Source organism: Pyrus communis, chromosome 13 (genome assembly GCF_041283825.1).
Source record: "Pyrus communis isolate YQ-2024b chromosome 13, ASM4128382v1, whole genome shotgun sequence".
In the NCBI taxonomy this organism is placed as follows: Eukaryota; Viridiplantae; Streptophyta; class Magnoliopsida; order Rosales; family Rosaceae; genus Pyrus; species Pyrus communis.
In genome coordinates this window covers 1,915,356-1,987,019 of record NC_142577.1, presented here as the reverse complement: position 1 = coordinate 1,987,019, position 71,664 = coordinate 1,915,356, and the positions used below count along the sequence as shown (strand labels likewise).

The 71,664-nt window shown below is 38.5% G+C and overlaps 5 protein-coding genes across 7 annotated transcripts; 3 read left to right on the top strand and 2 right to left on the bottom strand.

The window, feature by feature from the left end:
- The first annotated feature begins 4,939 nt into the window (after window positions 1-4,939).
- Window positions 4,940-5,605, top strand: LOC148691567 (uncharacterized). Its single transcript, XM_088682883.1, has one exon. It carries the CDS (start codon window positions 4,940-4,942, stop codon window positions 5,603-5,605), a length of 666 nt encoding a protein of 221 aa, XP_088539009.1.
- A 4,050-nt stretch (window positions 5,606-9,655) lies between these two features.
- LOC137738038 (large ribosomal subunit protein uL13w) lies at window positions 9,656-12,274 on the top strand. The gene is made up of 4 exons (XM_068477642.2): window positions 9,656-9,999; window positions 10,719-10,835; window positions 10,940-11,027; window positions 12,013-12,274. Exons 1-4 carry the CDS (start codon window positions 9,728-9,730, stop codon window positions 12,154-12,156), a joined length of 621 nt encoding a protein of 206 aa, XP_068333743.1. The 5' UTR covers window positions 9,656-9,727; the 3' UTR covers window positions 12,157-12,274.
- Window positions 12,275-23,549: 11,275 nt separating this feature from the next.
- On the bottom strand, window positions 23,550-29,905 carry LOC137738012 (protein PHR1-LIKE 3). 2 transcript variants are annotated; one of them, XM_068477610.2, is made up of 7 exons: window positions 29,549-29,905; window positions 29,243-29,454; window positions 25,886-25,962; window positions 25,585-25,639; window positions 24,932-25,019; window positions 24,765-24,834; window positions 23,550-24,224 (listed from the first exon to the last, which is right to left on the bottom strand). In XM_068477610.2, the coding sequence occupies exons 2-7, from the start codon at window positions 29,439-29,441 to the stop codon at window positions 23,778-23,780; spliced, it is 936 nt and encodes a 311-aa protein (XP_068333711.2). In that variant the 5' UTR covers window positions 29,442-29,454; window positions 29,549-29,905; the 3' UTR covers window positions 23,550-23,777. The 2 variants fall into 2 exon arrangements, with proteins under 2 accessions (XP_068333711.2, XP_068333712.2); XM_068477611.2 differs by having other exon boundaries at window positions 24,932-25,010; window positions 29,549-29,849.
- A 14,596-nt stretch (window positions 29,906-44,501) lies between these two features.
- On the bottom strand, window positions 44,502-45,480 carry LOC148691566 (Gibberellin-regulated family protein). The gene is made up of 4 exons (XM_088682485.1): window positions 45,406-45,480; window positions 45,279-45,317; window positions 44,822-44,852; window positions 44,502-44,692 (listed from the first exon to the last, which is right to left on the bottom strand). Exons 1-4 carry the CDS (start codon window positions 45,478-45,480, stop codon window positions 44,502-44,504), a joined length of 336 nt encoding a protein of 111 aa, XP_088538611.1.
- Window positions 45,481-59,291: 13,811 nt separating this feature from the next.
- On the top strand, window positions 59,292-66,146 carry LOC137738294 (ubiquitin carboxyl-terminal hydrolase 2). Of its 2 annotated transcripts, none has more exons than XM_068477932.2 (3): window positions 59,292-59,635; window positions 60,117-62,785; window positions 65,519-66,146. In XM_068477932.2, the coding sequence occupies exons 2-3, from the start codon at window positions 60,123-60,125 to the stop codon at window positions 65,754-65,756; spliced, it is 2,901 nt and encodes a 966-aa protein (XP_068334033.2). In that variant the 5' UTR covers window positions 59,292-59,635; window positions 60,117-60,122; the 3' UTR covers window positions 65,757-66,146. The 2 variants fall into 2 exon arrangements, with proteins under 2 accessions (XP_068334033.2, XP_068334034.2); XM_068477933.2 differs by having other exon boundaries at window positions 59,303-59,635; window positions 60,093-62,785.
- Window positions 66,147-71,664: the final 5,518 nt, after the last annotated feature.

Genomic DNA, 71,664 nt, shown 5'->3' with positions numbered 1-71,664 from the left:
TCCCGTAGAGCTTGAAGAAATTACAGTTCACTTAGAAATTGGAATTTGAGATGAAAGATCATGGGAAAACTCGATATTGTCTCAACCTGGAGATCGAGTATTGTTTGGATGAAATCTTAGTACATTAATTGAACTACACCCAAAAGGTGTTGCGACATTTTAATGAGGATAAAGCGAAGCCTTCGAGTACTCCTATGGTTGTTCAGACTCTAGATGCTAAACGAGATCCCTTTCATCCAAAGAAGGATAAGGAAAAGATCTCGGAGCTTGAAGTTTCATACCTAAGTGCAGTTGGGGCTTTATTGTACGTGGCTCAATGCACTAGACCCAACATCTCATTAGCTATTAATCTTTTGGCTAGATACAACAATGCACCCACACGAAGACACTAGAATGGTGTTAAAGACATTTTCCGCTACCTCAAGGGTATGACAGATTTGGGCTTGTTCTACCCCCCTCCCCGGAATCCTCAAGAGGAGCTGCCGCCCCCTCGGTTTTCCCGTTGATTCCCACCTTGTTGGTTACGCAGATGCTGGATATCTGTCTGACCCACATAAGGCACGTTCTCAAACAAGCTATGTCTTTACCGTTGGAGACATTGTTATATCTTGGAGGTCTACCAAGCAAACGCTAGTTGAGACTTCTTTGAACCATACTAAGATCGTCACCCTGCATGAAGCATCATGTGAGTGCTTTTGGTTGAGAGCAGTCATGGAACATATTCGAAGCACTAGTGGTCTTACTTTCATCGTTAATCTTCTTATGACAATCTTTGAAGACAATGCAAGATGTATCGAGCATTTAAAGAAGGGATACATCAAGGGAGACAACGCTAAGCACATAGCGCCAAAGTTCTTTTATTCTCATCAGAAACAACAACATCAGAACATTGAAGTCAAGCAAATCCGTTCTCAAGACAACCTAGCCGATCTCTTTACCAAGTCATGGCCCAAGTCTACTTTTCAGAAGCTTGTCCAAGGAATATGCGTAAATTATCTGAGTTGAATTGCTTGTAGTTCTCTTATTTGGAAGTTATGTCTAACTCAAAAGAAGTATATTGAAGCATACTCACTTGATCTTAATGTACTCTTTTTCCTACAATTAGGAGCATTTTTCCCACTGGGTTTTTGCTACTTAACGAGGTTTTGATGAGGCACCCATCCTGGGATGATCATACTCCATTAAGTTCACCACTTTTGTCCTGTTTGACGTTTGTTTTAGACATTATGCATACTTCTCACTTTTCTCCTTAGTCTATGGGTTTTCACCTGCCTTAGGATTTACCATAGTGAGGTTTTGTGAGTTTTAGTACCAATGCATATTTTCTTTAAATTTGAGACTTGCATTCGCCTGTTGTACCGCCGACTTTATCCACTGTTCTACCTTATCTGCTAAAGATTTGATGCGATGTTTTGTTTGAGTGTTTACACACTCATGAAGGAGTGTTGCAGTCATATTTAGAATAGGAATGTGTGATTATGTAAATCCTAGTGTATCTAGGGATATCTTTGAATATTTCTTTAGTAGTTAATATCCTATTAGAGTTGTAATCCTAAAAGGGTAATAATTTTACCTATCCTACTACTATAAATAAAGGCACAGTGGGGTGATACAATTCCCACCTTACAATTAAATCTCTCTCTTTTCTCTCTTATTGTAGTCGGCCTCCCTCTCTTTATTCCTTTATGTAAGTGGAGAAATAGAACAATGGTATCGATCTAGCAGCACTCTTTATTGTTGTATTTGGTTTGTCCCAAATCCTCGATTCTAGGAATGATAACCTCACATTCCTCGAGAATTCTGAAAATACTAGCCTCTCCACATGTGCTCACGTGCATGCAAGAGGCATTTTTGCATCACGAGCGCTATGCGCCCCAAAGATGTGTTGCTTTAGATATTCTTGTATTTTTTAATTTTTTTTTCTTTCAATTATCTCCTTATGATATTTTTTCTGTACAATTGTTTAACGTCAAAGCATTGGCAAAGCACGCACCAAGTAATAATGAACTTGATTTTAATTATGACAAATTCAAATTGCAATGAATAATTTTAGTCTTTAAACAGTATACAAAGATGTGTTTATACTTAAAAGAAAATAATGAGATATGAGATTCACTTTTTTCCTGGGAATACATTGAAGTAATACATAAAGTGCAAACTACAAAGCCTGTTTTTTCGTATAAAGATAATAAATTTTTTGCCTTTCTCCTCTCCATGGACCAATGAAGTCCAACATTGTTTTTTCTTTTTGAAATTTATTGAACTGCAGTTGCAAACCCTATATGAAGAACTAATTTTATTAGAAGCATGTTATCGCATTTCTTCATAAAAAAACCAACACAAAGTAAAAGGATCCCAAAAAGAAAAAGAATATATCAACTTCACCAAGATGGAACGTGTCGTTATAACCACAATCATCTCAACTCTTTAATCAGAAAGCATACATCAGTACTCTCCATCCCAAATCCAAGTAAAAAGCCAATAGAAAGCAAAAACCTAAAAATCTAAAATAATTAGAAGACAAATAGGAATGAAAAAAAATAAAGGGACGTTGGGACTGAACCCCACACACCTTTTGCAACTATTACATATGAAGGGCTACGATTTGAAGAAGTATTGTTCTTTCTCAAATTGTTCTAGAGCCTCATGTGAAACAAACAGTAGCAAACCATTGTAAAATGTAAGCAAATAATACATAATACATTAATTAAATTAATCCAAATTATTAATTAATTACACAGGACTAATAATTGAAGTGTACAAAACTATTATGTCACACACAAAACATGGTATACCATGTAATACACAAAGGATAATTGTACAGTATCATCCAACCCAATATCAAGATCCATATTTTTTTACATAAAAATCTAGCAATTTTTCTACATAAAAATCTAGCAATTTTTCAACCAAGCAGGAGAGAGAAAAAGAGAGAGAGAGAGAGAGAGAGAGAGAGAGAGAGAGAGAGAGAGAGAGAGAGAGAAAGAGTAGTTGAAGGAGTGAGAAGCAAAGCAGCATACCAAGCGGAGAGTAGGCAGTTAAGCATAGTCATCACGTAGGGAATGCCTAAGAACTGATATGTGCTTCTCTTCCATTGTATTGCGTCTTAAATGTAATTCTACACATTTCTAAACCAAGAATACTCAGTAGAATTCACAGAAATTTAAAAAAATCCAGTAGAAATTCAAGTTTTATTTACTTTATTTTTTTATTGTCCAACAGATATACATAACCCATTTAACAAAATCAAATTTATGACACAAAAAACACAACCTTTAGCCAAAAAAATGAAGAGAGAGAGCTAGAGATTTTGCTTTATGAACTATGCAGAATGTGCAGAGAACCAAAATACGATAAGCCACTGAACAAAATGATATTTTATGCAAAAAGGCATCAACTTTAGACCCTAAATGAAGGAATGTGAGAAAGAGGGCATACGTGGGTACCAAGAAGAGGAAGAGAGTAGTTCCATCTCTTGTTAAAATGAAGAAACAGAGCATTAACAAACACACGCACAAATCTCAAAGGAAATTGGTGAGAAATATTCCTAACTGAGAACATAATCAGAAAACCGGAGAGGAAATTTCTGAAACTCAACAAAGACACCAAACAAAACCTTGAGTACATGCATTGATTTTTATCCATTTCAACCAAATTTTGAAATGAAAGAAAGAAAAGCAGAGAACCCAGTTGAGGAAAAGTCTTAAAGAATTATGTGGTAGCCTTTTTAGCCTTTTATTGTTATGACTTCCTCCTCCACCCTTCTCCTCGAAATCAACCTCTTCTAACCCCAACCCAATCATCCCATCCCCAGCCTTACCGTACAACCAACAAACCACCCCAAAATTTCGTACTCATTTTTTTATTGGACTTGTTTTCTTTCCCAATACAATTCCCAACTCTGACCAAAATTGAAATTCAAAATAAAAAGAAAACTAACTTCCCAATTGTTCTTAACTGCTGTTGGGGAGTAGCCTAATGAACTCCAAGAGTGGATGCATCTTAAAAGTTGAAAGTATTGTTTATGCTATAATCAGGCTTCCATGGCGTTGATGTTATCAAGTTTAGGGTGATAATTGTCAAGCAACCCAAATCTTTTTTTCCAGAGTTTCAGATATGGGAGGTTTCTAGGAAAGATTTATACGATCCTACCATAAAGTAAGGGAAGAATAAATGAATGAAGAAATCAGAAGAGCAAAATTTGAACACGTACCTAGACACGGCCATTGGGATTTCCAGACTGCTCCCAATAGATTGTGTGATATCCTAAACCTTTAGAAACCGGAACTATACGACTTGCTTTCAAAGCCCAACTGTGCTCGCGCAAAACTAAATTATGAGAATTCCTCTTCCCTGCATTCACAAACACGCCGTAGTTTCTGTCAATTTTGGCTTTTAAAGAGAGCGAGAGAGAGAGTCAAAGAGAAAGTGAAGAGAGAGAGACCAGTGAACTTGTTCAAGGAGAAGGAAAGGGAGGAAGGTGAGGGCGTGGACGTTTTTGATACGGTTGGTAGTTAGTAGAACGTGGAGGGTGGTTAAATCCCACGTCCCAGTTCTCGTTGTTAAAGTTGTTAGGGTTTTTCGTTAGGGTTCCAGTCATCGCTAGCGATCCTAGTTTTTAGGGTTGTTATTCAATAATCCCTATTCTTGAGGGACAAGTATGCATTTCTGTTTTGACGTAGTCTTTACCACGATTGTAGGGCTGTAAAAACATGGGCAGTTGTTATCTCTTTTCGTGTCAAGTGTAAGGCTATTTAATAGCTGTAATGTTTGTTTCCTTGTTTAATAAGAATTTTCCCTAGTTTGTGAAAGTTCTCAACGTTGCATTGCAGAAGCTTTTGTGTTCTTTCCTTTGTTCTAACATCTGGTATCAGAGCCCCACTACGGGGCCTGATCAAAAGTTTGCAACAAAGGTGCTAGAGTGAAAAAAAATAAAGACATGGCATCCGAGAACAGTTTCGTGCAACCAGCCATTCCAAGGTTCGATGGTCACTACGATTATTGGAGTATGCTGATGGAAAACTTTCTTCATTCTAATGAGTATTGGAACTTGGTGGAGAATGGGATCACTGCTGCAGTAGGAAGCTCGAAATCCAATGAAGGACAGAAGAAGACTCTGGATGAACTGAAGCTAAAAGACTTGAAGGCAAAGAACTATTTATTCCAAGCCATAGATCGATCAATATTGGAGACCATCCTGAAGAAGGATACTGCGAAGGATATATGGGATTCTTTGAAGCAAAAATATCAAGGAACTACATGTGTAAAATGTGCTCAATTGCAGGCTCTTCGTAAGGAGTTTGAGGTGCTGCACATGAAGAATGGAGAAACCGTCAATGATTATTTTGGGAGAACACTTGCCATAGCAAATAGGATGAGAACTCATAGGGAGAAGATGGACGATGTGGTGATTATCGAGAAAATTTTGAGATCCATGATCTCGAAGTTTGACTATGTTTTTTGTTCCATTGATGAGTCCAATGATTTGGATACCTTATCTATTGATGAGCTTCAAAGTTGTCTTTCGGTCCATGAGCAAAGGATAAGTCGACATGTGACGGATGAACAGGCTCTTCAAGTCACTTATGGAGTCCAGCAAGGATGACGAGGTCGAGGGGCCTCTCGAGGAAGAGGAAGAGGACGGGGTAAAGGGTTTGACAAGTCAACCCTAGAGTGCTATAATTGCCATGCATTAGGGCATTTTCAGTGGGAGTGTCCTAAGAAACCTAAGGAAGAGAAAGTAAACTATGTGGAGACAAGGGAAGAGATCCTGTTGATGGCACTTGTTGATATCAAGGAGGCAACAATGGAGCACATATGGTTTCTGTATTCTGGGTGCAGCAACCATATGTGTGGCAAGAAGGACATGTTTTGTGAGCTTGACAATAGTTTCAAAGAATCAGATAAACTAGGAAATGATTCAAGTTTGACTGTGCAAGGAAAGGAAGTGTGCGAATAAAGGTGAATGGCATCATCCATGTAATCACGGGTGTTTTCTACGTTCCAGATTTGAAAAACAACCTGTTGAGCATCGGTCAGTTGCAAGAAAAAGGGGTTACAGTGCTCATCCAACATGGAAAATGCAAAATCTTTCATGCTGAGAGAGGACTAATTATGGAGACCACTATGAGTCACAATAGAATGTTTGCAGTAATGGCTCGCTGTCCTCCAAGGGGACAAAAGTGTTTTTCTTCTCACACTACAAATCAAGCAAATCTATGGCACCGTCGTTTCGGACATCTCAGTTGGAATGGGCTGAAAGTACTTCAAAAGAAGAAAATGGTGAGATGACTACCTCAGTTCACAGCCTCTCAAAGGGTGTGTGAAGATTGTTTGGTAAGAAGACAACATCGAGATCCTTTTCCCAAAGAAAGCTTATGGAGAGCCTCCGAGATCCTTCAGTTGGTGCATGCAGACATATGCGGACCAATTTACCCTATTTCGAACAACAATGAGAGGTATCTTATTACTTTTATTAATGATTTCAGCTAGAAAAACATAGGTTTATTTTTTGGTAGAAAAGTCAGAAGCATTTGGTGTTTTTAAATCCTACAAGGCACGGGTTGAAAATAAGACTAGGGTATTTATAAGAAGTCTAAGGACGGATCGAGGGGGAGAGTTCATCTCGCATGAGTTCATAAATTTTTGCCTTGAGAATAGAATTCACTGGCAACTAACTACAGCTTATACCCCCCAACAGAACGGGGTTGTAGAAAGGAAGAACCGCATTATCATGAACATGGTGTGAAGCATGCTGTCAGCGAAACAAATTCCTAAAACCTTTTGGCCTGAAGCGATGAATTGGACATTGCATGTGTTGAATCGATGTCATACTCTTGCTGTAAAGAACAAAACACCGGAGGAAGCTTGGAATGGACACAAACCATCCATGGATCATTTTAGAATTTTTGGTTGCATTGCACATGTTCATGTACCTGACAACAAAAAGGTGAAACTCGATGCCAAAAGTTGTAAGTGTATGTTGCTTAGGGTAAGTGAAGAATCTAAAGCATATCGATTGTTTGAACCTGTGTCGCAGAAAATTGTTATCAGTTGAGATGTTGTATTTGAAGAGGATCAACAATGGAGTTAGGAAGACAGTCACAAGGAAGTCATAGTGGGAGAACTCGAGTAGGACACTAATGTAGGGAATAACATATCAAGGGAGAAGAACGGACCTGAGTCTGATGAAGATGGAGTCGTGAAAGATACTGAAGCCAAGTCGAATCCAAGTGACTCATTGGTTGAAAGAGACATTCAATGTAATGAGATTTCACTTCACATAGGATGAACTCGGAGACCACCAGTGTGGATGAGAAATTATAAGATAGGTCAAGGCCTATCTGATGAAGATGATGCTAGCATGGCTCACTTGGCATTGTGTATTAAACAAGATCCCACAACATTTGAAGATGTAGTGAAATTTGAAAAGTGGAGACATGCTATAGATCAAGAAATACAGGCTATAGAGAAAAACAATACATGGGAATTAATGGAGCTACCACCAGGAGGGAAAACCAATGGGGTGAAGTGGGTGTTTAAGACTAAGCTGAATGAGAATGGCAAGGTGGACAAGTACAAAGCTCGTTTAGTTACAAAGGGCTACTGTCAACAGTATGGAATCGACTATGCGGAAGTGTTTGCGCCAATAGCTCGTCTAGATACCATTCAAGTTGTCATCTCTCTCGCTGCACAAAGGAATTGGGCGATCTACCAGCTTGATGTTAAATTTGTGTTTTTGCATGGAGAGATTGACGAATAGGTGTTTGTTGATTAGCCACTGGGATATAAACAGAAGGGCCAAGAATCAAAGGTATACCGACTTAAGAAGGCTTTATTATAGAGTCATATTTTATCAAGGAAGGATTCAACAAGTGCCCTTATGAGCATACTTTGTTCACAAAGTTAGCAGAATGAGGTAAGATCTTAATAGTATGTCTCTATGTTGATGATCTCATTTTTACCGGCAATGATGATGCAATGTTTGAGCAATTTAAAGAATCAATGATGGTTGAATTCGACATGACTGATCTTGAAAAACTGAGATATTTTCTTGGTATTGAGGTGATACAAAGTTCTGGTGGAATCTTTGTCAGTCAACGGAAGTATGCTCAGGAGGTTTTAGAAAGATTCAACAAGGATTAGTGTAATCCAGTGCTGAATTCTATGGTTCCTGGCTTTAAACTTACAAAGGATGAAAGAGGAGCACTACCTACAAGTAGATGGTGGGGAGCCTCATGTATCTAACAGCCACGCGACTTGATCTGATGTTTACTATTAGTTTGGTAAGTCGATACATGGAACATCCAATAGAGTCTCACATACAGGCAGTTAAAAGAGCTATGAGGTATGTAAAAGGGACTGTCGATTTGGGGATATTCTACAAGAAGGGAGGAGATGAAGGGCTTACGGGATATACGGACAGTGATTATGTAGGTGATCAAGATGATAGAACAAGCACCTCAGGTTATGTGTTTATACTAAGCTCAAGGGCTGTTTCTTGGTCCTCAAAGAAACAGCCAATCGTCACCTTATCCACTATTGAATCGGAGTTTATAGCTGTAGCATTGAGTGCTTGTCAAGTCGTATGGTTAAAAAGGATTTTGAAGAGTCTTAATCATGAGCAATATGATCTAACTCTGGTGTATTGTGATAATGTTTCGACAATCAAACTTTCAAAGAACCCGGTGATGCATGGTCGTAGCAAGCATATTGATATAAGGTTTCATTTTCTTCGAGACTTAGTCAAGGGTAAAGTTCTGGAGTTGGTGCAGTGTTCAACTCAAGAGAAAATCGTAGATATTTTCACAAAACCTTTGATGGGTGATGTTTTCTTGAAGTTGCGAGGGTTACTGGGCATCTGCAAGTTTTCAGAAGTAAACTGAATGGTTGAGATATTCAGTTTAACGGAGGATGTTAAAGTTGTTAGGGTTTTTCGTTAAGGTTCCAATCATCGCTAGGGATCCTAGTTTTTAGGGTTGTTATTCAATAATCCCTATTCTTAAGGGACAAGTATGCATTTCTGTTTTGATGTAGTCTTTACCACGATCGTAGGGCTGTAAAATTGTGGGCAGTTGTTATCTCTTTTCGTGTCAAGTGTAAGGCTATTTAATAGCTGTAATGTTTGTTTCCTTGTTTAATAAGAATTCTCCCTGGTTTGTGAAAGTTCTCAGTGTTGCATTGCAGAAGCTTTTGTGTTCTTTCCTTTGTTCTGACACTTGTTCTTCATTCGGTAAAACTCATGGTTGTGATGCGAATCTCTTTTTAAGTTATGGTTTTCTACCAGTCTATCCTCACTTTTTTATTTTTATGGGTTTTGATTGTGGAAGAAATAAAGAGGTATTTTTGATATTTTGAAATGCTTCACCTATTTAGGCTTCCCCTTTTTATACATAGATAGATAACACCCAATCAACATGTTTTTTTTACCAAAAAAAACATGTTGTAATATTTCCAAGCGTTCCTGAAACACGTTAATTCCTCTGTTTGGTGAACGGGAAATGATCTGGGCCTGGACCTTGTGGCCACCCTAGCCCAGATGGCCCAACAACTAATAAATCAATAATCCTCTCCTTACCCACCATATGCAACCGTACACCCGCCAACAGCCAATCCGAACCCGCATCCTATATACCCATGCTTTATAAACCACACTTTACCAAAACCCTAACCCTTCCGCACCTATTTCACTTCGGAGCCGCATTAGGGTTTGCACAGAGAGAGAACAATGGTGTCTGGCTCAGGTATCTGCGCAAAGCGCGTGGTGGTGGACGCCCGCCACCACATGCTTGGCCGCCTTTCTTCGATCCTGGCCAAGGAGCTGCTCAATGGGCAGAAGGTCGTGGTTGTTCGCGCGGAGGAGATCTGTATCTCCGGTGGGCTGGTGAGGCAGAAGATGAAGTACATGAGGTTCTTGCGTAAGCGCATGAACACTAAGCCTTCTCATGGTCCCATCCACTTCCGCGCCCCGGCTAAGATCCTCTGGCGCACCATCCGTGGGTACGTCGTCATTTTTCTGTTAGTCTTTACCGATTTATTGATATATGCATGCTTTGTTGAGCTTGAGCTGCTGGGTTTTTATTGTTTGTTTGATTAGGTTACATTGTCTATGTAAATCAATGGAATGGATCAAAAATCCATTTGGGGATTTTTGTTAGTTTTTATTGTTGGGTTTATGGTTGATGATGAAATTGATTGTTTTAATTCAGTAGGAGCTGTAAATTTTTGTGTTTTGAACACTTCTTGTTAGTTTTTGTTTATCAAAAATGAAAGAGCACTTTAGTTAATCACTTTTTTTGCAAAAAACACTTCAATTTAGCGATGAAACATAACTTTTCCCTATTGACAACTATAAAGAGAACCTCATTTCTTACATGTATTGGAATATCTGTTTTTTTGGCTAATTTGGATTCTCTAGGTGAATATTTTTTGTTAGATTTAGGTAGTTTTTGGTGCTGGCTACAATACTTGCATATATGTAATGGAATATCCATCTCGGTCGTCAGAAGATGATTGTATCACAAACATAATATTCTTAAATACATACATACATACATACATATATATATATATATATTGTACCCAGTCGCCTGGATTTTTTGTTGGAATAAAAATAAGTTATTGCTTTCTGCTTTATTCTACTGCTTGAGAGGTTTTTTTTTTTTTTTTTTTTGGGGTGTACGTATGTTAAGTAACTTTGTTATTGCTTTTTTCTGCAGGATGATTCCCCATAAGACTAAGCGTGGTGCTGCTGCACTTGCTCGTCTGAAGGCATATGAGGGTATTCCACCTCCATATGACAAGACTAAGAGGATGGTCATTCCTGATGCACTCAAGTAAGCTTTTTGACACTATTTTTCATTTGCCAAATGCCTGTCTTGTTATACAGGTTGTTCTGTTTTTCATGAAGTGAATGTTTTGTTTTTTTTGAAATCGGCAGGGTCTTGAGGCTGCAAGCAGGACACAAGTACTGTTTGTTGGGCAAGCTTTCTTCAGAGGTTGGATGGAACCACTATGAGACCATCAAGGTGAGAATCCCCTGCCTTCCTTGTTTGTTTTTACGGATTGTTTTGTGTCCTTGTGCTGATAATAGTTTGGGTAAAGTATCTAGTTTTCTCTTTTAGTTCAAAGTAGTATGGTCACTATTTCCCATTGAGTCAGATTGCATCTTAATTGAGTTTGCATATGGAGTTGTTTCCGTGGCTTATGTTTGTTCTTCCTCTTAAATGCACAATGTTGTTAGCGCTTCTGTTTTCTTGCTTTGGAAAATGATTGCTATATGTTTCATGCTGCATGTCTAAATGATGGAGTCGACTAACATTATTGTATTATTACTGACAAAAGTCATTTGTTCTGTATTATTGTATTATTAATAATAAACGGCACTCCTTTTGTTTTCTGTCTTTATTAATCATCTATATTGGTCTTTACATACTATTATGATTGGGTGAGGGATTTCTAAGTCTCAATTTAGCCCTTGTTGACTATTACAAAGGCATATGAAGGGAATTTGCAAATCATGACTTCGTATACGTCATTTACAAATCCCTTCTACATACCACCGTTGTTACGATGTAGTGCAGTTCTAAATTCATTCTATCAACCTTTTGTTCTCCATTCTTTACTAACTTGGTCTCAATCCCTTGGACCCAATCATAAGTTCTAGTTATATAGTTGAATATAGTGGTTCTTATTTTCAATCGGTTACTATTCCTCTTCTTTGATGCCTATGTGCACCAGCACTTGTACTGAAAATTTGGTTTCACACTTTATGTTAGAGCTAGAGTGTTTTTATTGTGTGTATGGTCTAGTGGATTATCTAAATTAGGTCTAGTACTTTTTGTGTTTGTATCATCCATCAAGAGCATAAATTCAACACGTCTCACATGTTTTTTTTTTTTTTTGTTTTTTTTTGGATCTTTGGTAAAACGCTCTTGTTAGGCGAAGGGCCATGCATTTATTTTTCTTGCTTGAGCCTACAAATGTCAAACTAATGAATTTGTATGTTTGCAGGAGCTTGAGAACAAGAGAAAGGAGAGGGCCCAGGTTGCATATGAGAGGAAGAAACAGTTGAACAAACTGAGGGTGAAAGCAGAGAAGTCTGCTGAGGAGAAACTAGGGCCTCAGCTCGAGATCATTGCCCCCATTAAATATTGATGAGTAGACGTTTGTGTGTTCAGTAAGATGGTAATCTTGTTGACGATTGAGTTCAGAGATTGTTTTTGTTCATGTTATGATACTTCATTGTTTGTTTTAAAGGCCAATTATTTGCGTAGTAGTTGTTTCTCATAGATTTCACTTTTATGCGATTTGGTATTTATGAAATGGCTGAGATCACTTTTATGAAATCAGTTTTACAAGAACGCAATTGGTTGACACAAATACCCCTATCAACATTTACGTGTAACATCTAATTCAGTAATCGACTTCTTTAAACCATTCAGTAATCAACTTCTTAGTGCAAGATAGCTCGGGAAATTTCACGTCAAATGTGGACAAGGTTCAGAGAATTGTTAGTTTACCCTCATTTGGGAAGGTTATTCATTTTTTCGATTTTACCTTTCGTTTTGACCTTTCGTTTGTGTTGTCCAAATGTCCGAACAATAACTTTATGCGAGTGTCGAAGTTTGCTAACTCAAATTATCGTGCAACATTGTAGAATGTAACAAAGAACAAAAAGATTGCTAGCATTCCACCAACAACAATAATAATTCTTTAAGTATAATCCCTATAACAAATGTGGTAATTTTTAGCTTATAAGGTGAAAGAAGCTAAGAATTGTGGAATTATTCAAGTACTGAGGCTGAAAACAACAAATGCAAGAAAGGTGAGCAATGACATTATGAGCTCTAGCATTCCACCGTATTGTTTGTTACAGCATCAAATCTGACTTCAAAGCCTACCCTGTAGAACTCTGATCAAGCTGGTCCGCGAGCCATACTACTCAGATGTCCAGAAATCACTTCAAACAACGAAACCCGACTCCAAACATTCAGGACCAGATACTTTCTTGGAAACAAAGTGGCTGCCAAAACTATCCATCTATTGGGTATTATATGTTGGAACACTAAGATAAAATTTCGTATTCTTCAAGTCATCCAAGAATGGATTGTGTCGATGCAAATTTCCGCCGTCTTCAGTCTTGACGAAAATGCACTTGCAAAACAATTAACACCTTTGATCAAAGACCTAAGCCTCATGCACCCACGAGGGGGGGGGGAGGGGGTTGTTTAGGCCGATGGATCTTCGATGCCTAAGTCAGTTTCTCTAAGAGAGTAAAGTGTTTAGGGCTTTATTAGGGTAGCAAAAGCTTTTGAAATTTGGTAGATTATGGGGTGTTTATAGGGGATAGGGCCGGCCATAGTGTTAGGGTTTTACCCTACATGTGGCGGCATCCTATTGGCCAAGATTTATGGAGGAATATTCTCAAGATATTAAATAGGAAATAATATCTTGAGATAATGAAGTAATTATCCCTTGATTTAAATTGGGATTACTTACTTGATTGGAGTCAATCTTCAATTGGGAATGTATTAAAGATAGGATTTGGGTAATTAATCATTATGTTTAATGCTTTGACTTTTCCTTGCCAATGGCAGGTGAGCTGTGGGCAGTCGTATTCAGCTGTTGGGACCTTTAGGGGTGTGAGCTGCTCGTGGATGCATTTGAAAAGCCTGCCCATTTATTGAGGGCAATCTTGTCTTTCTTGGGAAAAAGTCCACGTGTCGCCTCTAGAATTTTTGGGATTATTTTAGGCTCCACAAATGCCCCCACACTTGTTGGGCTGCTCGTAAAAGGGCAGTAGGTGTAGAAATCCCAAGTTGCTTGGGTTTGTAAAGTTGTTTCCCAATTTGAACTTTATCTCCTTTCTTGATTTGGAGATAGACTTCTTCTAGGAAAAGGAAACCAATTGCCCCTAATACCTATTTAATTTTCCCTTAAGTAGGGGATTAAATAAATTTGGAGAGCAATCATCATTCCAACAAGGAAGAGAAGCCAAAGGAAAATTTTGTTCCCCTCCCCTAGCTTTCTTTTTCTCTTGCCCTTACAAAGAGTCGTCTCTCGTTGTTGTTCTTCTTCTCTGTGCTGCACCAAAGGTAAGAAAATTTGAATTTTGTTTTTCTTGATTTTTTTGGGAATCTTGGGGCCTGAAAAATTGGCTCGGTGGGGACCGAGGGTGTGGGTGACGCATGGCAAGGGAGCCATGGGACTGCTGTGCATAGTGGGTAGCATGGTGGTGCGGCGCGGGAATCGGTAGTCGTGGGCTAGGTGGTCATCTCGGCTCAGGTCAAGGTGGATAGGCATTGGGGTGCGGAGAGGCTGGCTTAGGCTGGCATTCGGGGCTGCTGGGCATGGGCATATGCAGGCGTGAGGCGAGAGAGTGGGAGAGACCGGCATAGGCCGGTGGCTTGGGCTGGAAGGCCTAGGCCTGCTTTGGAGTGTTGGGCGCATGAAGGAAGAAGGAGGAAGGCACGGGCCTCCTCTTGCGTTTGGCTCAGTGGCGCGGGCCGCGTATATAAGAGAGAGAGTGAGGGCTGGGCCTTTTTGTGGCCTGGCCGTGTGGATGAGCTGGGCTGTGGGGCCTGGAGTTGGGGCGCTGGGCTCTGCGGTCCTTTTTTTTGTTTTGTTTTGAGCTGCCTTCTAAATACTTTCCTTCGTACTTTTTGCAGGAACTTTGAGATGTCTTCCTCTGATCTCAAAAGTGACGAATATCCTCCACCTTTGTAATGTCAAGGTGGTTCTTCTGACAAGGTGGGCTATTTCAAGGCTGCGCATGTTAAGATCAATTCCGACGAGCTGTTTTGGGATTTTATTGAGGCGTACAAGCATGCAATTCGGTCAGGGGTTTGCGTTAAATGGGTGAAGGATGATAGCAGCCATGAACCGTGTGGCTAGGATGCCACTGCCAGGAACAGGTCTATCAAATTCCATCCGTATTACTTTGTGTTGGGATTTACTTTTCCCATGCCGAGTCTTTTCTAGGAGGTGATCTGCTCTATGAAATGTGCGCCTGCTCAGTGCTCCCCGAATTCCATTCATGCGGTGGTGGGGTTCTTTAACTTGAGAAGGTTCTTTGATCTTGGTTAGACCATAAATGAGTTTTGGTACTTCTTTGAAATCGACCACAAGGAAGGCATGGGGCAGCTGAGATCTCGCCATAGGTTGCTCAATGCTCCCTGCAGAGGTGATCATGAGTGGGCAAGGGACACCTTGGAGGTAAATGGAAATTGGGAGTTTGACTCCTCTCTTGAGTTGCGCGTTTTGACTGTCTTTATTAGTGGTAAGTGAATTGCTTCATTTTTGGCCTACTTGAATTTTTGTTAAGTTGCTCCATGACTTCTGTTTACTGATCGTCTTTCTTGCTAGTTTAATGGGCTGGGAGCAATGAGAATGATGCCACTTGGGAAGATTATGAAGATTTTGTGTCTAAATTTCCTACTTTCCAATTTTAAATTGTAACCTTGAGGACAAGGTTGTTCTCAAGGAAAGGGTAATGTTATGATTAAGTTTAGCTTAATCATACTTAAGAGTTTTACTTAGTTAAATAATGAGTTGGTTATTGGTGATTAGGAAATATTGTTGTAATTGCCAGCTGGCAACAGTTGCTTGGGTTGTTGTATTTGGCCACTAGTGTGTGTAGTTGGCCAATGGTCATCTTTATTAAAGAAATATATTACAAAAAACAATTGAGAGTATTTGCTCCTTCTTCTTCCTGACACCTTCTTCTATTGTTGCCTGAGCTATAGGTTGAGGTTGAAGCAAATCTTTATCATTGATGGATCTGGCGAGAGATCGCAAATGCTTGACAGGATCTCCCACGCCTGAATTTGAATCAACTTAGACAATTTCAATTCGGAAACAAATTTTGATGAAATTGGGGTTCCATCATAAAACCAATTGGCAATATGGGAAGTAGCCCAAAACCATATAAGCCCATAGCAAACTTTGTCCCTCACCGATGTGGGACAACTTGTCTCTCAAATTTCAACTTTCAACACGCCCCCGCATGTGTGGCCGATTTTCAAGCCTACACATGGACAACAACTGGTTACGCGTGAGCATATGTGGCCTTTGGGCTTTCACACGAGGAACAACCTGCTCTGATACCATGATGAAATTGGGGTTCCACCATAAAACCAATTGGCAATATGCGCAGTAGCCCAAAACCATATAAGCTCATAGCAAACTTTGTCCCTCACCGATGTGGGACAACTTGTCTCTCAAATTTCAACTTTTAGCATATTTGACATGGTTTGACTTGGGCACTCCATTGAGTTGCCAGTCTTGTTGCTCATCCAAATTTGCGATAGATTGGGTTGGTATTGCGATTGAGGCATCGAATCATACAATCCCCCGGATAATTTTGGCCAGCCAGCTCGAATTAGACAATATCAATAAGAGAATATTGTTCTTCTTTCTCCACAATTTTCAAGTATTTTTTTTTCCCTTCTTTTTTTGAGTGGTTGACATGCCCAACATGAATTATAGGAGGAATTGCTTCACCTTTTTAGTTAGGCAGTTGGAATTTGAATAAAAGGGGCATCAAGCCTTGTTCTTTTCATTTTCGCATTTGGGAGGCGAGGAACGACGAACTGTTTTGTTTTTGTTTTTCTTTTTTTTATTGAAGTTTTTGTTATCATGAATCCATTTGGCAGCATTTAATTAGACCTGTGGACTCAAATATATGTCACATTAGCACATAATAAAATTTCTAACAGAATTGTGACGGAATGAACACATTGTGCAGTACCCATATTAAAGGACTACATTGATCGATTTTCCATTTCAATGACCATCTTAATGGAATGTGTCAATTTTAGAGATCATTTTTTATTTTTAATATTTTTTTTTAAATCAAATTAAAAATGGTACCTCAATGCAAATGACAAAAAAAAAAAAAAAGGCTCATTTAGTACATAATGAGCGAGTAAAATATTTGCATAAAAAAAAAATAATACTAGGTCGACTAACGTGTTTACTCTTTTAAAACAAAAGAGAATGTGTTGAGCTATTTATACCTGAAAAAAGACGCTTGGAATGGCACGTACCACCACTTCTGTCAGGAGGTGGGCGCTTCTTGCCAAAGTTTGATTCTTTGGCAGGAGGCATATTGACGGTGATTGCATGTTGAGATTTGAATTTGGGTGTAGGACAAATGTGACAGCCCGTCCCGAATTATTTGTACCGTAAGTGTGAAATGATGTTTTTGCCCCTAGTGGATATTTGTCATTTGTGTGGTTGTTTTGGGGATTTGGTTGGCTGCATCTGGACCACACGCACACACTCTCATCCCTATCTCCTTCCCATCTCTCTCTCTGTCTCTGTCTCTGTCTCTCTCTCTCTTTTTCTTCTTCTTCGTACGGACAAGTACCAAAACCTTTGAAAACGGTGCAGATTGAGGTAGAAAATTATACCTTTGTGTTCGTGAGGATCATACGAGTTCAACCATACCCATTTTAGGTAAGAAATCATTCGATTTCATGTTGAACTAGGGAACCCCGATTTTGGTCATTGTTCATGCACACGTGAAATGTTGTTTTTCAGGGAATTTGAAGCTTGTAGGAAGCTTGGTGAGGTCCTTAGGAAGCTCAGGGTGGTTCGTTGGAAGGTTTTGGACGTTGGGATCGTGAGCTGCAGCTTTGGCTGGATTTTGTGAAGTTTCTCTGGCGAGATTCCATGAATTTCAGGGCTTGAAAGTGGTAAGGTTTTGTTCTACTTGTTGTAAGCTTCATTTTGGTACCAATTTCATGGAATTTGGTTGAAAAACGAGTGAGAAACGAAGGTTTGAAAATTTTTCGGTTTTCCAACAACGGCGACGGCACCGAAGGTGTCCTGGAGAAGAAGACAGAATATTCTGTCAGTTTGGATGAAATATTCTTAACGGTGTCAAGTTAACTTTAACGGAATCTGTTAGTTTTAACGGAATATTCCTGATGGCGTTAACTGATGCCGTCAGTGTGCCTGGCACATGGTCGCGTGTGCGAGGCGCGTCTGGCAGTGCCTTGGCCGGCGCGTGGGGGCACGTGAGACGTCATAAAATTATTTTAAAAATATGGGCATGTTCGTGAGGTTGAGTAGATCACATTGGTGTATTCACACACCCCATTTGAGCATTGTATGAGAAGTTATTACTTAGTTTTGGTTTTGCTTTAAATTAACATTTTTATAGTTGTTTCACATATAGGTGAGACCTATCCCGAGGACGAGCGCAGTCATTCGAGGCAAGGGGTTACGACCCTTCCACATACCAGTGAGTGGGCTTTTGGTTTTCCGTATATACCTATATACTGTGGTTTTTCCCAGAAAATGAAATGGAATGTTTATATGTTTTAAATGCCATGCATTGCGTTTGCCTACTTATTTATGCATTATTAGTTCCATATATGTACGTTTGGTGCTGCGGACGCACAGGTAAGTGTCAGGTAAGTTATAGTTTATAGTTGTGACATAGTGGTTATATAAGATACATAGAGAGCTCATAACCTGCACCCCCAGTGTTAGTGCTCCTGCCCAAAGTAGGGCACAGTCCTTCACGTGATGTTCACCTCCCGCACCACACGCTCATCTTGGATCCAAGTTAGGTGCACAATTCTGTCGTACAGACCACTTTAGGTGGTTCAAACTCATAGGTGACCCGCGATTATTCGCCTATTCTTTACATGATCGTAGCACTTGAGCATATTTATTTACACCCAGTCCTGTCGTGTAGACCACTTTAGGTGGTTCCGACTCGTGTGCAGGTATAGTTAGTGAGTTGGGGATTTAAGCTCTAGATTCAGTCGTACAGGTCACGTTAGGTGACCCCGGCTGACATATTACATTGCATTGATTGACATTACATGAGTTACTTACATTTTATGTAGAGGCATTCGACATGGCATATTTCTGAGCATGTTTTCGATATATGTGTATATTATGTTTTCTAGGAAACTATACAGGTTTTACGGTTAGGGGTTAAAACTTTTGTTAATGAAATGATTTTGAAAAGCTTTGTTTTTGCCCACTCACACTTTCTGTTTTGCGCCCCTCCAGGTTCTAGTTTGGGTTGCTCTTTTGGTGGCTCACGAGGAATCCACGGCATATCTAACAGATTATCACCAGTGTAGGACCCCCTCTGGGTGTTTTTAGTTAGTGTTTGTTCCTTTGGACTGCACTTGGTTTTCTATGCTCTGAATATTATTTTTCACACTTACGCTTGCACATGTATGTTAATTACTCTGTGTGTAGTTTGATTTTTATTTATTCGTACTTTTATTATTATCCTTTGCTTCCACACTGTGCACATGGTTACGTCACCCTCTCGTGACGGCCAGCATGCCCTGATTTCAGTCAGGGTGTGTCAACAAACATATTGGGGATTGAGAGTATTAAAGACGACTAGATTTTTTTTGGGAGCTAAGGTATTAAAGATGATTGGAGGAGTTATGGATGTTGGTGTATTTAAGAGGATATGGGATGGAGTTTTGGGTTGTGTTGTTGTATTCAATATGATCGGAGGTGATCTTGGTTTGGTTTCCTTGATTAAGTGCAGTTAATGATCAATTAAAGATGCAAGGAGAACCAAATGAATTTAAGAGAGGGAATTGGAGTCCATAATTGTTGTTGGGGGGTGGGGGAGGGGAGTTGGCTGCCTCAGGTTATGCCACATGGGATTATCAAAACACTGAGATAGGGCAAAAATTTGAAAAAAAAAAAATGAAATAATTATTTTATAAGGGAAAATGTGCAAAAGTATTAGAAATGCTCGTATTAACGAGGGCTAAACTTTTGTAAAGGACGGAAGTCCAAACCTGAACCTATAATGTAACGCCCCAGAAATTTTATACAGAAGCTAACTACGATGATAGGCCCAAAAATGTCATAGTCACCCTTTATTTTATTAACCATACTAACATTTCTCTCTTTGACGATTTTCCACTAATATTTAATCTCATTTATTTTATGGATGCATCTAACTTCTCGTTAGACTGCCTACGTATCCTTCGGAGGAATCAAGCCAATCGTAGTTCACAATCCATTTTTAATCCATTTTATAAATCATTCAAGTAACTAACAATCACGAAACTAGGTTCAAACAAATGAATCACACCAACAAAAGCAATACTACATTTAACATCCAACCACAAAATCAATTTTCGTAAAGGCCTGCTATATTACCCCTACCTGGATTTCAAAGCACTGCTCTGAGTGTTAACACAAGAAACCACTACTTTGATAGCTCTTATTCACAAGTGTAAGCAAAACACTAATATATTCCTTTTCAACATTTGTACTGAAAGACTAAATTGTTTCATGTGTAAAAATCAGCATCTTATAAATGGTTTTAGAACAACGGTGGCCAATCCGCAACTCAAAATGCCACTACTTAGTTAACAACAAAAAGAAAGAAATAATTAGCTAAAATATAGCTTGGATATCTTTGTCCTTCTCTACATACTGCATCCATCAATTGTTCACAACTAAACAAGAAAAGTACCAATTTGAAATCTTCTTTCTTACCCGTAAGGTAGAGAACCAGCAAAGAGCTTTCCTTCAATTTGAAATAAAACTAATTAGGCCACTAGAACTACCTGCTTGTTGTGCCGATGGTGCCATTAGTGCAGCAGCTCCTTTTTCCATCTTAATTAGACTTGCTACTCCTCACCATCACCAGCGGACGACATCCAAATACCAACTCTCTCCTTAACTCTCATCTGTCATCTTTCATCATCTTTTTCGTATTCCTTTCCTTTCCACGCTTCTCTCCATCTCTGCATAATCCAAACTTCAGACTCCAGACAGCAGTTCCCTTGCCCTGCAATTGTAAGTAGCCCACCTCCCGTGGTAGCAACGACAGCATTACACATCTTCAAACCTTTAGCTTTCTGCAAAGAACAGGGAAATCTCTTTCTTCTGCACTGTCGTGACCAGTTTTTTTTTTCTCCGGTTTCCCCTCCCCTTCTGCTTTTCCCCAAGAGAAATACACGGAGTTCCAGAATGATGGAATTGTGGGTCCCCTTGGCACACAAGACACTGCCAAATTAGACAAAACAAAAACCGATGACCTGAAATTACTAAATTGCCCTTCATGTGTCGTATTTGGTAAAATCTTCATCTTAACTTTAAATTCAGTGTTGCTTGCACCCATGAGTTTGTAACGACAAGTACTAACCAAGTATACAAATTAATATGTCACATGTATCCTTATTACTAAGTCAACATTTACACCTATAAGGGCATTTTGATCGTTTCACAATTTCAGGGTATAAAATATAATAAAATTAGTTCTCGGTTGTAACACATAATGCAAAATCCTCAATGACAAGTTGTGAGCGACGGATTGTCGTTTACGTTTACGTTTACGCTTTGATTGGGCATCGCCGTAAGGGTTTTTAGGCAATTCTTTTTTCAAAGTAGCATCTTTTAGTGGAATGCAGAATATGAATTGTTTGGATCGTTGAGATTACGTTCGAAAATTTAGAATTTTCTTAAATACTGCTCGATGTTTACTAAGTTTAGGGCAATATTTAAGCAAACCATAAATTTATGAACATTATGTTAACGATCCGAACTGTTCATCTCTTACATTCCACAAAAAAAATGCTACTTTGAAAAATGAATTGCCCAAAACTCATTTTGGATATGACCCCGATCATATCGATAGGATGTCATCCCGAGCATCTCCATAATTTACTTTGTGGTCTTTCACATTTTTATTATTTTTATTATTACTTTTTATTTTTCAAAAATTTTTATTACACATTTAATTAAACGTGGCATAACCAAAGGCGGCCACATGTATAATTTGACGTAGCAATGGGGTGGAGGAAAATGCAGTCCCACGATGAATGTTTAAAAGGAGGCTAAATTTTAGCCACCCACGTGGTAAATCTAGTGGTGTGCATTGGAAGGGGGGGGGGTGTGGGATTTTACTTTAGGGTTTGGTTTTGGCTTAGAAATCCAATCATAGCTTACGTGTCTGAACTAGGTCGTTTCTTCTAGAACGGTTTTTTTATCTATGGTTTATTATCATAACGTTTCACAATCCGTCATCATATGCGTAATAAACTGACGGCTGGAGGTTGTACCCTCTTTTTGCCATGTTTGGCTGTCCATTATCAATTAAGGAGGCTTTTCATTTCCTCTAGGCACATGTATTTTGCCACGTTTGGCTGGCCATTATCAATTAAGGAGGCTTTTCATTTCCCCTAGGCGCATGTTGGGGACTCTAAGTTTGCATGCACATGTAACTGCAATATTTGGAATCATTATCTTGTTGGTTATGTTCTGCATGTCACCTTAATCCTTTATTTATAGGTGGTCTTAATTGTCCATGGCATAATCTCTTTGCTCTCTCTTCATTCAAACCAATTACTGAAAATTTCCACCTATTCTAGGACTTACTCAATGGCTCACAACTTCCCAGTTCTTGCAACTTCTTCCAGCCCTAGGAGATCAATCTCCTTACTAAAGCTTCCATCATGAGCAAACCCATTCCCAGTCCATAACCGTGGGGAATTGACAATTGTCGTCAAAAAAGACAACTGTAAGTCTACCTCTACCTCTCCTCAAGGCAACGAACGATAGGCTGTCATGAAGTTGTTCAAATGAGATGGAACCCCATGCAAAGTTGTTAAACCTATCCATATCCTCCATGAGGTGGAGGTACTCCAGATTCACAGCGACATTGGTCTTTGCCTCATCAATATAACCTCGGCAAAGTATATTAGGCCTAGCTTAAAGGCATCCTCCTTGTTCTTGCACTCCTTAAACACCCATTCAACCTCCCTGCAAGTCACAAATATTTTTTTGATCACTTTCTTTGCGGCGACCTTGGCTTTACCTTTGCCCTTTTCTTTCCTCCCCTTGCTACTTTTACCTGCCAACCCTAATTTCTCAGAAAAAGACTCCCTCAGCAGCCTAATCCTTTCTAGCTCAACCTCTACATCAACAGGTGAGCCCCTCTAGGTCTTTAATCCCTTGGTTTGCCACTCCATGCATCGACAACTCATGGACCAATTGCCCACTAAAGGCCAATAGATCCACATGCTCAAGGTGACCAAAGCAAGTGGCCCTAAAGGTGGCAAAGCGGGAGATGAAGAGTTTTGGGAGGAGAAGACAAATTTAAGCAGGTTACTGTTGATGTCGGGGAGGGTGAGAGTTTAAATCCCCAAATTTTTGAAATATGCCGGGTGCTGTTTTCATTTAGTGACGAGCCATTGATGACCTAATTTCACATTAAGCTCATTTTGATAGACTATTTTTCAGCTGTTCATATTTGATCCATCGGACCGCATTCTGTTTATACCTAAGGTCAGCAACATGCGGTTCGCACCTTAGAAAACGCAAAAGTGAGCTACGTGGCAAACAAATTTAATTGAAAAATAAGCTTGGTTCAGTTCGGACCTTATAAAGAGCGGGTACAGAAGCGAAATGTTCTAAAACGGCTAAATTGAAACCCAAAAAATACCTAAAAGAAATCAAACAGATCGTTTTTGTTCCGATTCGGACCGGGTTAGATTTGAGTTCTCGGTCTATTATGCGCAGGCCGACACGCCAGGCCAGATCAGTGTGTAAAAAGGAGAATGACTTGTATAGCCCGGGGCAACACTGGCGGTGTACCGTACTGGTGCCATACAAGTTGGTCCCTGTTAGATGGTATCCCCAGAGCTCATATGCAAACAATCTGCTTTACGGACCACAGATGGTGCATTTAGCAAAAGATGGTGCATTTTAGATTTGCTAGACAAGAAAAATAAAATGAAAAAGGCTTCTTTTCTAAAGGAATGTCTTGCGACTCATCCAGTATTACTCATGATCCATTCGACTTCCTGCCTCATGTTGCTCTCCAAAGGCAACGAGTCTCCGTTACCGAAGAAGGGTCTTTGTCTTTTCTTCATAGCAGCAGCCAGTGAACTCATATCCATTGGCAAAACAGGGCTTCCGGTTGATGTCAAGCAGCTATCAACAGAGCAGTTGCCGAGGCAAACCATTACATTGGAGGCATCTCTGTTCTCTAGAGTGGCAGCAAGTTCCGACAATGAAGGCATTTTTGCGGAATGAAGTAGGACTATCCCTTCAGAGTCATTGGAAACCCTAATAGCTAGTTCAGAGGGTTCCTCCTTAGCAGCTTCAAGCCCAGTGGCCGAGGCAGCCTGGTCTTTCAGAGCCTTACAAGCTTTCTCAAGTATAGACTGAAGATACTTGCTCTGTGCTTCAATTCGAAGTTGAAGACGACACTGCACCTGCTTACACTATAGCCATTAGAAATTGGCAATCAATAATCACAACGAATTTAGCATACTGCATGAGGGGGAATAACCAAGATTATATAATTACACCGGAGGTCTAAGAGTATTTTATGTCAAGCTTGCAAATGGATTTATCTCGTAAGCGTACAGGTAAAACCACCAAGGCAATCTGAAATATTGTGTTTCATTATAAAAAAGGCTATTCTCTAAAGAGATGAATATACATTCCAAGTCAACTATGTCAGCTGGTGCTTAGTCTTTAGTCCATCTGTTGTACAGCTTTCTAATTGTATTTTTCTGTTTCATTAATTTAGTTAGTTTGTCACTAATTGCAGTTAAGCTCTCAGCATATAAACCACGGTGTAATACAGAAACCACATTTTCTCGCCAGGAGCTCCTGAATTCTGACCTGCTGTTATATTTACAAGTTGATGTGGTTCGTACATGCTGTAAAAGAACTATGCAATTGTTCAAGGTAATGAAAACCCCGTAAGCTGCATATTAGTAGCTAAACAAGCCACAAAAGAGACTAACCTCCAGCTGCTCATGCAGTCTCCGTTGGACTTCCATTTGTACTCGCAAAGCCTCAGTAACCTGGAAGCCACTGTTTGAAAGATGAAAAGCAACAATTACATGGACATATATAGATTAACATTAGAAGTAATTTGTAATAGAGGAGTAATAAGTGAAAGATCAAATACTCATTCAAATCTTCTGCAATCACTCTTGATGAGGTTGCCGAGGATGAACCAGTGTCCTGGCTTTCAGCAATACAAGAAGCTGCAATCCCTACATATTATTACGTAACTAATAAGTATTCCAAAATAAACAGCTTATCACCAGGATCTTTCAGGCACGCAAACCATACAACACTACTTGCTTGAGCAATCAGAATGTGTACAAACACACGTCTTTCACCAGCAGATGTCACGGTTCACAGTTATGAATTTGGTTCTTCAAAGATTTATAATGATAGCACAGCACCCCAAGAAAATGAAAAAATGGTGGCCCATGGAGTTTTGAACAAATGATTTAGAAAAAGTGGTAAACCAGACTATGCAACAGAAAACACGAGATGGGAGATGCCAAGATGAAAAAGGAAAGAAAAGAGAATGGCCACAGCCTGCTGAAAATAGTAATATCTTTGCACTAATTGATTGTATTAAAACAACTTACAGCAAACATATAAAATGAAAATTGAAAATGGGCTGATTATGTTGGATCGTTTCAGCTTTCAGGTAGTATTTGTGATTTTCCTGCCCTTTAATAACAGATCATACAAAAGACACAGAAACAGTACAGGGTAGTTAATAATACAATGTTCCAGCTCTTATTTTTAAGTGTCTGAGGTTACCATCCTTGGAGATTTCAGCTGAATCTTTGCATGATTGCTTCCCCAATCGATATTTCTGCAAGCATAGATCATCAATTAAACACAGAAAATTTGGAAATGGTATATATGTTAGATTAACCAAAAATACAATAAAATAATTAGGGTAAGAAATACAAATGCTATACTAATCAGTTAATTGGCCTTTTATGTCTAAAATACAGGTTACCTCCGTCCCACCTCCCTCCTCCCTCTCCTTTCCCTCTCTCTCAACAATTTCAACTCTAGCTCACCACAAATTAGATAATGGGAAAGAAAAACAAACCTGAAGATGCGATTTCAAGTGATAAAGGGTAAGGCCTTTAACTCCCATTGTTCTCATAATGGTCTTAGGTGTTGCTTCTGCAATAAGAAAGCATTTAAAAACAGTAATAATAAGGAAGCAAGCTACCCCATGACATACAGCTTCTGACCAAAACATCAACAAAACTAAGAAATGAAACATAAATTGAATGAAATGGGACTCAAGGCTATACAGATTGGCAAGCAACAAGAAAGAAAATCCTGAATATAAGCTGAACTCTGATTTATAATAAGCAATGAAGTTTGGTCCACAGATATGCCTTAGTCAAATGAGACAACAGTGACTACCCTGCTAGTAAGATGTAAGGTACTTAAGTGAAAAGTTGAACTTCTGCAAGCATTATGAATCTATCATGGTGTTAGAGAAAATAAATTAGAGCATCTCCAATGGGCTCCCTAAATGAGCTCCTACATAAATTTTAGAGAGGATTTGGAAAAATCCATCTCCAATCACAGTATCTATCCACTTCCAAGATAGGGATTCTCATAGGAGCTCCTAAATCTAGGGAGTGAGAGCATCTCCAATGGGCTCCCTAAATGAGCACTTGGCTAAAATTTAGGGAGGATTTGGAAGAATCCATCTCCAATCACACTATCCATCCACCTCCTAAGATTGGGATTCTCCTAGGAGCTCCTAAATCTGGGGAGTGAGAAAGGAGCTCCTAGCATTAATTACTAAAATTAGAAAGGAGCTCCTATCATTAATTACTAAAATTTTAATGATATTTTAAATAATAACTCTATTCCTAATGGTCCACAATCAATATAACTCCCTAAATTAGAGAGTGATTGGAGTAAAACTTTTCTAGGGAGCTCCTAAATCAGCATTCTAGTATTATAAACGAAAATTTAATTAAAAATTAGAGAGCATGGCTGGAGATGCTCTAGAAAACGAGCTCCTAGCATTTATTACCAATATTTTAATAAAATTTTAAATAAAAACTCTATTCCTATTGGTCCACAATCATTATGACCCCCTAAACTAGAGAGTGATTGGAGTAGAATTGTTTTAGGGAGCTCCTAAAGTAACTTTATGGTCTTTTTAGCTAAAATTTAACTGAAAAATAGAGAGCATGATTGGAGATGCTCTAAGGTGCTATTGCAAGCAAGAATGAGAAAGCTCCTATTCAAGGTGGAGATAAAAAGCAACCGAGGACAGTATTACTTCATTTTTAGAGATAGATGTGGTGGTTCGAGTTATTTCACGGAATAACACTCTTATATATTGAGCTCATAATGGCACCTCGCAATTCAAAAGTCTCTCTACGGCTGAACAATGAGCGTGTTCTTAGGCCATCATAGAAACATAGATAGGGTCGACAAGGGAACGAACAACGAAACTTTATGACAGCTTTTTCACACACGTTCACTTGCATCACATACACAAGTGCTCTCTGAACTGTGCACCTCGTTTCGGTCCTTTTCAAAGTCCTTCCAGTGTCTAGCATCTTCCACTCCTAGTTATCCCACCGACTCCAGATATTTTAGTCACTTCCTCAGTAGCTGGGGGTTGACTATGAGTTGTAGTCTTTTCTATGACTTCTTTCTAGTGTTCTTTATACGGGACTGCTTTTTTGTTTAATCCTTTTTAGGGATAAAGTGCCAGGGAGTTCTCTGGGAGCATAAGGTGAGGACCCTAGTTTAGGCTATACTTGACTTCCATTGGACTGGATTCAAAGAGGCTTTGGTGTTCCATACTAAACCCGAACTTGCAGCTCGTCAACCGGCTCCATCAACTCTGCTGTCAGAAACTGGAACTTTCCTCTATACATTCTATTTCTAGCCCGCCCCACACCCCCCCCCCCCCCCCCCCCCGGGCGGGGGGGGGGTTGGAAATTAACAGATTTGGGGGAGGAGAAGAGCTTCATTACTAGGTGGTCTCTTCATGAGGGATTGGACAAGCTATTTCCCTAACCAGAACTTTCGGGGTTCCCCTAGAGAGGTGATAGAAATAAAAGTCATTTAAAGAGGGCAGCAGAAGCAAAGTAGAGGGACCCGAAACTACTTAGCTGTCAACGACGTCCACTTTCTTGGGTACACCTTCGAAAAATGAGCCTAAAGACCTTTCTTGAGGCACTTTAAGAAAAGATGCCAAGGCTTGCGGACATACATGCACCTTCTTTGAAACCGGCTGTGCCTCATCCCGATTCTTCCAAAGAGAAAAGATTGATGAACAAAATAAAGCAGTGCCTTTTCCATCACCAACTGAAACGGAGAGGGCTTCTTGCCTGATCCGAATAATCATATATAGTAAACTACTTTTCTTAACCTTAACCCTAAGTACAACAAAGCAGCCTCAATGCAGCACTATAACTAACACTAATACTTGTTGACCTCCCTTAAACTGCTGGAACATAAGCAGGTTTCTACACCCTGGGTATGTAAGAGCAGCTCAATACAGGGCTCCGCCCCTCAGTTGGAGCATTTGAGTCAAGGTGGAGATTTGTTAGAAAATGATTCAAGGTCCTGTTTGGTTTAGTTTCCTCTTTAGGATCCCCTAGATAGACTACATTGACTAGGACACATAAAGAAGTTTCCTTCCTTAAGTAAGCTTTCCTGCACCTAATTCGTTTAGGATATTCCTCTAAATCTATATCAAGGCCCTTATGTGCCCCTAACAGTTTACAAGATAGTGAGGGGAGCAACAGGGGAGCGGGAGAAAATTGAGAGCTTGTGTGTATTGGGATTTGGGTTCAAAATTTGTAAGGTTGAGAGTTTGGATGTAAGCAACTTTCCCAACCACTTAAAATGTTGTATACTCTCTCGTTCTTCTCTTCGCTTAATTGGATATTACAACTGTGCAATTATGTCATTTGTAATTCAAATTCATTAGAAGAGCTTGTCAAATACCATTAACCATGAAGCAAGATGACTGATATTTGAAAATAATGAATGCAATGATTGTAGTGATCGATCTCATGAATGATAAATAACCTCGTGACTACCAAAATATGATTCCAACCAATCACCCCAAAACCCAACAAAGACAGTAAGAACACCCCACAAATCACTCCAATTCAGCATGACACTAAATTATCAAAATTATCCCACCAACGTAACCGTAACCAAGTCAAAGGAGGGAAAGAAGTAAAATTTCAAATAAAAGTAGAATATTCCAACAAAATCTCTCCCCTTTAACGTAATAAAGAAACACAGAACAAATGAGACACATTAAAAGCAGCAATAGTTAAAAGAACAAAAACCCAATAACCAAATAACAATTCAGACCAACATAAAATCCCAGAAACCACAAATATGCAAGCTTCAGAGCTGCACAACCAATATTTCTTTAACAAACAAGTAAAGAAGCAATACTCACTGTCAGGGCCACCAAGTTGAGTCACAGCATCCACAAACCTATCATGGAGCTCCGCCGTCCACCGGAGCCGGGGCTTTGGATCGGTAGTCAGAACCAAGCAACCATCACCCAGCAGGTTGGAACCGTCCAACGACCCACCATAGTTTTCATGCCCACCAGCACTCCCATCCAGCGGCAGAGAATGGATAGAAGAGTACATTCTCAACCTTCTCCTGAAAAAAACAAAAACCCACAAAATATTTCTTCAGAAAGTGAACGAATTGAGGACCCGGAACTGTTTTCAGACCCGTTTGGAAAGATGGGTACCTGGGATTCAGGGGTTGGAGCCCCGAAAATGCAAAGAAGGAGAGGAGAAATCAGTGGGTTCGGAGGAATGGAGGTTGGAGCTTGAGTCTGGGAGAGTGGGAATGGGAATAAACTAAGGCATGCGAGACTGAGCTGATGAGCTCAGCTTAGCTTTTGGACAGCGATGTCCTGGAGTGTCCAGGGATGGAAAAAACAAAAAACCGAAAATTCCAAACCCAACCAAAAAAATGTCGAAACTGAACGGAAAAAATCTCAAATCGAAAATCTCAAAAATTTCAATACCCAATAACGAGCTGATCCTGAAAATTCAATATAGGAATCGGTCTCACATTTACATTTGTTCAGTAATCCCGAACCAAATTGAAATAAAAAAATATATATATATTATTTAATTTTAAATATATATTTGCTGTCTTTGTAAATTTATATGGTTATGTTTGTTGTCTTTGTTTGCTATGAAAAATTACTTTATATTTGAAAGGTTTTTTAGCTAAAATGGTCCATGAGATTTGCATAACACATCATTTTGGTACCTGAGATTGAAAATCAATAGAAATGGTCCCTAAGATTGTCCACCATCCATTATTTTGGTCATTTCGTTAAAATCTCTGTTAAGTGTCCCTGGGCTCTTGGCTGGAAATTTAGGCAATTTTTAAAGCTTCATAACTCAATTATTTCTTAACCAAATTCGATCCATAATATATCAAAATGAAGATAGGAAAGTGTAGAACAAGATTATACCTATTTGGAAGCCCAATGGTTGCCGAAGATGGCCGGAAAATAGCCTGAAAGGTGATTGATCTGTGGGAAAACTGGAAAACTTGCTGGAAACTAGGTAAACTTTAAACCTTCATAACTTCTTCAATACTCAACGAAATCAAGTGATTCATAAACGAAAAGCATACTTCTTAATGAGACAAAGAGAACGGTACCTTTCTCGATGGCTAATTCGTCATGGTTTAGACGAAAAATGGCTCAAAAGTAGCTAACTTGAGACCAAAATAGCCACTTTCAAGCTGTTTTTCGGCCAAACCACGACCATTTAGCCTTTGAAAAGGTACTATTCTCTTCGTCTATTACTTCTTTCCGTCGAGAAGTATGATTTTCGTTTTTGAATAACTCAATTTTGTTGAGTATTGAAGAAGTTATGAACGTTTAAAGTTTACCCAGTTTCCGGCGAGTTTTCCAGTTTTCCCGCGGGCCAGTCACCATTCAGGCTATTTTCTGGCCATCTCTGGCAACCATTTGAAGGAAATTATTTGTCTTAGCTAAAAGCATGTAAGAACATTTGAACACAAAAGCAAACTATTAACACTTTAAAGTAAGCATGCATTTAAAAACAATTCTAAAACCCATGACTTTCAAAGCCTAGGGAATGGTAAACCACAAGACTATTTAACAACATTAAAGAGAAGAAAGGATTTTGAGATTCAGTACCCTTGAAGCTCATCCTTCTTTACGCAAGGGATTCACCCAAGTGGAGGGCCTTCAAGTCACCTCCTGGCTCCTTAGATCTTCCTTGTGATTTTCTTCCCTTTTGATACTCCTTTGCTCCTTGAGGATGTGAGGAAAGGAACTCCAAAAATACCAAAAGTTTGGTACCTCAAAGTCTCCACACCAAGGATGATGGTGTGAAGATGAAATGGATTACCTACAGGAAGTTGGATGCTAGTGAACTCCCCTAGGAAGGCCGGCCTCTATAGAGAAAAAAAAGGAGAAAAAATTTCTCTTCTTTGCCTCAAGAAAACCCAAGTGAGAAAATGGCTATAAAAATGCCTTTATACCACCTCACATGTGAGTGGCAAACTTGCAATTAACCCAAGTTTGCTACCACTCACCCTATGGCCGGTTTTGATTTTGTATTTGGGTTAATTTCCATTTAGTTTTAGTTGTCACACAACTTAAACTCAATAGGTCTTGTGGACCAAAACTATTTGGGCCCCAAGACCCAAAACTAACTTGAAAGCCCAATACGAACCTTTTGTATAATTAATTAATCTTGACCATTCTCAATTTAACCATTTAATTGTTTATCCATCTCATTTATATTTCTTCACTTTCATCCTTACTCCGTGTACGATCCATTAGGTTCTAATTAGCGAGGCAGTGGATGATTGTTACTCTTAACGATCGATTGTGAATTGAAACTACATTTCAATTCTCCCCTTGACGAAGATTAGTGTTTGCTAATCTTCAGAGCTTCCACAAACCATGAGTGACACCTAGCAATATGTCATGGCTACCCAAGCTAAGTAGAAGTCATTGGAGAAGCTATCCAGTTACAATTACAATGCAATACGATTCTTCTCTAATACAATACTCTTAATCACTTTGTTTGAGTGATAGTTTGTTTCATGTCTACTATCCAATGTGAAACTTCTCTATATGATTCAATTGAATATGATTTGGAACCAACTTCCTAAGTCATATTTGTATGCTTTGGTCAAAGACTCCCAAATCATATCTCAGTGTATTCTCCCTCCACCATGGAACGTTAGAGATCCCTTGTTGTGCATTTATATGCCTACATGACTAGATAGCTTGACCCCAACAATGTTGTGGACACTCTCGATGGAATGCCTTTGACATGATCAAAGATCAAGGACCTAACCATTAGACATCTATGATGCCTCAGGTCAAAGGACTACTTTGCATATTGCAACTTACGAGTTCTTACATGACATGTATGTTCAAACTCTCTTTTGATCGTAGTTCAGTGTACTCGATTACCATTTTGAGCACCTATGTGTTTGTCTCAGTGTCCAACACTAAATTATTTGAGACTAGTCATACTCATTAACATAACACATACTAACCTTAGCGGATTGTCAATGCCCAATTGGCAATCCTATGGCTAGGAACGTTTTAGGAATGAGCATAAGAGAAAGGTTTCATTAATCTAACTTACTTTGATCACTTCTCTCTTAGATTAAATACATTCCTTGGATTCCCTTATTGCTTAAACACATAATACAATAAATAGTGATTAACAATAAGCTTTGCCCTTCATTAAACATATAATAGTTTAACACAATAAGTATTCCAAAAGCTATTACATCAAATGAGTGGCTTTTTGGGCATACTTCCAACACCATTGGGCTTCCAAATAGGTATAATCTTGTTCTACACTTTCCTATCTTCATTTTGATATATTATGGGTCGAATTTGGTTAAAAAACGATTGAGTTACAAAGCTTTGAAAATTGCCCAAAGTTTAGGTCAAGAGCTTCAGGACACTTATCGAAGTTTTTAACAGAAGGACCAAAATAATGGATGGTAGACAATCTTAGGGACCATTTCTATTGATTTTCAATCTCAGGGACCAAAGTGATGTGTTATACAAATCTCAGAGACCATTTTAGCTAAAACGCCTATTTGAAACATATGATCTATAGTAGGCTGGGTTATTTAGTGGTTGTTAGCACTTTGATTGGGCAGATCTGGATGAACTAGATAAACATACTTCAAATTGCGAAGAATATGTTACCACAATAGCTTTAAATTGTTTGGTTTATCAATTCGTAGGTGATATATGAGCTTCTTAATGTGTTTGCAGTGAACCTTCCATTAGTGATTGAGAATGAACTTGGGAGTTATAGGACATGAGGGCAGCTAAATTATAGGAAGTGGTGGTTCACAACCATGATCAACAGATTGTTGTGTCATAAAGAGATGGGTTATGGGTTGCAGGTGAACTATAAATGGAGAGGTCGAGTTTTGACTGTTGTGGAGGCAGATGACAGTTCTAACTCTCAAAGTAGGCAACTCAGTTGTAAATCTTATTTCATTTAGCCAAATCTGCATTAAGGAGAGATTAAACTGAAGATTAATCTGCGGCTTAAAAATAATTTTAGGATTCCCGAAAATTTGGTTTGGGATCGGTATTGAAATTAGGATTTCTGAAAACTTCGGTTTAGGAATCGAGACAAGGGTTTCGGTTCGGTATCATACCGAACCAGCTCTAACTATGTCTCTATCTTTGTCTTTCTCACTCCTCTCTTTTTCTGCTGCTTTCCTTTTTCTTTGTATATTTTAGACGATAGGTAGGTCAATTTTTTAAATTATATTATTTATTATTAACTAATAAAATACATTAATCAACACTTAAATAATAATTCAACCATCAAAAATTACGTCATAGTTTTTATAGAATATGATTCAAAGAGATATTTATCCCAACATTACCTATTTTACTCCTTCTATTTTGTCTCTGAAAATGGCTAAAATTGGGAAATGAAATGGCATGTGATTCTTCTATGCTTTTGTATAGTTTTTTTTTTTTTTCTTAATATTAATTATATGAATCTGATGATTTTATAAAAGAGTTGATATCAAATTTGTTATTTACGAGATTCGAACTTAAGACTCATCACTTACAAGTGAAGAGAAATACTTTTAAACCGTAGTACTGAGTGGTTGCTTATAAGTGTATCTAAATCTTGTAAATACCAAAACTAGAATATTTTACTTGTTTTATGTAACATCCCATGACACACCCCGAACGAGATCAGGGCGTGCTGGCCGTCACATGGAAGTGACGTAGCCATGTGCACAGTGCGGAAGCTAATAAAGTAGTAACGTAAAAGTACGAATAAATAAAAACTAGCATACATAAGGTAGAAGTAATAAGTGCTAGCGTAAGTGAGACACAAGTTCAGAGCAGAAAGCCTAAAGCAGTCCAAACTAAAATGACGCTACAACAGTACACCCGAAGGTGGCCCTACGCTGGTGATCGTCTGTCAAAAATGCCGGGAAAGCCCTCTGGGAAACCACCAGACCAACCGAACAGCTAGAACCTGGAGGGGCGCAAAACAAAAGCGTGAGTGGGCAAAAAGAAAGCTTTTCGAAAACCATTTCAAAGACAAGATTCTAACCCCTCGCCGTAAAACCTGTATACTTCCCAGAAAATAAACATATGTATATAAATATAGATATGCCAATCATGATTAAGAATATGCCATGCCACATCTCACAATGAAATGCAAGTGCTCAGGTATAAATCACATCAATAACATATAATCTGGCAGCCGGAGTCACCTAACGTGACCTGTACGGCTGCATCTAGAGCTCAGATCTCAATCACAATAACTAAACCTGCCCACGAGTCGGAACCACCTAAAGTGGTCTGTACGACAGGCCTGGGTGTAATACATATAAACGCTCTAGTGCTACGATCACGTGAAGGCTGTGCGAATAATCGCGGGTCACCTACGAGTCGGAACCACCTAGAGTGGTCTGTACGACAGGACTGTGCACCTAACTTGGATCCAAGCTGAGCGTGTGGTGCGGGAGGTGAACAACACGTGAAGGACTGTGCCCTACTCTGGGCGGGAGCACTAACACCGGGGGTGCAGGTTATGAGCTCTCTAAGTATCTCGAATCACTACTAGAAGTAAACATAAATAACATTTACCTGGCACTTACCTGTGCGTCCACAACACCAAATATGCATATGTATATAAATATATACGCCCAATAATGCAACTAATAATGCATAAATGACGATAATATAATGCATGGCATATAACTAATAAACATTTAAATCAATTTCTGGGAGAATATAAGTATATAGGTATATACGGAAAACCAAAAGCCCACTCACTGATAAGTGGAAAGGTCGTAGCCCCCCTACCTCGAGTGATCATGCTCGTCCTCGGGATATGTCTCACCTATATGCGAAATAACTATAAAAACGTTAATTTTAAAACACATAACCAAACTTTCGAAATAACTTCTCATACATTGCTCAAATGGGGTGTATGAATACACCAACGTGATCTACTCAACCTCACGAACATCCCCAAATTTTTAAAATAATTTTTCACCGCCGCACGCGCCCCCACACGCCGGCCAAGGCACGGCCACACGCGCCGGCCACACGCAGCCACGTGCCTGGCACGCTGACGTCAACTGACACCGTAGGGAATATTCCATCAACGGCGTCAGGAATATTCCGTCTTCTTCCCCGGCGAGCCTCCAGCGCCGTCGCTGGCGCCTATAATCGCGAAAACTTTAAACTTCGATATCTCCTTCGTTTTTCATCCAATTTTCACAATTTTGGTACCAAAATGAAGCCTAGGACTAGAGGAACACAATCATACAACTTTCAAGGGTTAAAAACCACGAAATCTCACCTGCAAAATCGATCCAACTTCGGCCAACTTCGAAACCAACGATCCCGACGTCCAATTCCTTCAAACGAACTACTCTGAGCCTCCTTGGGACCTCACCAAGCTTCCTACAAGCTTGAAATTTCCTAAAACGTGAGAAATCACGTGTGCATGAATAGTACCTCAAATCGGACATCGTTGAATCGACGTGAAAACGATGGAGTTCTTACCTGGAAATGATATGGTTGGACTCATACGAGCCTCACGAGCTCGAATATGTGCTTGGTTCCTTCGATCTGTGGGTGTTTTGATGGTTTTAGGTGTGTGTCCGTACGTATATGGTGAATGGGAAGGGAAAGGGGCTCGGGACAGAGACAGGTAAAGGGACAGAAGGGTGTGCAAGTGTGGGAGTGTGTGTGTGGCCCAAAACATGCCAACACAACACAAAAACAACCAATAAACGTAATGAAATCGAACTAGGGGCAAAATAGTCTTTTCACACGTACGCTTTTAATATTTTCGGGACGGGCTGTCACATCCCACATTGCCCAGGGGAGTGGATCCTGTAAGCCTTATATGTATATTCCCATCTCTACCTAGCACTAGGCTTTTTAGGAACTCACTGGCTTCGGATTCCATTAGAACTTCGAAGTTCAGTGAGTCGCACTCGAGAGCAATCCCATGATGGGTGACCCACTAGGAAGTTCTCGTGTGAGTTCCTAGAAACAAAACTGTGAGAGTGTGGTAGGGGCTCAAAGCGGACAATATCGTGCTACGGTGGCTTCGAGCCCGGGTTATGGTGGGAGCCCGGGCTGGGATGTGACATTTTATGAGTACTAATATGTTGTGTCAGGGACGAAATTTTCTTAAGGGGGGGTAGGTTGTAACAACCCGTCCCGAATAAATATATATTTTCTCCTTGAATGTGTGAAAATGATGAGTATGCCCTCGAGGCTTAGTGACGTGGATGTACGTATATAGTTTTAAATTATTTTTCTGACGTAATTAAATTGTACTCGACGTCACAAGCGCGTTGATGTGAGTTAGGGTCGAATCAGAGTCGTAACAAGGAAGTTACGATTAGTAATGCGCTTAAACAGGTAAGTTACGACCAATTATTTGGGCTCCTACCTCATTGGGCCCAATCAGGTTTTATTTTCTTTCTTCTTTCTGCCAATCTTGTAACCCACACACACACACATGCAACCTTTCTCTCTCTTCTCTTCTAAAAAATTCCTTTCGTCCGTAGAACCGAGAGCACTTACCCACAAACTAAACCAAAACTCTACGGATCGAGCTTGATGTTTCCATATTCCTACTCCTCTTGAGCTCTAGAATCTGGTGATACCTTTTGTTTGGTGATTTGACTTCAAGAATCCTAGATTCCATAAACACCGGTGAGGAGCTAAACTACATTGACTTGATCGTGGGATTTATCTAAGGATTTAGGACTCGTGGTAGTCCCTAAACAATTTTGGAGTGGTTTGAACGTCGGGACACTCAGGTTTATTGAAGGATTTTCGAGAGGATTTTCCGACCATTTTCCATCGATTTTAGGACATCAAAGAGGTATGGTTATATTCTCCTAGCTTCGATTCCATAGAAAATTTGTGAATTTTGGTGTTCAAACGAAGTAGAAACTAATGTTGTAAGAATTTCCAGTTTCCGGTGATGCAGTGGTGGCCGGCGACAGATTTCGGTGAGGCATCGAAGAAGAAAGGAGCATATTCCGTCAACTTTGACGGAATATATTGACGGCGTCAGGTAAAGTTAACGGTATATGCTACTATTTAATGGAACATTCCCTAACGCCATTAAGGTTTCCGTCTAACGTGCTCAGCACGTACCCGCGCGTGGCCGGCACGTATGGCTGTGTCTTGGCTGGCGCGTGAAGGCGCTTGGGACATCAGAAAATTTTTCTAAAAATATGGGGATGCTCGTGGTGTTGAGTAAGCCATGATGGTATATTCAAACACCCCAATTAAGCAATGTATGAGAAGTTATTACATGGTTTTGGTTATGTACTTTCGAATTAACGTTAAAATAGTTGTTTCACATATAGGTGAGACGTTTCCAGAGGATGAGCGTAGCTAGGCGAGACTTGGGGGTTACGATCCTGCTACATACCAGTGAGTGGGCTTTTGGTTATATATATATATATATATATATATATATATATATATATATATATATGCTTTACGCTTTCACATAAATTGTTTTAAATGGATTTACGATTTTAAATGCCATGTCAATTGCATTACATTTTAGAATGTGCATTAGTATAGATATGCATGTTGTTGCTTGACGCTGCAGACGCTCAAGTAAGCTTCAGGTGAGTATATATTGATGATAGTGGAATGCATTGTTTATGATTATATGTAGATGCATTTAGAGCTCATTATCCTACACCCTGGTGTTAGTGCTTCTGCCCGTGGCTAGGGCACAGTCCTTCACGTGATGTTCATCTCCCGCACCGTATGCTCACCTTGGATCCAAGTTTGGTGCACAGCCTTGTCGTACAGACCACAATAGGTGGTTCCGACTAGTAGGTGACCCGCTATTTATCGCGCAGTCTTCACGTGATCGTAGCACTTGAGCGTACTTATTTACACCCAGCCTTGTCGTACAGACCACAATAGGTGGTTTCGACTCGTGTGCTAGTATACCTGATAAGCTATAGGTTCAGCCGTACAGGTCACGTTAGGTGACTCCAGTTGCCATATCATGTTACATTGATTTACTTCACCTGGCTTACTTATTTCCATGCTAAGATACTTGACATGGCATATATTTGGTTTTCACTACTCTTGAGCATGATTTCTATATACGTATGTATTATTATTTTTGGGAAATTATACAGGTTTTACGGTGAGGGGGGTTATTATGTTTGGAAAGAGAAATGGTTTTTTTTTTAAAGCTTTGTTTTTGCCCACTCACGTTTTCTGTTTTGCGCCCCTCCAAGTTCTAGGTAGACGTTCGTGTTGGTGGTTTATAAGGATTCTATGGCGGTTCTAACAGACTTCAAATAATGTAAGAACTTTTTTTCCTATCTTGTATAACTAGTACTTAGCCTGTTGGACTGCACTTAGGCTACCTACGCTCTGAACACTTGTATTACTACCTTGAACACATCTGCACACTTGTATGGTTATCTTAGTGTAAATTAGTTAGTCTTGGTTTTTTTTACTACTCACATTTTCATATCACTGTCACTTCTGCACTATGCACATGGCTACGTCATCACCACATGACGGCCAACACGCCTCGATCTAGGTCGGGGTGTGTCATATAAAATTGTTAAATTAATATATATAATTATTATAGTATTTTTTTAGGGTTATAAAATTATAAAATTAATATTTTGTTTATCGTATATTGTGTTACCCACAAGCATACCCGAACCAACCTGTTATCTTAACAGGTGCTTATCGAGTTACCCGATAATGACCGATTCATTATCATGTCGATACGAACACCTGTTAATTTCGTGTCATGTCGTGTCGGGTTATTGGGTCGTGTCAGGAATTGCCAGGCTTAGAGAGAGTGCATGCTTGTACGTGTGTGTGTGTGTGTGTGCGCGCGGGCGCGATCTGTCACAGGTTGGCCAAAGAAAAATATTAAGGGCTCCCCATTGGACAACCGAGTTTGCAGAAGCAATGAAAGTTGCTATGTTACACGACGTCAAAATGTATGTGATGAACGAGCAAAGACGCCATTTTGGAGTCTACTGAAGACGTACATGGATGAGACTTTGATTACGTCAGAAATGAAGAGGAAGTCCGACATGGACTCCATCAAAGTCATTAACTGCTACAACCCAACAAACTAAAAGTTCAAATTTGGCATCATACATCACATGGGATTTCCAGTGATGATGTTGTCCAAATCTTCGGATTGAACAACGAAGGAATCGATCTGTCGAATACAGACAAATTAACCAGATTTGGTGATGATAACCACCTCATCAAAAAGTACTTCACAGATGCCAAGGTAGTCAAGAAGAAGCATCTTGCAAAGGCATATGAGAAAGCACTTGAAGATGAAACACCTGAGGGCACACAAGAGATTGCTTCACTCATATGCGCACACCTTGTTCAATCACTGCTATTTACAAACTCCGGAACCTACATCGCCTGGAGTTTCCTGAAAATCTGTACGAACTTGCAGTAGATAAACAAGTACAATTGGGCCAAATGAGTAAGGGACTATCTATTCAAGATGCTTGGAAAAGCAAATAAAAAAAAGGGAGGAAGGAGAAGACCCGACCACTAGTGGATGCACCGTCCTTGTTTTGGTAAGTAACCAATATAGTTAATAAAAATAACATGAATTGTTTCTTACAAAGTTTTGCACAAACTAACATCACTTACTTAATTCATATAGTACTGGATATGTCTTCACACAAATCTAGTGGAGACAATAGAAGGACGAGAAAACATGATTTCGGGGATCACAAGATGGGACACAAGCATGATGCACAAAGCAATCAAGGATATCCCAGGGGAAAACATCAAAGTAATCACCAATAATCAATATATTTCATTTTGAAAATAGTATTTTCCAACACAAAAATAATGACTTATCATATAAAATGACACCTATTTAATGTGACTGTTTGCAGATTAAGGATGCCATTCCTTTTGAACAGCCACATGAAGAACCTACAAAGAAACAACGACAAAAAAAAAAAAAAAAAAAAGCGAATAAAAGAAAGCAACCTATTATTCAAGAGGATGAATCAAACAATGAAGATGAATCAAACAGAGATGACATACCACAACAGGTACAAAACAATCTCCAAACAAAAAACTATCATATATGACCAAATAACATCTATAAACAATTAACTAATTCTACAAAAAAATGGTTCATTCAATTTGGCTTTTGTACTCTTCCATAAAAAAACTGTGACTTATTATGTCTTTGTTCATAAATAGTTCGAGTAATTATGTTGTCGTACCATAAATAGACTGTCTATTTCATAAACAGTGTTGGTTAATTTCATAAATAGAATCTATATTTCATAAACAGTGTGTATATTTCACAAACAATGTTGGTTAATTTCATAAATAGTGCGTACATTTCATAAATAGTGTGTATATTTCATAAACAACAGTGTGCTCAATTTCCAGAAAAAATGTTGGACATTTTGTGAAAATTAACAAAAGATGTAATGTTATTGTGTGCATGCTGATTTTGAAATTCCTTTTGCTCAACTAGAAGAATAATCATCAAGGGCAAAAAAAACATAAAAAGAGAGCAAAGAAATGCAAGACAACTGATGCCGAAATTGATGAGGTTCATTATGAAAATGAAGAAGGACAAAACATGGAAAACATAATTGGGCTTAATCAGAATGTCATCAACAATGACGAAGGAAATGATCATAATGTGAACAAGAACACGGACCAAACTGATGAACCAGAGAATATCAGCATCAATGAAGCCCAAACAGAATTTGACAAACTGTTTGGTGAGGAAATGATCAAGCTCGATGCCACTGTCCAAAAACACATCATTGGCATGGATACAATTATAAGTGAAGAGTTATTTGATGAGTTCAAGAAAGCAAGAAGCATTGCTAAGAAAAGGTATATAACCTTTAGGGAAATGATGGCACATGCAATGGATGCATCAAACAGAGAATGCTTGATACTCGGCCAAACGATCAAAATGCTGAACAGTGAAGTTAAAAAGATTCTCCAAAAAGTAGAGATTAATAAGAAGAATAGCAGTGCACATAACGCCAAAATGTTAAAGATGCAAACAAAGACCATTGCAAATATTTTGAAGATCAATGACTATCTGAAACAGATTAGGAGCTTGAAAAAGAAGTTAGAAGAAACTCAATCAAAGGCAGTTGAAATGAAATCCTCACAAATTCCATATTTGAGTGCTTTTCCACAAGGACTTCCAGATCCCTTGAAAGATAAGAAAGAACCGTCACTAATACCACATGCAGCTGAAATAAAAGTTCAGATGAAGACACCAACAGTGGAACCAATGTCAAATGTGGCTAAAATGGAAGTTGAAAAAACACTGATAGCGGAACCAATTATACCAATAGCGGAGGATGTTCAAAAGGACATCAATGAAGGAAAACAATCTATCACTGAGAGAAAGGAACATATGAGAACATTGGTCCGGAATGTACATGTCAAGGATGATTGTAAATAGAATCTTGATCCAGGATTCAAATATGGTCGCCCCCAAAAAAAAATTATGTACTGCATAATTATGTATATATATAATGTTTTTTGTTTTTTTTCTTACACAGGAACTACTTTTGGTTGATGCCGAAGATAGGGAGAATGGCTACTGAGCTTGTTCAATTGAGAAGTGATTTGACGTCATTGTTTGTTGATGGACCAATTAACGCAAAATTAATTGATGCTTCTTTCTACATTATGTCAGAAAATGAAACGAAAGAGGGCAAGGAACAAAATCTCTATCTTTCTTCCTACATCTTTGTAAGTACCAAAAATACTTTTTCTACAAATATGTGGTTCTACAATTTCATAAATATAGTATAATGATTAGTTCATTTTCATAAACAATTATTTCTCTTGTTTTAACTGTCTAATTAATGACTAGATCATAGTGAAATCCGAGTTATGGATTTGGGAAGCATTCTTAGCATAATAATCTTAACATGATGGATGTAGGGATAATACGCACATATATATACATGCATAACTATACATATATATACGTGCATAACCCTGTATTGTGTACTGTGCCCTAACATTCAAATTATGAAAATAAATGGTTTGATCAGAAGACGTTATGTGTTGTAGTATAATCATGTGATAAAATCATTAAATAATGTAAATGGTGTAGTTTGTGTGTAAAGAATAATGAGGGTTCTAGGTGGATGTGTCAGTAGTCATGTATGAAAATAATTATAATAAAGCTGGCAAAACTAAGTCGTGTGTCAGACAAGTGGTCTTGTAATAAACATTAAATAATAATATAAAATATTAATAGACAATGATATTGGGAAAACGTAATGATGGGTTTCTTTCAAGCATGGCCGACAATATCAAAGGGGGATGATAATAAAATTATTATAAGAAAGCTTATCTTCTTCCTAATTTTCGCATGGGTTTTTTCAAAAAGTGGAATAGGGACTTGATTGTACCATGCCATGAATGATTAAAATTTCACTTTATCATTTAAATAATGATACCCATGTGTCTAATGGATTAAAATAATAAAATGTATGTGATGTGATATGTTTTTAGTCAACATAATATTAAAATTATAAACAATAAGCACTAAAGGAAGATAAAGATGCTCTTATCTTCTTCGTGAGTTTTTCCAGATAGTGGAATAGGGACCTGACTTCTCTGATTGTATCATGCCATGAATGATTAAAGTTTCACCCTCGACTACGAGCGGTTTGGGACCTTGATTGAAACTTGCAGAACTCGCTGTGTTGAACGTCCAAGGAGACGGGACTATACTCGCAGAACTCGCTGTGTTGAATGTCCAAGGAGACGGGACTATACCTGCTCTGGGTGGTTGAGCCCGCCATGGCAAAGTTGGCTCCGTGTGTGAAGTTGCTTCCCACGTAATCAAGATATGCGCTAAGATACGGTAATGCGAGCCTGTCAGCTGCAGTAATGGCTGGTAGCCGGCAGGGCGGTGGAAGTAGGACTCTCCGTGGGGCAGACACATCTCACCGAAAAGTGGAAGATTGAGCAAGGTAGTGCTTGATTTTAGTCCCCTGCTAAAGGTTGACATGGACTGAGGGGATGATGTCGACGGCAACCTGCCTTTGTCAAAGATGCCACAAAGATCAAACCCGATGCGTTCGCTTTCTTGGCAACTACCTTTGCCTCAATGGTCCTATGTTTTAGAAGCATAGAATTACTCTTCGAACCGCAAACTTTGATTTTATCCAATTTCCTGGTCTGCAAAACTGAATATATGGTTGCATCTCACCAAAAACTGCAGACAAGCCGGCGGTGTCGGAGTTTGAGTTGCCGAAGTTGAATATGGCCGGATATTTGCATGGAGATGACGAGGCTGGGATTTGGGTTTTTCTGGGATTTATGGAATTTGGTTTTTTGCAGATCCACGGTGGAGACAGGTGGTTTGATGAAAAAAAATGAAAGAGAACCGACATAGCTTTTTGTGTCGATTCCCACAGACGGCGCCAAATGTTGATGCACAAAATCGGCGAGGACTTTGGTACAACAAAAAGTGTCAAGTTTGTGACCTTCGCTAGGTTGCTCTGGTCATTAGTGTGGATAAGTATGTAAATGAATAGAGACAGGGAAGTAAACAACACAAGATGTATCATGGTTCACCTCAAGTTGAGGCTACGTCCACACTGGTGTTGATTCCGTTTGACTATGTAAATGTGTGGATTACAATGGACAAGCAAGGGAGCTCCTTGTGTGCTTCCCTTTGTTGTCTCCCTCACTTAAGTGAGTATGAGGGAGCCCTTTTATAGAATAAGGGTTTCCTCCCCTCTAACATGAATCATGGGCTAAGTAATGAAACCCAAATACTAAGGCCCAATATATGGTACAACAGGATAATATCTAATCTAAGAGATATGGTAGAATCTCATAAGGATATTCTTGATATAATAGAATTTACACGATCACATTCCTAATCTAATAGGACTGCAACAAATCTATTATTATTATTCTAACAAAAACCTCTCCATTACATTGCTCTATAAAAAAAGGTCGTCTACAGACTTTTTCCATTATTAATTTTAAAACCATGAGATGCCTAGCGTAAAAAAACAGAAGAAGAAGAAGAAGAAGGAAAATAAAAAAAATAAAAGGACACATTTCTTCTCAAATTAAATCATTGGTTTGCCATAATTTATGGGCACTTGGGACTGCCTTCTTTCGTCTTCCAGTTGTTGTGGCAGGGACATTCTTCCTTGTGTCCATATGTGCCCGATGGAACACAAAGACACTTGGCGCAGCATTTCTTGCAAAAGAACATGCATGGCTTCTTATGTGTAGTTGTTGAGCATCGATACTTGCATGCCTCTGGACAATCTATCATTGCTCAAAACAATAAATCAAATCAAAACAAATTCCACATACAAAACTCTATTATATGTGTGTTAAACTGGTTTAAAGGAAGTTTTGGGAGATGGTAAAAAAACATATTTGCAGTAATTAATTAGTACGTACCTTCACTACGGAGTGATCCTCTTTCTCCATTCTGAAAAATTTGAAACCATGATCAGTAATGAAATCGAACTGATCTCAATAATATCCAATAATATAATCAGTTGATTTCTTTTTTATTTGACGTAATTAATTCAGTAGATATGCACTCAAACCAAAAAGGAAAGAAAAATCTTTGTCATATCTCGAAAGACAATTTGTAATAAATTTATATTTGCTTAAGAACTACAGGTAAAAACAAGAAGAACGAAGAATGTGGTTCATCGTTTGTGAATTATGCGCTTGGTACTGAGACTAGATTAGCATGGTTGCAGGATGCCCTTGTTGAGATTTATTTGTTTTGGGGTCAAACAGTAGTGCCCCCCATTGTAATCTTTAACTACATTAAATTCCCTTATAATACTGTCAAGGTTTCTCAAAAGAAAAAAAAAAAAAAAAAAGGAGAACGAAGATGCCTTGCAGGGTGGTCGATTGCACCAGCATTCTGATCCTTTTGAGCCTGTAGTGAAAGCGATAAAAAAACTCAGAAAAATTCACCCAACATATCACAAATTAATCAACAGAGAAATATAGAGGGCTACAAGTACTAAAGCAATATCAATGGCAAAGATCAAGGCTAGGATGACAAAAAGAACAGTTGGAATCCATGAGAGTCTGCCCATTTTTCTTCTTTGAACAAATATGTTCTCCAAGCTATCTTCCCTCTGAGGTCTCGTTTGACTAATGAGTATTAAGACTTGTCCAATGGTCGGTATTTACAGAATGTGTGGTACCTTTAGTGATGCTAAGATATAGGAAATTTGGTTGCATTGCACGCTATATATAATTTCCTTTGAATAAAGGAGATATTAGGTGTCAAATTTAATGCCATTAATTAATTAAGGCCAAATCTTAGAAAATTTTGGGTTTACTAGAAGGAGTCATACATGCATGCTCCGCAATTGTCCATGGAAGTTATTTTTCTCAGTATTAGAAGTGAGGGGAGAAACATTTAGGAGTCAAAAGCGGAGTGTAATTGTCTGCCCATACCAAAAAATGTGGAGTGTAGTTAGTTACCCTAAATTTTAAAGTTTATTATTCGTTTTGTTGTGGCAAATTTTGTAAAAAGAAGGGAAAGGGTGGGGCAAGAAAGAGAGAGTGGAGAGAAAATGTAGAATGCTTCTCTTTATGTTAGTGCTTTTATTTATAGTAATCCATGAGAAAAAAGTAACTTGTCCTCCAAGTATATACAAAGTCTAATAGGAATGAATCACTAGAATAATGGGTAATATAAAACCCAATCTAACTAGGATTTAAACAATTACATCTATTAAATTATGTTCACAACACTCGCCTTGAGTGTGTAAATACTCAAGTAGATATCACGCAAAGTTTGATGAAGTCATCTTGTCGGCACTGATTATGGAACATGCTAGTCTCAAACAAGGAACTTGCATATGAAAATAAGTCTCACATAACTCAGCTATGGTAAAACCCAATAGGGGACAAAAACCCATATTCTAAGGAAAAAGGTGAGTTTGATGCAAATCCAGTTCAAACATCTATTGGACGTATATAAGAGTATGACTAGCTCATGATGGTTGCATCATTAAAACCTAGTCATATAGCAAAAACCCAAAAGGAAAAATGCTCATGATCATAGGAAAAATAGATATTAAGATTAAGTGACTATGCTTCAGGATACTCCCCTGAGTTTGACATAATTCCAACAAGAACTCATATTGTTACAACTCATAAAGCGTACGCATAATAATTCCTAAAACAAGCTTTTGAGAAGTAGACTTCGGTTGTGACTTGGTAAAAAGGTGGGCTAGATTGTCTTGGGAACAGATTTGCTTGACTTCAATCTTCTAATGATTTTGTTAATGATGACAAAAAAAGAACTTCAGCGCATTGTGTTGTCTCCTTTGAAGTATCCTTTCTTAATCTGTTTCATACATGGTGTGTTATCTTCATAGAACGATGAAGGTGTTGGATTTGGCATTAAATCAACATGCGTAAACAAAAAAGGATTAGGATATCTTGGACGCAAGATATTTGGATTTGTGTTCCCTAGTTGGTTTGGGATTTGGTTTTAGTATAGGATTTGCTTTCCTATATTCTAGGGACTTTGTGTAAACCTAGGACATCTATTAGTATAAATAGATGGATGTGGGATAGAGTTTTGTGTGTGAGAGTTTTTAAGAGTCATTAGTTTGTATACTTGAGAACACTTTGTGTTTGTGAGTTCTCTTGTATTTTTTGGTAATCAATAAAGCTTCCATTCTTAGAGAGGTACTCCTAAATTGGGGGAACTCTGAAATCATTATGTTTTGTTTATTGCTTGATTGGTTTTTGGTTTAGTTTACAACAAGTGTTATCAAGAGCTTAGGTTCTTACGTGGGTTGTGACTATCAAGCAATGATGAAGACTAGTGATTCTAGCAGTGGTGATGATGTTGAAGAAAAGTCTGGCAATAGTGGAACCAAGACGATGATTCAGAGTGCTAGGTTTGAAATTGAGAAATTTGATGGAACAAACAACTTAGCTATGTGGCAATGTGAGGTTCGAGATGTCCTGATACAAAAAGGTTTTGTTGTAGTGTTAGGAGACATGTCATTTTTGATGAAAAAAAAGAAGACTGGGAAAGATTGAATGCTTATGCATGTTCTACAATTCGGCTATGCTTAGGAAAGCAACAAAAGTATGGTGTGATAAACATAACTTCTGTGAAGGAATTGTGAGCTGGATTGGAGACAAAATATATGAAGAAGAGTGCAGAGAATCGAGTACATCTCAAGAGCAAGTTGTACAAGTTCTAGTACAAAGAGCGCACGAAGATGATTGGCCATCTAGAAGAGTTTAACAAGCTTCTAGCTGAACTGGCAAATCTTGAAGAGATAATCAAGGATGAAGAGAAGGCCTTGATCCTGATGAACTCATTGCCTAAATCCTATGAGCCTTTCGTGACTACTTGGATTAATGGCAGGGAGACAATTAAGTATGATGAAATCTCAAGTGCTTTTATGAATCATGAGGTGAGACACCTTGACAGGCAAGAAAGGAATAACTCTGAAGCTTTAATGGTGAGAGAGAGATCGAAAGAAAAGAAAGGTTCGTACATGAAAAATAGTAGGTCTTGTAGTAAAGGAGTCTCAAAGAATAGGAAATTCTTGGACAAAGATGAGTGTGCTTTTTGTCATGAAAAAAGGACACTGGAAGAAATACTACCCTAAAATCAAAGAAAAGACTAGAAAGAAGAATGATGATTCAAAAGCAAATATGGTTAAAGTCGAGGATGAGGAATTTATCTATGCCCTATCCACATGAAGCACTATGGATTATATGAGAGTGGGTGATTGACATAGGTTATACTCATCACATGACTTCTCAAAGGCATTGGCTTCCAAGCTTCAAAGTTATGAATGGAACTGATACAACACACCTATAACTAACTCCAAGAGCCTCCAATACAAATGTGACACATGGTTATACCCTAACATTCTTCCTCAAGCTTATGCGAGGAACAACCAAGCATAAGATTGTTACAATGTGAGCTAAACAAAGGGCAACACAAACCCTTGGTAAAAATATCAGCATGTTGTTCAGTGAAAGCAACAAACGTAGCAAAATTAAACCTTGTTGAACTCGTTCTTGTGACAGTCGATTTCTATATGTTTAGCTTTGGAATGTAAAATTGGATTTGTTGCCAATGCCATGGCAGAGATGTTGTTATAGTAAAGTCGAGGAATTTCAGCACTAGGAAGATGTAAATCCTTGAGTAACTACTGCAACCAAACCACCTCTGTAGTTATGGTAGCCATAGCTTGGTATTCAGCTTCTGCGGAGGATCTACTAGCAGTGTGCTATTTCTTAGAGTTCTAGATATGGACTACACCCCAAAAACTCTACAAAACCTATGGTGGACCTCCTATCATTGGGATCCCCAACCCAATCTGCATTTATGTATGCCTTAATATCCAAAGTACCAGGTTTAAAACATAATCCAAGAATCATGGAACCTCTAAGATATCTCAAAATGCATTTAATAGCAACAAAATGATTTCCAGATGTGAGTGCATGAACTGACACACCTAATTGACTAAAGAAGCAATATCCGATCTTGTAATGGTCAAATACTGAAAAGCACCAACAATACTCATATAAAGACTTGGATCATGAAATGAAGGATTGCCATGATTAAGTAACTTCTGATTTGGTTCACAAGGAGTTGAGGCTTGTTATCCATCATGTTGGTCTTATTGAGTAAATTAGAAACATTTTTGGACTGATGCACAAGTAAACCCTAAGGCTGATACTCTATTTGAAGGCGAAGGAAATAATGTAGAATTCCTAAATCCTTCGTATCAAATTCACTTCTTAATTGATTAATCACAGCTTGAACTTGAGTATCACTATTACCACTGAGTATTATATCATCAACATATAGTAATAGCACAACAACAGATTGTCCATCATGCTTCACATATAGAGAAGGATCAGCATATGAGGATTTAAAACCTAAAGTAAGAAGAAACCTTGTAAGACTTTCATTCCAAGCTCGAGGAGCTTGTTTGAGGCCATCGAGAGATTTGTCCAATTTGCACACAAACTCAAGGTGATCAAGATCAATAAAGCCTTGGGGCTGACACATATACACCTCTTCATCAAGAAATCCATGCAAAAAAGCATTCTTGACATCAAGCAAAGCATTCTTGACATCAAGCTGTTTTAATTTCCATCCTTTTGTGGCAGCTCATGATAACATGAGTCACATTGTGGTTGGCTTGATCACAAGACTAAAAGTTTCATAATAATCAAGACCTGCTTCTTAAGAAAAGCCTTTGGCCACCAACCTGGCCTTATATTGAGCAACTGAGCCATCAAGATTGTTTTTGATGTTATAGATCCATTTACAACCAACCAAATTTTTATTAGGTGGAAGGGGGACCAACCTCCATATTTTCTATTTAACTAAAGCTGCCATTTCCTCTTCCATAGCATTCCTTCACTCAAATGACTTAGCAACAACAATGAAAGATTTTGGTTCTTTGATGGAAGAAGATTTAACATGAGCAAGAAAAACCTTTTTCTTGAAAATACCAAACTTTGATCTGGTTTGCATCAGATGCGTATTAATCTGAGAAATAGAAACATGTTGCAGCTCTAGGACTTGAGAACTGTCACATCAGGATGAATTTTAGATGGTTCCAATGGTTGTGGAATTGTGTCCACAAAAGGAGAACTTCGAGTAGAGACAAGATCACCATGTGTTGTAGAGCAGGACTGAGTAACAATATGGTTTTAAGATGAATTGGTAGATGAGGAAGGAAAATGAATATGAGGAAATGGAATGGGGATAATGGATGAATGCTAAAATGTGTTGGGGTGAGGTACCTGAGATTGTGACAACGGTCATGGTAAACTAGTTGAATGCACTAATAAACCGAGGAAAGATCTTCATCAAACACAAAATGCCAAGAGACAATAAGCTTGTGGTCTCTAATAGCATAACAAATATACCCTTTGTATTGGGATGCATATCCTAGAAATATGCACTGTGTGGTCTTTAGTGTCAACTTATTTTGTTTATAAGGTTTCAAGGTAGGATAACAAGCACACCCAAACACCCTTAAATGAGCAAGTCTAGGTGGAGAGTGATACAACACTTCAAAGGGAGATTTCATTTTTAAAATAGTTGTAGGGATTCGATTAATAAGGAAAATGGTTGTGGCACAAGCATGAAACCAAAATTTGGAAAGAAGAGATGCTTTTCGGATTAAGGTGAGGGCTGTTTCAACTAAGTGTCTATTTTTACTCTCAGCCAACCCATTTTGTTCAGGAGTATAAGGACAAGACATTTGATGCAGAATACCTTTGGTTTTGAGAAACTTTTGAAAGACCCAATAAACTGTCCACCACCATCACTTTGTAGCACCTTGATATTAACAGAAAAGAAATTTTGAATAAAAGCATGAAACTGAATGAAGATTTCACAAATTGCAACTTTATTCATCATGGGAAAAATCCATGTATACCTTGTACATTCATCTATAAAAAACACTTAGTATCTATAACTTTCTATAGGCAAGATAGGTGCAGATCCCTACATATCAGTGTGAATGACTTCAAAGGGTACATTTGATTTAGATGCTACTAATGGGAATGGTAACTTTCTAAACTTGCCTTGCAAGTAAGAAGTACATGTTTGGGATATGGAATTACAAGGAAAAGAAATAGCTGACTTACTAAGAGCTAATTGAACTACATAATTGGTTGGATGACCCAATCTGCAATGCCAAAGGGTAGCATTAACAATCTGTCCAAGATAAGCTGCAGGTTTGAGTTGTGGTTGTTTGAACAATGGAAGAGGGTAAATAGCATTGTTACTCAGTCCTTGGAAGAGAACCTTGCTGGTGACCTTGTCTTGTATACACACAGAAAACTCATCAACAATACATCTACAATTATTGTCTTTACATAATTGATACATGGAAAATAAATGTTGAGATAGACGTGGGACATAGAGCACTGTGTTTAACTGAAGCTTATGAGAAGAAGTAGGAAGACAAGATTGTCCTATATGAGAACTGTGTAAACCTTCACCATTAGCTCTAATAACAGTTTCATTGGATGGATATGGTGTAGCTGCTTGCAAATTCAATAAACCGAAAGTCATATGATTGGTTGCACTGGAATCAAGTAGCCAAAACTCTTGATGTGGTGCATAAGGTGAATGATTGGTCCTTGCAGTGAAAGACACATGAAAGGTAGCTTGCTATGCCATAGAATGATTATGCATGTACTATGGTGTCACATTTTGAACAGGATGATGAACCTGCGAACAATGAGCCTGAAATTGCTGTGACATAGGCTGAGACATAGACATAGGAGAATTGCCCTTGTTAAAGCATGTGGCTGCAGTATGACTAGCTCGATTGTAGATTAATTTGACATCCATGTTGAAAGCAATGTAGTGCTGAATGTCCTTTTTTATCACAAATTTGACAAATGAGCATAGGATTATAAGTCTGCAATGATGACATTTAAGGACTGAAACTCTGAAAATTAGCCTAATATTGAGACTGAGCATTGGTTGGAGTATAATGCTGAAATCCAGAGTTAAATTTCTTCCCCTTGCCTTTATACTTGAAATTGTTCCCCCTGAAATTGTTGTAAGTACCAAATCCTGCTTATGAGACAAAAGCATAAGGTCCAGTGTGAGAAGGAAATGGCAACTACTGAAATTGTGTGAACTGAGGCATTTGACCCATTTGAGCCATATTAGGCATTGGAGCCAAGTGTGGCATCTGAGCAACTTGAGCCATTTGAGGACCTGGGGAAAACTAACAAGATGAAGAACCATTAACAAAGTTGCCAGAAAGGGTTTTTGTACCAAATGTCCTACCAAACTTATACATATAGCCTAAACTATTGGCATACATTATAGTCAACAGTGGTTGTTTAAAACCTTCTTCAAGAGTTGCTTCTTCAGCTTTTAACTGAGACCTAAGTATCTTCAGCGAAACTAGGTTTTCTCTTACTCTAATAACAGCCTTAATAGTATTGTATTTTGGTGGTAAACCTCTGAGAGTAACAATGACAATGTCTTCATCAAATATGACTACACCCACTACAGCTAACTGATCTCTGCTATCTTTGATTCTTTGAAGATAAAGATCAATAGTTTTTGCCCCTTTTTTAATGTTCTGTAAATCAATTTTCATATGTACAATGTTTGTTTTGGTCATGCTAGAGAATCTTTCTTTCAAATTAATCCACATTTCCTTTGAACTTTGACAAGACACAAGATAATGCAGCAGGAGACAAAGTTGCAGATATAAGAGTCATCAAGGCTTTATCATGAATTTTCCATACTTTGTAAGCATCAATTACAAAAGGATTATTAATCACAGTGCCATCAGCAGTGTCAGTTGCAGTATGTTTCTCAGGGCAGGGAATAGAATCATCAAGAAAATCCATAGTCATTGCCCTCTAATAGTAATTCAATTTGGAAGTTTCAGGTAACATAGTTAGAATCATCTAATTTGACTGTAATAGTATTGCTAACACTTGGTATCAGGGAAAAAATAAGCAATTGAGTAAGAGCTAATTGTGTAAGAGTCACCATGGGTAATCAACAAATAACAATCGTTACTTCAATTGTAAGGAATCAAGAGTCACAAATAATAACCAATTGCTTTGCACAAAGTGTGCACAATAATTGATCAGCAAGTAGCAGAAATCTTCAATAAACACACCAACTACCCGCGAGAAACCAACAATCAACTAGTATAAACTAACAATCAACGCCTCAATCCACAACAAGATTCACAGCAAGACTCACAAAATGAAGCAAAAAGTCAAGAAACTCAACAAATACCTTCAACCAGAGGAACAAACTTAAACGACATCGATGAACGAGAGGAAAAATATAGACAAACCCAAAAATCCCCAAATTCGAGGGTTTGAGTAACCAACCGACTTCGACCAAAAAACAACCGACTTTCAGCGATCAAGAGAACACTACCAGAACAAGAACGAAGAAAAAAGGAAGCACCGGCATCGTCAGGCGACGACGTCAACCATTGCCGGTGATGATAATATGATAACAATGCTACTATATGTAATGTAGAGAAGCAACAGAGGTGAAAAGCACGAAGAATAAGAGAGAAAAAAAGAGACGGAAAATTTTCTATTTTTCATTACTTACAATTATGACCCACTTGTCTTATAAATACAACACACCTATAACTAACTTCAAGAGCCTCCAATACAAATGTGACACTTAGCTATATCCTAACATATATGGGAGATGATAACCCATGTACAACTCAAGGAATTTTAAGCATCGGGATCAAGCATCATGATGGTGTGATTCGAGAATTGCATGGTGTAAGGTACGTCCCAAATCTGAAGAAATTTTTTATCTCACTAAGCACTCTCGATTCACAAGGCTACAAGTTTTACTCCAATAGCAACATGCTCAAAGTTGCTAAAGGAGCACTTGTCATAATGAAAGGGCCTTGGAATGGCTTACTTTATATGCTACAAGGAAAGACTTTGGAAAATGGAGTGGCTATGATAGCTGATGAAGTCCAAAAAGTGACTTGTTCGCATTATGGCATATGAAGTTGGGACATGTAGGAGAAAAAGCATTGCAAGGATTGATGAAGCAAGGGTGTTTGAAAGGAGCAAAAATTGGAAAGATAGAGTTTTGTGAGCACTGCATTCTTGGCAAACAAACAAAGGTGAAATCTGGCTCAGCTATTAATCAAACGAAGGGGATTTTGGACTATATTCACTCTAATGTTTAGGGGCTTGCAAAGAATGCTTTTTTAGGTGGACAAAGATGATTTTGTATCTTTTATTGATGACTACTCCCACAAATCATGGATATATATGATGAAACAAAAGGACAAGGTTCTTGACATCGTTTTGGAATAAAAGAACATGGTGGAGAACAAGACTGGAAAGAAGATTAAGATACTAAGAAGTGACAATGGAGGGGAATATATCTCTGATCTTTTCTTCAAAGTGTGTAAAAAGGAAGGGATTACTCAGCATTTCAGTGTTAGACATACTCCACAGCAGAATGGGATTGTAAAGAGACTAAATAGGACCTTGCTCGAGATAGTTCGTTGCATGCTATCTCAAGCTAAGTTGCCAAAGAGATTTTGGGCAGAAGCTTTGTGCTATGCATCGACTACCATCAACAACATTAGAGGGTAGAACACCCATTGAAGTGTGGTCTAGAGAACCAGCTCAGGACTACGATAAGTTACGAGTGTTTGGATGCAATGCCTACTTTCATCTGAAGGAAAACAAACTGGATCCACGAGCCAAGAAAGCTATCTTTATGGGATTCAATAGTGGTGTGAAAGGCTTCAGACTTTGGTGTCCCGAGTTGAACAAGATTATAGTAAGTAGAGATGTGACATTTGATGAAGGTCACATGAAATTGAAAGAAGATGTTCAAATGGTGGAGCTTAAGGAACAAGTAATTGTGAATTCACAGCCAAGTAAGGAAGTTGTGGAATAAGAAAGACAAGGTAATCAAATTAAGCATGAAGAAAGTGATCACGAAGAAGAAACACAATCAAAAGAAATAAAGATACAAGATGGTTGCATAGCCAAAAGGAAGGGAAAAAGAGGCATATCCCTACCTGCGAGATATAAAGATTGCATGGCCTGCATGGTATATGCATTGCTAATAATTAAGGCTGAAATTACCACTAATTTTGCAAAAGCTGTAAATAGTAAAGAAGAGAAATGGGATGATGCAATGGACGATGAAAGGCTCTCCCTTCATAAGAATAAGACTTGGGAATTGGTGGAGCTGCCTAAAGGAAGAAAAGCAATTGGCTGCAAATAGGTTTATGCGAAGAATGATGGAGGGGATGACAAGAGCTTGGTAAGATTTAAAGCTAGGCTAGTGGCTAAAGGATATACTCAGAATGAGGAAATAGATTACAATGAGTTTTTTTCTCCTATGGTTAAGCACTCCTCCAGTCGAATATTGCTTGCCCTATTGCACATTTCAACCTTGAATTGGTACAAGTAGACATGAAGATTGCATTCCTTCATGGTAATTTGGATGAAGAGATTTATATGAGACAACCTGAGGGGTATCAAGTGAAGAGCAAAGAAAGATTGGTTTGTAAGCTTAGAAAATCTCTTTATGGTTTGAAGCAGTTTCCCATTCAGTGGTATTTAATATTTGATAAGTTTATGAAGGGTCAAGACTATACCAGAAGTCACTATGATCACTGTGTTTATCACAAGAAGTTGAAAGATGGTTCGTTCATGTACTTGTTAATCTATGTGGACAACATGCTCATAGCCTCAAGCAATATTTCAGAGATAGAAAAGTTGAAGGAGCAAATGAGAAGGGAGTTTAAAATGAAAGATCTTAGTGAAGCCAATAAAATATTAAGAATGGAGATCACAAAGGATAGACAAAAAGGTTTGGTGTGTTTGTCTCAGAAGCAATATCTTAAGAAGTTGTTACAAAAGTTTGGAGTAACAAAAGACACTGGGCCTGTAGGAACTCCATTAGGTGCTCACTTCAAGTTGAGCAGTCAACAATGTCCCAAAACTAATGAAGAAAAGATGAAGATAAATGGTATTCCATATTCTAATTTGGTTGGAGGATTAATGTATGCTATGGTGTGTACTTGTCCTGATATAGCACACGCAGTTAGAATTGTTAGTAGATTCATGCATAATCTTGGAAGAGAGCATTGGAATGCTACTAAGTGGATACTAAGTTTATTTACATGGAACGAGGAACAAAGGTATTTGTTTTGAAAGATGTGATGAAGGAATTGATAAGTTCTCAGTTGGATATGTGAACTCAGACTTTGCTGGAGACTTAGCCAAGAGAAGATCGATGACTGGGTATGTGTTTACTATGGCAAATGGTCCTATATGCTAGAGACCAATATTGCAACCAACGGTGGCACTATCAACCACATAAGTAGAATACATGTACGTTGTTGAAGCTATCAAAGAAGTAATGTGGAATCTGGGGTTGTTAGGAGACTTAAGTGTAGAACAACATAAGTTGGATGTATATTGTGACAGCCAAAGTGCCATTTATTTGGCCAGATATCACATACATCATGCTAGGACTAAGCATATTGATGTACGATATCATTTTGTGAGAGAAGTGGTAGCAGAATGTGTGATTTGTCTAAAAAAAAAGGTTGCTACAGAAGATAATCCAGCTGATATGCTGACAAAAGTGGTTGATGCAGCTAAGTTTGAGCACTGCTTGGATTTGGTGCAGTTGAAGCAAGTTTGATCTTGCGATATGCTGGAGCAACGGAAGTTGTTTGGTGCCTCGTTATGAATTTCATGCCAAGGTGGAGATTGTTGGATTTGGCATTAAATGCCTAAACTAAAAAGGATTAGGATATCTTGGACGCAAGATATTTGGATTTGTGTTTCCTAGTTGGTTTGGGATTTGGTTTTTATATAGGAATCAAGTGCATTAAATGTTCAAGTTAGTGGGTCTTAACTTCCTTAGGACAATTGGACAGGTGTCCATGGCTGAGTAACATTTCACTTCTTCAAAACCTCTTAGCCAAAGGTTATTGGCCAAAGATTCCAGAAGCAAAGGGGCAATGTTTGGGCCCAAAATAATGGATTTGTGTCGAGTAAGATTATGGGATCAGCCACAGTAAGACAGACTTATGTCCCATGTTTATTTGGATAAGAAGGCTAGCCCAAAGTAGTTTAGCTGAGTTTGAATTAATGATGGACACTTGAAAATCAAGAATGAATTCAACTAAGTCATGATTTAAGTCATGATTTAATCAAGAGTCTTCAAAGATCAGGATAGCATAATAAGATTCGTAATATTCTAAAGATCTAATTAGAACAAGGAGAGAATTGAATGCCAAGAGATGACTAGGTTCAGAGTCCTAAGTATGGTACCAGTGGTCGCGTTCAATCCAAATGAGAAGATGATTCATTATTGGATCAAGACATGTCGGGGAGATTTAGCCTGAATGGGACTCTACCTCAACACTAGGTGAAAATCACTCCTATAAATAGAAGATGGTTTGCAACATTCAAATGACCTTCAACACAACATACAAATCTGCCTTGCGTAACTTCTCACACTACATGAAACCCTCTCATCTTTGAGAAAAACACTAACCTCCCTAACTTCGTCAATCACATCTTACAGTTTGTATTGGACAACACTGTGCATGGCAACCTCGTCGAGCACATTTTACATTTTGTATTGGACAACACTATGCTCGACAACCGACAACATCTTACAGTTTGTATTGGACAGTGTTCTAAATATCGGCCTAGGCACTAGGCGGCGGAGCTCCGACCCGATTTAGACCAAAACGTTCAGTTAGGCGGCCGCCTAGGTGCTCGCTAGGCACCTAAGGCAAGCTAGGCGACATTCGGCGGTAGTCTAGACGGTTTGAATCTCGCTGCAAATCCCAAACTTGCTGCAATTTTCCTAAAGGATCTACAACTTCGATCTCGTATGTAGCAGCAAAGCCCCGGAAAATTTCTGTGGCTTGTCTCTATGAAGATGAAGGAAGAGAGAGTGCGAAGAGAGAGAGAGAGAGAGAGACTGCGGGTGAATTTTTGCAACTCCTCTCTGTGAGGATGAGGGAAGAAAAAGTGCATCTACAGCTCGTCTGTGAAGATGGGAGAAGAGAGAGTGCGAAAAGAGAGAGAGAGAGAGAAAGACTTGAACATTTGAATATGTGGAGGTGCAACCATGCAAGTTGAGGGCTGGGAATCCAAGGTCAAAAGCATGGTTTTAATCATGAAAACCATGGACTCTGACATGGTTTTAATTATGAAACCACCCAAGGTGGACGGGTGATGTGAAAGAGCAGAGGTGAGGTGGATGGTTGGATGGTTTTAGTAATGAAAACCACCCACTATGTGGGCTTTTTATATTTTTAAAAGTTTGGTGTGTGTGTGTGTGTGTGTGCATATATAAATATATAAATCTTATATAAATTATAAATTATTTAGATAATATTTTGTTTTTTTTTTCCTAGGCAAGTATATCATATATGTACAAAAAACATTCACATAAGTATGTTTTTCTATAAGAAATAACATATTAGTCAATAATTATTTACATTTTATATAATAAATTTAATTAATTCATAAAATAAAAAAGAAATTTATCTAAATCCACCTAGGCCATCTAGGTGCCCTCCTAGACCTTGAATAGCTGCCTAGGCACTAGCCTGCCGCCCATCTAGCACTTAACGTTTTTTAGAACCTTGGTATTGGACAACACTAGCGTTGTAAAGTCAGGCAGTCGTGGTGCATCTTATAGTTTGTATTGGACAGCACTACTCCAAGTTCGGTTAACTACCTATCCAAGTCTCTATCAACAAGGGTTCTTTGAGTCCTTGTTGGAATAGGTCACTTCATTAGCTTTGTTGGCGAAGTGAGGTGTTACCAAGATACAACGTTTAAAACATTGAAAACTGAACCTATTTTATGATTGGATATTCACAAGTACATTTCAGAGTTTGGCACTTCGACGACCAAACCACATTTACAATCAAGACACTTATCATCTTTGAATATTTGTGTCCATATAGTCTGATACCAATTTGGGGCACTTATATTTGCACAAATATAATTGAAGTAGTCGAGCTTGGTGGAGACGGTTTGTGAACTTCACAGAGACTTGTAGCATTGTCTTCAAGATCTAGAACCTAGAGGCCGAGATGAATTTCTTCCTCAACCGTAATCGCAAAATACAGCAATGCGTTCGAAACCACCACCACCACATTCATTCTCTCACCGACCGAGCTCGATAGACGAGTTGGCTCGCATCGCATTCAACCGAAGAACGTAGTTAGCTTATTAATTATTCGACATGCGCGCCATGTAAATTAAACAATTTTTAGAGTCAACAACATGATTGACCGTTTAACAAATAATCTGCTACAGTTAGTGCCAAATATAAATTTGCCACAAAACCAATATGTCCATCTTGATTCCAGCAACAACAACAACAAAATCCTGTCGCACCAAAATAGAAAACCAAACAAAATCAACAAAATTCCTCTCTCGGCTATCTCTATTACCAGTTACCCACTGTTACTCTTCTCCCATCTCTCTCTCTCTCTCACTCATTGGTGAGAGTAGCTAGTAAGCAAAAGATTAGGAGGTGCGCCAAAAGACCTTCAATCAAATACAGCACTCCACTCTCACTCCGCCTCTCCGACCTGGATAGATCCTAAACCTCAAACACCAATCTCTTCTTTCATCCTATGTGACCATTGCCCTGAAAAGCTCTCCAGGCTTTACTGGTCATCTTTTCCAGATTTTGAGGTAAAACAATGAACATTTTTAAATATTTTAATGTTTTAGTTCAGTTAATTGTCGATTGATTTGTGCTTCTACTTCACCTTTTCGATTGCCCAAAACCTGTTTTTTGCGCTTTACAATCCAAATCTTTGTTGGGTTTCTCTGTAAAAACCTGAATCTTCATAGGCGTCTCTTGCCCTTCCGTAGTTAGTTATGGTGTAGCATATAGTGGATTTTGATTGTTCTCCTCATTTCTTCGATTTTTTTTTATTCAATTATTGCAAAAGGGTTTCTCTTAAAATTAAACATCTGTTATGGGTTTTACTTTTTTCGTGTAATTTTGAGCAGAATGTATTTATTTGAGTAGCTAATGGGATTCGGTTTTACATTTTCCGTTTGGTTCGTATCTGGTTGTTTGCGGTAGTTGGTAATTGTTATTGATCTTTTGCTCATATTGTTATCATTATTATTGTTGTTATAGCTGGCATGTTTCGATTGGTTTTAGGAATTTATGGGGAAGAAAGTTAAGAAGAAGGCTAGAGCTCCTCCAAGGGAGAAGTTGGTTGCAGCCGATTCCCCAAAAAAAGCTCCCCAACAATGCAACCCAAGTGTTAAGGATGGTGACAATGGAGTTTCAGTTGCGAAAGAGAGAAGGCCTTGTCCTCATGTTGACAAAGGTGTAAATTTGGATAAATTGTCTGCTAAAATTGGGTCTTCAGGGCCTGTTAGGTGTGAATATTGCAGGGAAGGAGCGCTTGATAGGAGGGGCGGTAAGGGAAAGGGAAAACATGGGAAGAAGAAAGGGAGCTCCTCCGTGGATTCAAAATCAGAGTCCAAAGCCATTTGGGTTTGTTTGCAGTGTGGTCATTATTCTTGCGGTGGGTTTGGACTTCCCACAACCCCTCAATGCCATGCAGTTCGGCATGCTAGGCAAACTCGTCATCCAATAGTGATCCACTTTGAAAAGCCGCAGATGCGATGGTGCTTCCCGTGCAACATGCTTATTACAATTGACAAGACAGAAGAGGATGGTGAACAAAAAGTTGTGTTTGCGGATGTTGTTAAATTGATAAAGGGTCATTCATCGGAGGAATCATTGGTTAATGCTGAGGATGTGTGGTTTGTGAGTGGCAGTTTGACAAGCGAAATCAAATCAGCTAGCAATATATCATGTGATTTGGATGCAAGAGTTGGTTATACGGTGAGAGGCTTAGTTAATCTTGGTAACACTTGCTTCTTTAATTCTGTCTTACAGAACCTTCTAGCCATGGATAGGTTGCGGGGTTACTTCTTAAATTTAGATGCATCTACTGGAGCTCTTACTGTTTCCTTGAAGAAACTCTTTACTGAAGCAAAACCAGAGTCAGGAGTTAAGAATGTGATAAACCCAAGGTCTCTTTTTGGGTGTGTTTGTTCCAAGGCTCCCCAATTTAGGGGGTATCAGCAGCAAGACAGCCATGAATTGCTTCATTGCTTACTGGATGGATTCTGCATTGAGGAGTTGAGTACGAGGAAACGTATAAATTCTTCTCAGGAAAATGGGAATCCTTCAAATTCGGGTCCTACTTTTGTGGATACTGCATTTGGGGGCCAAATAGCAAGTACTGTTCGCTGTGTCGAATGTGGTCACTCCTCAACTGTGTACGAGTCATTTTTAGATCTGTCATTGTCAGTTCCAACCAGAAAATCCCCATCTAAGACTGCCCAACCCACCTCTCGAGCAAATAAGACGAAGTTGCCGCCCAAGAGGAGTGGAAAGCTTCAGTCTAAAAATAACAAAGAGAAGAATTCTGTACCATCACCAAGTGTTCCAACCCCATCAACCAGCAGTGAGGTTTCTGAACAAAAGGAATTAGTTGTAAATAGTCTATCTGCTGTCCAAGAATCTGCAAATGATGTCTGTGAGGATGCAGCAGAGCAAACATCACCTTTGTTAGATGACTGTTCATGGTTGGATTATCTTGATTCGGGAAATATGTTAGATGACAATGATTTATCTTCACAAAATACTGATATTTCAATTTTTCAAGATTCCAAAAACAAGAATACACATCTTAATGATGCCTCTTTACTGAGTGGCTCTGAATCTAGTAATCAGGTTTTTATGCCTAATGGGGAACCAAATGTAAAACCTGACTTTTCTTCAGTGAATTCTTGGGAGGAAGAGCTCCCATTACAGGTTCAGGATTCTGAAGTTTTGTTGCTTCCGTATAAAGCAGAGTGTTCTATCACTGAGGAAATCATGGGAGGCGAAGGTGAGGCCTCCTCCTCGGTTGTGGGTTGTGGACAAGACGACTTTGGCTTTGGGGATTTATTCAACGAACCTGAAGTTTATGGCCCACCTACAAGACCCTCTGTAGGTGAGGGTGGCACGGACACTAGTATCATAGCTAGCGAGTCTGATCCAGATGAAGTTGATGATACTGATTCTCCAGTGTCTGTAGAGAGTTGTTTGGCTCATTTCATAAAGCCTGAGCTTCTTGCCAGTGAAAATGCTTGGCATTGTGAGAACTGTTCCAAAACTCTTCAACGCCAAAAGTTGGAAGAAAAGAAGCAGGTAAAATCTGCTGCTAAAGTTTTGCTAAATGGATGTGAGACTAGAACACAAGGTGATTCACTGAGTTTAAATATGGGTCCGTGGCCTGCCAATGTCAGAAGGCTTGGTAATGGGAATGTCAAAAGCAATACTGGTTGTAACCAGTTTGGTGAAAACTTGGTTTTGCATGATGGAAAAATAAATTGCTTGAGCCAAAATTGCTCAGCAATTGAGAATGGTCAATCACATAAGTTGAATTCTGTTGTTTGTAGACGACAAGATGAGATTAAAGATGCTCCTCCAGTGCAATCAAATACTTCAGATTGTGATCAAGTCATTGATTCTAGGGCCGATGAGTCTAGTAGTGCTAGTTTCACCTCGGACACTGTACCGCAGACTAATGATGGGATATTGGATGGACATCGTGAATCAAAAGAAAGTGAGGATGAGGAAATAAATTCCAAACGTGTGAATGTGATGAGGAATGCGACTAAAAGGTGCCTCATCAACAGGGCCCCACCTATTTTGACTATTCATCTTAAAAGGTTCAGCCAAGATGCTCGTGGTCGCTTGAGTAAATTGAATGGCCATGTCAGTTTTCGAGAAAAAATTGATCTTAGGCCATATATGGATTCCAGGTATTTACATTACTTTCTATTAAAGTTTATTTTACATTCAAAATGCCACAGAAATTTACTGCTTGTCATGGACTCATGATTTTGTTTTGGCCCTATCTTGGAAGAAACATTTAAAATGGTAGGATAACCATTTTATACTATCATAACGGGAGGGGGTGATCAGTGTTAGCGCTAGTAGGTAGACAATACCAGCTTACGAGGGGGCGGTGGGACATGGTTGGGCAGATCATTTGTCACCTCATAAACTTGAACTCTTAATATACACTACTCTGAAAGGAATTATTCTATGACTACATAGAGGATGTCCCTGCATAGAGCTGAAAGGTGACTATACAGTTAATATTATCTTTATACCTTGTTTTCTTTGAAATAATGCAATGTGTATAGTTTGCAGGTTCTAAATGACGCTAGGCGCTAGTCTGGCGGCGGGCTGCGGCTTAGTGGCTAGGCGGATTTAAGTAAATTTATTATATATTTATAAATAAGTGTCTATTTATACTAAAAAAAAACACACATAATTATATTGGGATACATAAATTGCAAAATAGAATGACATTATGAATTATACAATATTAGAACATATTGAAAACATGGGGAACGTGCCTAGAATGAGTGTTCATCCAAATATTCAACAAGTCTCTTTACATTTTATCGAAAAATTAAAAGGCAAAGTGAAAGTTTAAGTGAGAGTCGCGACCTAGGCGGGTTTAGGCGGGTTAGGCAGGCAAGCACATGCCTAATTGGGTCTAGGCGCATCTTCTTAATTTCAAACGCCTAGGGACTAATTAGGCCTGTGGCCAGTGCTAGGTGGGGATTTTTAGAACAATGATAGTTTGTGTGTTTGCTTTGGAATTTTTACCTAAAATTTGAGAGTTATCATTAGATTGTGGTTCGCAGACACATTTGAAACGTACAATAAGGATCTACATATTTGAATAGCATAGAATAGAATAGGCATCCAAGGTGCTTGCATAACCATTTGAGAATAAGTGTCAGTTATTACTGATTCATAAGGATATATTATCACGTGCAAACTGGGCAAGACATGGTTCCAGAAGATGATCGACCATACATCATAGTTGTAACTCAAGTGCCTCTAGTGGTCTGAAACGTCATTAATCTTAGTAGCCGATGGAAGTATAGGGAGGTGGGAATTAAGAGTTTGAAGAGACTAGACTCGAGTCAATGATTTTAATTATCATCCACCTTAGGGAGCCCTAAGTGAAACTCGATATGTGAAGCCATATTTGTGAGAGAGTGCTATAGTTATTCTCTCCATTGCTTAAGTACCAAATTACCTCATCTTGTTATCCATTTATTTTTCCCCCATGTTACCAACTTTCCTCGAAATTTTTTTTTTTTTTTGTTATTAATCTACTCTTTTCCCAATCTATTGAAGATTCTAGCCATTTATAGTGCTTTCAAGGGATAGAATTGTGAGTGCGCCATTGAAGAATGAATACACATTAGTAATGGCGCCTTTTTCACTAATCCTGCATTTATAGGCTTCGTAATCATAGATGAGATATATGTTCTTAATCATAGGCGGAACACTTTACCATATTTATACCATTTTCCTCGTACAAATGTTTTTAGAAATTTGGTCAAGCCCGTGCATCTAACCCTAATTATGCCCTGAGGTGAGATATAGTTATGCACCAGGAAATTTGCTTTGGACTCTACCCTAAGGTTTTTCCTTGTACTATAGTTTTAGTTAATCCTAATTGATATGATCATGGCTTGACTCTACCCAAAGGTTTTTCCTTATACTATAGTTTTAGTTATTCCCCTTTTGATGGTCCTTGTCTTCAACTACCAATTTCTTTTGGTCAAGGTTTTATTTAATTTTTCTCCATCAGATGTCTTAAAACCTCTACTCACAGTTGCCTCTTTTGCCTTGTCTGTTTAGCTTTTTCTTTTTTAGTCTCAATTGGCCTTGTCTTTTAATTCCTGTTTCATGGCAACTTCATTATGAGCTTTTGTGTTGAGCTGATGCATGTCCAGAAGGATTGTACCTCTTCATTTTGATTCTTATTATTGTTTTCAGAATTTGCTGCTTCAACATAATGCACAAATTTTGAACCAACCAAATCAAAGTGCATAAACCAATAATTAGGTTGACATCCGTATACAATTTATGAAGTCCAAGAGATCATTAACAAACAACAAGAACTTGTATTTCATGGAAGAAACACCACACACGATAATCATGAAATTATTACACATAATGGAGAAAGCATATTGAATGAATAGTTAACCTACCAAGAACATCAAGGAGAAATTAAGCTACATTAGTGCTTTCAACATTTAGAACTTTTTTTCATAGGTTTCCATACTTGTTTAAGCCTTTCTTTTCTGCTGTTCCATATGTTGTTTCATACGTAGAGTTTGTTTTGATATCTTTTGGAAACAGAATCAAGTAGCCATTCTATGCATAATTGTTTTCACGCAGTTGAAATGAGTCAGCTCTACAAACAATTACATTTTTTTTGCTTCATCTGATTTACATGAAATGCCAATTCATGGGTGAACCTTTTTGTGAAATTATCATAATGTAAAAGATACTACCGATGCATATATCGACTCATAATGTAGTTACATGTGCTTCACATAGTACTTGTTTGCTCTTTTTGTTCCTAGTTTCCGCTGTGTGGTGGTGACTGATTGCAAGTTACATTTCCGATTGTTAAGTGTATTAATAGTGTGGCCATGCTGTTCTCTTGAGCTTTACAGTTCCACAGATGGGGAGAAGTATGAATACCAGCTATTGGGGGTTGTGGAGCATTCTGGAACCATGAGAGGGGGCCACTATGTTGCATACGTGAGAGGGGGCGAAAGGGGCAGAGGAAAAGCTGAGGAAGAAAATATTGTTCATGTGTGGTATTATGCTAGTGATGCACTTGTGCATCAGGTTTCCCTAGACGAGGTTCTTCACTCTGAGGCCTATATCTTATTCTATGAAAAAGTTTGAGGCGATTCCAACTTTCAATAGGATGTTGCTGGTGATTCTAAAGTTCCAGTTCTCAGCCTTCAAGCCACCTGAGCTTCCACATGGGAGAAACAAGAGATTGAGAGCGAGTGAGAGATAAAGAAGAGAGTGAAGGTGAGTGAGAGAAGGAAGAGAGCGAGAGAGAACAGAGAGAGAGAGAGAGAGAGAGGAAAACCAGAGGTGAGTGTACAACTCCGATTCCCATATGTTTTTTTTATACCCATTCTTTGAAGATGTATTGATCATTTAGATGTATACCGCTAGTTATATCAGCAGAAAACGGGGTTTTCATTCTTTTACAGCCCCATTGCCCCAGGATCATTGGCTGCATCAATTACTCAAGATTTCTGATTAATATTTGTTGTTGACTAAGATTACAGTCTTAGGCAAGAAGCATTGCTCATTTGAGCTTCAATTAGAATTTCTTTTCATCCTTTAGATTGAGAATTGTTTCGGTACCTTAACAGTCCCTACATTACGTGATCCAGACTTGAATATGAACACGACTTGTTTCGGCTCGAAAGAGTGCTGGAATGTTTTACAACTGGTAGATCAAATGACTTCTTTAGTTTCTCACGCCCTTTGTTATTTATGGCCGTATGAATCAAATGAAAACAATAAATAGGAGTAAACAGGTAGGAGGCCAAGAAAAAATGTGTTTAATTACCAAAAACAATTCGTGGCTGTTGCTATTCATCCTTTTGGTAGAGTTGATTTGTGCACTGGTTCTCCGTTGTAAGGGTCACCTATATCTCGTGTTTTCGTCTCGTCTGTCTACCTTCCATGCCGTCGCCTCCTCCTTGTGGTACTCCCATCTTTGTTATCCATCCTCTGAAGTTTTATGTAAATTGTCTTTAAGGTTCTGTCTAAATTAAATAAGGCACTTTGTAAGCCCTTTGCACTTTCGAAGTCACACAAACTACCTTTCAATTCCAATAAATTATTGCTCTGTTCCCATTTTATTTAGTTCACTCGGATGTTTGGATGTCTTCAACTCCCTCTCTCTCCGGATTTTGCTATTATATCTTATTTACGGAAGATTATAGTCGTTGCTCTTGAATCTTTCCTCTGCATGCTAAATCTGACATACCCTGACCTGAGTCGAGGCATGTTGGTCATCACGTGAGGGTTACGTAACCTAGTGCACAACAGAAGTGATAGTAGCAAGAATATGTGAATAAATAATAAAAAATAAAAAAAAAAAACCTAAACTTATTTAAACTAGAGATAATATATATAAGTGTGCGGAAGTGACCAAAACCAAATACAAGTATTCAGAGCATAGGCAATCCAACAGTGTAGTCAAAGTGAACAAGTACTAACTATACAATCAGGGAGAAGATCCCTACATTTATTTATGTAACGTTAGAACCGCCAGATAGTCCTCGTGAGCCACAGATACAAACAGCTACCTAGGACCTAGAGGGGCGCAAAACTGAAGGGTGAGCGAGAAAAAACAAAGCTTTTGAAAACATAGTTATCTTTCTAAACATAATAACCCCTCACTGTAAAACATGTATAGTTCCCAGAAAATAATACTACATATATATCTAAAAACAATGCACTAGGGTAGTGAAAACAAAATATGCCATGTCATAACGTTTCAGCACTAAAACATGTAAGCCAGGTGTAGAATCAATATAAAATAACATGCCAGTCGAAGTCACCTAACGTGACCTGTACGATTGGACCTATAGCTCATCAACCTAGGCCAGCACATGAGTCAGAGTCACATAATGTGACTTGTACGACAAGGCTAGGTGTAAATATGTAGGCTCTAGTGCTACGATCACGTGAAGGCTGTGCAATAAATCGAGGGTCAACTATTAGTCAGAACCACCTATTGTGGTCTGTACGACAGGCTAGCACTAGACTTGGATCCAAGGTGATCGTGCAGTGCGGGAGGTGAACAATCATGTGAAGGACTGTGCCTTGGCCCGGGGCGGGAGCACTAACAGCAGGGTGCAGCAATGATGAGCTCTAAAGGCATTTATGCATACCAATGTAAGGCAACCAACTCAACCATATACTAACTCACTTGGATCTTACCTGGGCCTTTGCAGCATCATTTAATGTAATTGAATTCATAACAATTCAATGTGTATAAATATAATGCATACTCGACATGGCATACAAGGCATAATTAATTTTAAAAAGTTTTTTGGAAACTGTAAAGCATATACATGTGTGTGTGTGTGTGTGTGTGTGTGTGTGTGTGTAGAAAGCAAATGCCCACTCACTGATAAGTAGCAGGATCGTAGCCCCCTAATTTGGCTTGTCCACGCTTGTCCTCGGGGTACATCTCACCTATATGCGATACAACTTTCCAAGTCCTAAAACTCCTTAACCCCACCAGGATCGTGTCGGAGTAAACTTGGCTCCTCACTGGAGCTTCTGGTTTTCAGGTTCCCGTCGTTCGTTCGGTGATCAAATGGTATCACTAGGATCGTGAGGCCACGGGGAACACGATGATGTAAAGCTCACGCTCAATCTATGAGGTTTTGATGGGTTTGGGTGTGGGTGTGTCATGGTGCAAAGGAAGAAGAAGGGAGAAGAGTAGAGAATGAGAGAGAAGGAGAGTGTATGTGTGTGCGCGTAGGTGATTAGGCAGAATAGAAAGAGAAGGCCAGTTTTAATTGGTCCAAAAACAATAGGGCCACATATCTGATTGGCTCAAGAACATGGTGTTGGAAATGTGCCCTAAAACCAATCATATGATGATACTTTATGGACATTTCACATGTTAAACTAATCTAGTTTAATATTAAGGGCAAACATTATTGTTTGAGCCGTCTCATATAAATGTTATATGCTTAAACGATAAGTCCAAGGAATATGTGATTGGAAGAATGCGATCTAAAGAAGTTAGATTCATGAGACCATTCTTTTGTTGACACATCCTAAACGTTCCTGATCATAGGATTGTCAATTGGGCATTAACAGTCCGTTAAGATCAGTACGTGCTATGTCTTCTCTCAGGGAGAGTGACTAGTCTCGAGTCATTGGTGTGTGTGACATCAAGACAAGTACGTAGGTGCTCAATAGAGAATGAGTTCACTGAACACGATCAACGAAGAGTTTTCATATTCATGTCACATGAGAACTCATGGTTGGGATAATGCAAATTAGTCTTTTGACCTGAGGCATCACAGTTGTCTTGTGGTTAGGTCCTTAATCTTTGATTATGTCAAAGTCACCCCATCATGAGGGTGTCCATGGCATCGTTGGGGTTAAGCCACTTAGCCATGGAGGCAAGTGAATGCGCAACAAGGGATCTCTAACCTTCAAACTGTTTGAGGGAGAATACTCTATGATATGATTTAGAATCTCTGGCCAGAGTATGAATGAGATGTTGGAATGCGTTCCAGATCACATTCAAGGTAATCATATAAGTACAAGATTCACATTGGATAGTAGACATGAATAAACTATCAAACCAAACAATGTGGTCAAGAGTATTGTATTAGAGAAAGACCGTATTGCATTTGTAATCCTAAACTGAATAGGTTCTCCACCTCTTCTGATTAGCTTGGGTAACCATGACATGCTGCTAGGCGTCAACCATGGTTTGTGGAAGCCCTAAAAGTGTATTATCACTAACGGGAGAATTGAAAGTAAGTTTCAATTCACAATCGATTAGAAAGAGTTTTAATCGCCCACTGCCTCGCTAAAAGGAACCTAATGGATCGTTCACCGAGTAAGGTAGAGTTTGAAGAAACAACGGAGATGAGTAAGAATAATTAAATGGTTTAATTATTTATCTAAGGCTAGGATTAATTAATATGTTAATTAATCAAACGAATAAGTTCGTTAAAGACCTCGGGTTAGTTTTGGGCCGCAAGGCCCAATGGGATTTGAATGTCAAGCCCATTAACTCAAGTTGTATGACAACTTGAATAAAACAAAGGGCTTGAAAGCCCAATAAACCTATAGGCTGGCCATGTGTAAAAGAATAGGGCTTTTGGTCCATTAGGTCACTTATTTGAAGGGACTATATAAAGGACTTTATAGCCTAAAATTTACTAAGGGTAATTTTTGGGGAAAGGATGAGAACACAAGCTCTCCTTTCTCTCTAAAATTTCGGCCACCTTGGAGGGATCATCTAGCAATCAAACTCCTCCAAGGTCACTCATTTCTTCTTCATTATGCCTTGGTGATGAATCATTAGAGGTTCTCAATTTTGGGAACTTGGAGAAACCTTTTCATCCATCCAAATCCATGGATCTAAGATGCAAGGAATGAAGGCCCTCTCTTTGGGTGATTAGCCTTTGCTTATGCAAAGAGGAATCTACAAAGGTATTGATTTCTCAACTCACTTTGTTTTGAGTTGAGTCTTGGTTCACCTATCTACTAGGCTTTGAATTTCATGGGTAAATGTTTTGTTTTTAAGTGCATACAAGCATGATTCCGCCTTTAATTTTTAATTGCATGCTATTGATGTTGCTTAAATGAACATGTTTTTCACAAATCTTCCTTCAAGTGGTATCAAGAGCCTAAGTCTAGTAGTTGGTGAATCCTTTTGGGTTTTGTAGTTCATAGTTTGTGATTTGAATGTTGTAATTGTTACAAGCTTTATTCTTGCTTTTTTGAATGTAAATTTTGTTAGAAAATTTGCCATCTCAAATGTTGTAGATGTAGTTCATATGAGCATGAATTTTGGAGCTAAAATTTGGTGCTATGTTTTTGGGGAAATTCGGCCAAATCCAAAGGGTGGATTTTTGGGTTCTTGTTTGACTTGTTAAAAGTGTTTTAAAGTGACTTTTGGAACCCCTATGTACCCTAGTATGGTTGTATGTTATTTCCCTTAAGTTTGAGTGGTTTTGGTATGTTTTTGGGTGAAGAATGTTCATGGAGCTCTTATGGGTTTTCATGGATGTTCTTCATTGTTCTTGATATGTTCTTGCCAAGAACAAAAGGTTTGGTGTTTTGATTCAAAGTTTTGATTTATTTCATAAAGTTTTTGTTTTGAAATATTTCTTATGTTTAAATATATTAGATATTTATTTTGGAAAATTAAAGAAATTTTAGTGGGTTGGTGTGTAGTGATTTATTCCATTACACACACCCCACTTACAAAAAACTTTGAAATTTTTATACACTTTGTTTCAAGTGGCCGGCCACCCTACTCAATTAGGGTCCTTGTGGGGCTTTTATGCAATTATATAAAGTTTTGATACTTTTGTGTATTTGCATTTTGACCCAAAAGTTTACGTTTTTACGTAAAGATCCAAAATCACTAAAAGGACAAATTGTTTTGCTCCTTTAATGAAGTTTTATTTTTTGTGGAAATTTTTGGGTTCTAGTTGTAATTACATGAAGTAGTGGACTTTTGTGTTTTTACAAAGTGACCCCAAAAGTTTAAGTTTTTGCAAAATAGCCCAAAAGTTGAGGTTAATTGCACTATGGCCCAAACAAGTTGAGGTTATAGCATTTTGGCCCAAATTAGGTAGAGAACAAAATTGTTTTGTCTCTTTAAATGAGAATTGGATTTTCATTTCATTTAGCTCCATTTAAATCAATTCTATGGATACAAAAACCAAATGAAAATGTTGCATTCAAGTTTAATTAGTTAAAGCGTTAATTAATTAAAGAAAGGGTGATTATGAACCTAAGCCTACTATAATTGAGCTATGTGAAAGGCCGTTTCAAATTTGTTTGAACCATGGGAATGTGTAGATTAAATTTTGGTTGTAATTTGATATGATCAATTGTTGTAAAAGAGCATAAGCTCTTCTTTACTTTAAAGTAATTTGATTTGATCAAGTGTTGTAAAAGAGCATAAGCTCTTATTTACTTTGAAGTACTCCTTTCTTGTTTTATTCGATATGCATGAAATTGGAGTAGTTGGTTCCAACGCCCAATAAGACAACACGCCTTAATGTGATTAAAC

Bases quoted from the DNA above. Each gene is read 5' to 3' on its own strand.
- LOC148691567 (XM_088682883.1), top strand. From the start codon at position 4,940: ATGGCATCCGAGAACAGTTTCGTGCAACCAGCCATTCCAAGGTTCGAT.
- LOC137738038 (XM_068477642.2), top strand. From the start codon at position 9,728: ATGGTGTCTGGCTCAGGTATCTGCGCAAAGCGCGTGGTGGTGGACGCC. The intron at 10,000-10,718 runs GTACGTCGTCAT...TTTTTTCTGCAG, and splicing joins CTCTGGCGCACCATCCGTGG to GATGATTCCCCATAAGACTA. The intron at 10,836-10,939 runs GTAAGCTTTTTG...TGAAATCGGCAG, and splicing joins GTCATTCCTGATGCACTCAA to GGTCTTGAGGCTGCAAGCAG.
- LOC137738012 (XM_068477610.2), bottom strand. From the start codon at position 29,441: ATGTACTCTTCTATCCATTCTCTGCCGCTGGATGGGAGTGCTGGTGGG. The intron at 25,640-25,885 runs GTTTGTTTTTCT...CTATGCTTGCAG, and splicing joins ACTTGAAATCGCATCTTCAG to AAATATCGATTGGGGAAGCA. The intron at 25,020-25,584 runs GTAACCTCAGAC...AATAATATGTAG, and splicing joins AGCTGAAATCTCCAAGGATG to GGATTGCAGCTTCTTGTATT.
- LOC148691566 (XM_088682485.1), bottom strand. From the start codon at position 45,480: ATGGGCAGACTCTCATGGATTCCAACTGTTCTTTTTGTCATCCTAGCC. The intron at 44,853-45,278 runs GCAAGGCATCTT...CAAATTTTTCAG, and splicing joins CTGGTGCAATCGACCACCCT to AATGGAGAAAGAGGATCACT. The intron at 44,693-44,821 runs GTACGTACTAAT...TATTGTTTTGAG, and splicing joins AGGATCACTCCGTAGTGAAG to CAATGATAGATTGTCCAGAG.
- LOC137738294 (XM_068477932.2), top strand. From the start codon at position 60,123: ATGGGGAAGAAAGTTAAGAAGAAGGCTAGAGCTCCTCCAAGGGAGAAG. The intron at 62,786-65,518 runs GTATTTACATTA...TGAGCTTTACAG, and splicing joins AGGCCATATATGGATTCCAG to TTCCACAGATGGGGAGAAGT.